At 43.1% G+C, this 72089-nt stretch overlaps 3 protein-coding genes across 3 annotated transcripts; all 3 read left to right on the forward strand.

Moving 5' to 3' along the window:
- Nucleotides 1-12034: 12034 nt before the first annotated feature.
- LOC139541311 (GS homeobox 2-like) lies at nucleotides 12035-13639 on the forward strand. Its single transcript, XM_071345822.1, has 2 exons — nucleotides 12035-12466; nucleotides 12781-13639. The coding sequence occupies exons 1-2, from the start codon at nucleotides 12094-12096 to the stop codon at nucleotides 13116-13118; spliced, it is 711 nt and encodes a 236-aa protein (XP_071201923.1). The 5' UTR covers nucleotides 12035-12093; the 3' UTR covers nucleotides 13119-13639.
- A 3813-nt stretch (nucleotides 13640-17452) lies between these two features.
- On the forward strand, nucleotides 17453-18698 carry LOC139541783 (pancreas/duodenum homeobox protein 1-like). Its single transcript, XM_071346726.1, has 2 exons — nucleotides 17453-17857; nucleotides 18085-18698. Exons 1-2 carry the CDS (start codon nucleotides 17491-17493, stop codon nucleotides 18345-18347), a joined length of 630 nt encoding a protein of 209 aa, XP_071202827.1. The 5' UTR covers nucleotides 17453-17490; the 3' UTR covers nucleotides 18348-18698.
- A 7250-nt stretch (nucleotides 18699-25948) lies between these two features.
- Nucleotides 25949-52331, forward strand: LOC139541312 (platelet-derived growth factor receptor alpha-like). The gene is made up of 28 exons (XM_071345823.1): nucleotides 25949-26181; nucleotides 28858-28936; nucleotides 29114-29401; nucleotides 29512-29775; nucleotides 30198-30328; nucleotides 30657-30819; nucleotides 31322-31514; nucleotides 31622-31737; nucleotides 31901-32200; nucleotides 32295-32695; nucleotides 32827-32995; nucleotides 33140-33329; nucleotides 33578-33693; nucleotides 33897-34023; nucleotides 34240-34436; nucleotides 36461-36555; nucleotides 36908-37040; nucleotides 37868-37972; nucleotides 38840-38950; nucleotides 39794-39947; nucleotides 40528-40685; nucleotides 40969-41084; nucleotides 42366-42488; nucleotides 42647-42758; nucleotides 42910-43009; nucleotides 43288-43393; nucleotides 44475-44710; nucleotides 44951-52331. Exons 2-28 carry the CDS (start codon nucleotides 28879-28881, stop codon nucleotides 45090-45092), a joined length of 4404 nt encoding a protein of 1467 aa, XP_071201924.1. The 5' UTR covers nucleotides 25949-26181; nucleotides 28858-28878; the 3' UTR covers nucleotides 45093-52331.
- Nucleotides 52332-72089: the final 19758 nt, after the last annotated feature.

Genomic DNA, 72089 nt, shown 5'->3' on the forward strand with positions numbered 1-72089 from the left:
CACTCTGGGCACATAACAGACACCACCTTATGACACATAAGGAGACAGAGGAGAGATAGAGGGGGGGCTATAGAGAGGGGGTGGAGTTGCGGATGTATGGAATAGTGAAAGATAGAGAGAGGAGATGAAGGGAATAAGACTATGTGTAAATAGAGAGAGAAGGAGAAGAGCGGTCTCACACATACTGTATGTACACAAACAAACAAGGTTCCGCTATAATAAGTTGAGCACATAAAGTAAATTACTAGATGTTAATTACTGAGTTGTCTTAACTCTTATCTGTGCCAAAGCCAGATCTCACTGAGGCTTAAATAGTATTCTAGCCTGCTTGTCCCCAGACTCAACCATTAGATTTATTGTAAGCCACAGACGAACAAACAACCTAATAATAATCGACTGAACATTTTCAAAGGAAAAACTCAAAGAGAAAAACTAGGAGTAGGAGATGGATCAAAGTGGTTATGAAATCTCTGAAATCTCAGTTGGTTATAGTTGTAGTTATGGGTATGAATATGACTTCACTGGGATTAACGCGCTGTTCTGGAGAAACAGCAGCCCAACACAGTGCTGTCCTAATCAACCAATTTGATTGGCTGCAAATAGTTCCTTAAATGTTTTATCTTATGTTTTCAAGCAGTTTAACTGTTAAGATATACTATGAATTAAAAACCTGGTATTTGCCTGGTATTTACAAAGAAAATATGTGAAAACAATAAGTACTTAAGAATTAATGTCAATTGGTAACTAATTAGCACCAAATGGAATGTACTGGTACTTATATAATAGTCTCACAGAAAGTAAAAATGTATTAGGCAATTATCATATTTATTTATAGGCTGAGGCTGCGGATCCGTAGGTGACCTACCCTGTCCCGTCCCCATCCCGCCCCCCGGATCCCTTTTCCCCAGAGCTGAAGATCCGAATCACGTTCTGTGCATGTGTTTCTTTACCTCTACTTTACACACACATTTATGTGGTCACCCCCCCCCTTCACATTTCTCACAATTGTGAATGACAATTCTTCAATCTTTACAGGTGAAACGTCCATGCAGCAGCATCTGCATTCCAACCATTTGATCTCAATCAGTTTCATGGGGATATGCATTTAGATCTTCTTAGATGTACAGTGTTATTTCAAAGTAGCCTACAGTATTGTTTTGAATTATGTGCAGTAAGAGAATTTTAGAGCAGATGCTGTTAGCCTACCTGTGTTTAGTTTAAATCAAAGCACATATTTTGCCTAGTGGCGCGAGCTGTGGAATTTTGGCCACATGAGCAGAATCATCCTAAAATCTCAAGAAATTAGGTGGTGTTTTTGTCTTACACTAATCTTATACTATGCTATTATATACAGTTCTGTTATGTAGAATACTATCATAATGTGATCTTGCAGACATTGATTCAGCTTTGATCTAACTTTATTAAGCTGCACATGCGCAGAAGATTCAGGACCTTCAGCTGTCGGGAGGAGGGGGCCAAAAAAGTCTGATCCGAAGCCACTCCATTACTTATATTCCAGGAAAATATATATCAACCAAAATATCTAAGTAGAAATGCTAATAACTATGTTTACAACAAAAAAAATTCTGCAAAAGAGAGCGTGATGACAGTCCGATCAAAGGCTGAGGGAGGTGATGGTAGGATCCATGCACTGCAGGTGCAGAGATGTTGTCACCAAGTTTAGCCCCCTCAACCCCCTCTTATACTCTCCTCCCAGACCCCCCCCCCCCCCCCCCCCCCCCGTTAATACCCCCTCTAGAGTGGGCTAGCAGTGTGTCACCCACCCCAAGTGCATGATAACCCACATTCACCACAATAATACTAAGCGCTCCATACCATCATCCCCATACCACTTCATCTAAACTCCACAGACTACACTAATTTAACAGTGTACCTCTATGAAACTCCAGCATAGACAGCCAAAGCCACTTGTATACCCAAATGTCCTACTGAACAAAAGGCGTCAGCCATTACACAAAATACTTTCTAATTGACCTTTCTTCACTAGATACTAGTCTTTGATAAAGTACTCTTTAACATACCCTCACTGACTCTGAAGAAGTCCTTAAATCCCTCCCTTTGTAAATGTAAGAGTTAAAGCCCTTTTAAAGGCGCTCCACCACTGGGGTTTATTGTTTTTCTGATTACTATGCAGATAAGGTCTAAGCCAAAGATCCCTATATCATAATTGTAGATGTATCTATTCTAGATGTACAGTAGGCCTAGATACATTTATCATATTCTGAAAACATTTCCTCTCCTGTGTATTGTTGGGCTTAAAAGAGAAGACTTTAAGAGTCTGTTTAACATTCCGGTTCGGTCACTCCTTCCCTCGTCTCGCCCCAAAAGTCTTTGTTTGGCCCGCTCCTCTAAAAGACCTGGAGTGTCAGGAGGGGCGGGGGGATCGATTTGATTATAATCGGACCATGAAAAGAACATGATCTAACTGCTTTCAGGCCGGAGTAAATTTAGGCCCACTCCTATCCCCCCCTCCCCCCTCTTATTTCAAACACAATGAAGCTGGCCAATTTAAAAAGCTTTGAATGTCTCGTCAATGACTTTGTGAATACATAGGAGAGAGATTTGGAGAGGGAGAGAGAGAGAGAAATAACGAGGGAGGGAGGGGAAAAAAGGGGAAAAGGGCCAGGGAGCAGAGATAAAAATTCCAAGAGTTGTTTAAGCGTGGGTGGGTTCATTTGCATGACAGCGATGTCTGAATGGGCCTGACCTCTCGGACCGCCCCAGCGCTAGGCCGAGCTGCAGCCTGACGCGCAGGCTTTGACCCAGCTCATCGACTCTGAATGGATACTCTGTCAAAGGGAAGAACCTCGCAGCTCTCAACCGGACCGACGGGACGGCATCTGCCTGACACCCAGCTACCTCACACACAGGTCTAACTCTGTACACTTCACAAATACACACAAGTCTACCTGTATACGAATATACAGGTCTACCTGAAACATACACATGCAACATATCTCCATCTCACTCAAACTTACAGCCTCAATCTCTCTCACACATTCGCAAGCATTCACTCACACACACAAACGCACACACACACACAAGACAAGAATAAAAGAAACATAAATATCCATTGCAACAGCTCAAAAAAATACATACATTTATCTCTCACACACATATACATACACACTGACAGGTGCAGAAAAGCCCTTGCACGTGCAGACACATTAACACGCTTCACTTGACAGCTCTATGATTCACAGCAACAGGCAGGTGAGAGGACATAGAGCGGGTGTAGGGGTGTGGGGGGTGTAGGCACTGTATGCAGTCTGCATACAAATGTCATCCCCCCCAAACCCCCTTCATGGACACAAACACTTGGAGTTTTGACACTCTGTGCAAACACAAAGCTCAGACGGCTTAGAAACCCCTCTCCATTTATCAGCCTGGCACAGAGCAGGGAGATGATGCAGCCTCCTGTCCCTGACCTCAGCTCTGTGCCCCTGTCTACTGAAACTAACCCCACAATAGGGGCACTCAGTACTGTCACCGACTGGATACAGCTAGTGGTGTACACTATATAAGTGGATTGTTACTGGTAAACTGGGGAAAACCTTATTAAATAAATAATTAAAAGCAATTCAATTCAGGCAACGTATGCTACAATATTTCCACATGCCTTTATTGTATTAGGCTACTAAAATTGTATCATAGTGTGTGAGATGATTTCAGGGTGTCTGCCCTACATTCACCCGATTACTACGATAGATGATGGGTTAAAACACGAAAGAATAACTGTCCTTGCCCTCAGATGAGTGTAAACCTACTGTCCTCACTCACAGCCAGGAAAGTGGCTGAGACGGGCCCTCCAGTCGGAACCAGCTAGCCCACTCAAGGAGAGCAGCTCTTCCCGCCGGAGAATTACACCTCCCAAGTGGAACGCTCCAGAGCACACAGAGCTGCAAGTGTGATGCAGCTGTGCAAAAAAAAACAGCCAGTTCATGTGATGTACCAATCTACCTACCGCACAATTAAGCGCCTGTTGTATAATAGGCTCTGCTGGGTTTAAAACACTTTATGACTTTGTATGCCATCAACCTTGATGTACTCAATCCAACTAGCTACTACAATACCCTCCCCTACTGTAATATTATTCTCAGGGAATGGAGGTGGGGGGAAACATCAGGGCCTTACGACTTGTTAGTTTAAATTATAATCTGGACCGCAGTATGCTTCTTATCATTGGACATAATCTTTATGTATTAAGCATATCTTGTTGAAACACTCTAATCCACTAACTTTCAAATGTGTTCACACATTATCCTATACAACTCTGTTTACTCAAAGACTACTTAACAGAACTCAAATATGATTCAAAGGGGAGCATGGGAACACACGAAGAGCATGTATTAGCTGAAATTCATGTAAACATATAAAACCTCAGATGACTTGAGGAACAATAAGACCTGATGACGTACATACTAAGCACCTTTAAGCCTGGGACCCCCCCACACACACACACAAGCTTCTTTAATCCACCAACTAAGGAATTAGCTTTACTGCAAGTAAATTAACTATATTATTCACATTAACTGATGATAGACAAAATAAATGTACAGTATTTTTAGGTCTGAAAACAAAATACAGTCCAATACTCTAATAAAAAGTTGATACAGATGTAGGATCTGAATTTGATCCTACACGGCAGGAAATGCAAACTTGTAGTGTATTCAAGGTTTAAAAAGGCTTCTAAAGTTTGCAATTCCCACTTTAAAACGTCAGACTTGATTTGTCCTAACGAAAAATGTATCAACCCCTACACAAAAATGCCTATTAATTATAATCCACACAATAATTTACATTTCTTGTTGCTGTAGCAAACTGGTTCAAATTAAGATCCTACATATGTAGCAATTTGATTCTAATAACTGTTTGCTTAATTCGTATAAGCAAAGTATTATGACATAGGAAGGATTCTATCAAGCTGTTTTTTTGGCAACTATCAGCTGTTAAATCTCACTTTATCTTAAAAGCAGAGAGTACTGTATCTTTAAGACCTCACATTGGGCCATAACATGACTATTTTAAAATATGAAAACAGATGTAAATGAATCATTGGAGCTGAGCTTGGCTGATAGTCATCTCTTACAGATAGAGAGAGAATAATTTCCCTCTAAGTTCTACATGGCGAAAAAGCACTTTCTAGATGTAACAGAAGAACTGAGCTTTGTTTTATAAAACAAAGACAATTTCAATTATGTCTGATTGTGCTAGCAGCTCTGTGAAATGAATACAAACGAGCAGTGAAGTGGCAACAGCTTTAAGAAAGATACAGACAAAAAACAAATTGATGCACTCAATTGTTTAAATGAGTACAGTATGGCATAGGCCCAGTGTGGGGCTGGATCTTGACCGCTAACCCCCCTCTCTTCCTCCTATTCTGCTCAGCACATTTCGCTAAGTGTCGCATTAGAATAACACAGTGGATAATAGGTGGAAAAATGCAGACACAATCTCAATTAAGAGATGTGTGACTTTGCCCATCCAGATGGGTGAAGGGTCGTTAGGAGACTAGGGATGTATGGCCTCTCCTCTCATTTGCCTCAGATATAGTTGTGTTGCCTGCCTGTGTGAAGGCATGGGATGTGGTTGAAGGGACATGGTAGCGGACACTAACTGGCAATGATGAACATCAGCATAACGACAAACACTTCTCTGGATGAGGCTGACATGTTATCCAATCAATAGTTTGTCTGAGGATGGGAAACTGCAGTGAAAGAAAAATAAATCAGAAAGATAAATTATTTATTTAGAAATAAATAAAACTTCCTCCTCATCAAAGCCTATTGTGTCAATTTGCTAAACATCACAAGAGCCTGAATCACCAGAGCATTCGCATGCCCTTGAAAACATCCTCTAAATCCCAGTAATGGGCATTCTATTCACTACGATATGGGATGAAAATCTGTATTTAGCTGACAGTGCACGAGTCACACATTGAAATATCTAGAAGATTTGACATATTATCATCAATAATTTTGTGCTAATCCTTTGTCTTTTTATTTGTACAATCCCCCAGCATAACAACTGACTGATAATTAAGGAAATCTTTGTATATGACAGGACTAAATGATTGACAGGTGTAGGATGCTATAAAAGGTGTAAGAGTGAAGGCTTCCATCAGCTGGCTATAGGCTTTTCCTGAGCCCACAGGAGCAGATTGTACCCCATGCCTATTCAGCCAAGGCCTGGTGACAAAAGACATGGCCTGGCCACACATTCCAGACTGCTTCCGCTCCAGCACACAAGCTCAATCCTAGGGATTTCCCCTTTCAGAAGCAGAAAACGGTTACAATATCACCTCTTTTATGTTCTGGGAGAGATGGCTGGGGTAACTAGATGGATAGGAGAGCCATCACTCACTCTGGGATACATTTCCTGGTTCACAGCCAAACAGGAAGTCAGAATCATCCTCTTGTTGTGGGGCAGGTGCTTGACAAGAGGGGGAATGGCTGAGAACCTGTAAGGATGAAATTCAGACATGCATCTATGTTGAACTTGTGAACAACCCACTGTAGAATACTCAGAGCATGGCGGTTCAATAATACCGTTCCCACTGTCTAGGCCAAGAAGTTGTCATGACTATAAATAATAGAGAAAATGAAAACTGACCATCACTGCTATAAATTAATACATTGATTGTTCCACTATTATTTTTGCTCTCCATGGATGCAAAGACAAAGGTTGTCTCTATTACACAAATTGTGCATATTCTGTGATTGTGTGTTTTGGTGGCAGGAAATAGGGGAGACCATAATTTAAAAGGAAATATTTGGTGTATAGTGTACAGAGGCAGGCTTCAACAATGTAGCTGTTATGGTAAAAGACCACCAATTAAAAACAGGGTGTTGATGTCCAGAGTGACCAGTAAGAGAGTGCATGTCCCCAATAACAGGGTGTTGATGTCCAGAGTGACCAGTAAGAGAGTGCATGTCCCCAATAACAGGGTGTTGATGTCCAGAGTGACCAGTAAGAGAGTGCATGTCCCCAATAACAGGGTGTTGATGTCCAGAGTGACCAGTAAGAGAGTGCATGTCCCCAATAACAGGGTGTTGATGTCCAGAGTGACCAGTAAGAGAGTGCATGTCCCCAATAACAGGGTGTTGATGTCCAGAGTGACCAGTAAGAGAGTGCATGTCCCCAATAACAGGGTGTTGATGTCCAGAGTGACCAGTAAGAGAGTGCATGTCCCCAATAACAGGGTGTTGATGTCCAGAGTGACCAGTAAGAGAGTGCATGTCCCCAATAATAAGTTCCAAAAGGCAGACAACAATAACCATTAGCAGCAACAGTGATGACAGAACAGAGAAGCATCACAGGGCAACGTCTGAAATATCTTCTGATCAAAATGAGGATGAATATTCAGGACTTTTCTTTGGCAACTCAAGCAAGAGGAGATTGCTATAAGGGCTATTTTATTTTCTGTAGTTCATTTTGGCTCAGTAATGACTATTTGCTTAGTCTTTTAGAAGGAAGAGAGGGGGACCGAGCCCTATTAAGGGGAAGAGAAGAGGCAGAGAGGGGAACCAGGGCCCTAATAAGGGGAAGAGAGGAGGCAGAGAGGGGGACCAGGGCCCTAATACGGGGAAGAGAGGAGGCAACCATCGGGTTGGTATTTATCTCGTTTTCTAGACTCTCCTTAATTGCGCATGGTATTGAAACGCAGACATATTTCTGTGTTTGTTTGTGTGGACATCCAGACACTTCTTGCCTGACGGACACACTTCAGTCTCGAGTGTCTCGGCTAAGCAGCTCGGTGAGAGCTAGAAACGTTGCTCTAATTAGTGGGAGCCAAGCGCATCTCTTCGGCCGACAATGAGGGCCTGTAAGTGGCTTGGTTCACAAGGCTCACCCAGTGTTGTGGGTGTCACTGTCCTGAGGAGGATTGCCTGGAATGGTGTTTTCGATTTAAATGTAGGGTAAAACAGTGAATAAAGCCTTATATGGCCTATTAGAAATGGTTTGCCAGAGTAGGCCTACTAAGTTCCAGGTTTGACAATTCTGAATGAGGAGCAAAACCCTTATTTTGTTATTCAATCAAATGTATTTATAAAGCACTTTTTACATCAGCCTATGTCACTAAGTGCTGTACAGAAACCCAGCCTAAAACGCCAAACAGCAAGCAATGCAGGTGTAAAATTGTTATTCAGGGTTTAGCTCCACATTTAACGTTTATCTGATGTTCTGTGCACAGAAATATCCCAAATTATCTTTCATAGCATGAACTGATGGATGGTTAGATGCACTTAAAGAAAAAGGTTTTATTTCTAACTCATTTTTGTATAGAGATCAAATTATTAATTGAGATATAAATTAGATTCCACACTGAGTGGGACCATGACTCCTGCAGAATCCTATTCAACTTCTCCTACTGGCTCTTTCTCTCACTCTCTCTTTTCACTGAAACCCATGAGATGGAGAGTAGCCACTGCAGCTGCTATTCACATGAACGAGATAATTGTAAATGAAAAGTCACTGCGTGTCATTATGTTGTCTGCAGGATCATTGTTCATTTTTCCATCGCCATTGAAAACTATATTGAGAACCCGAGTGTTTCTATTCAGTTTTGGTATTCAGGATCTGTTGCCTGGTTACTAATAAAGGAGGAAATCACCCACTGTATTGGCCAAGATGGGCCGCAAGCCGGCCCTGTGCAACAATGCAACTTTTGTAAAAAGGCGTTGATACAACAAGTTAATGACGCTTGTTCAACAAAACATTAATGGACTTCTTCACGGTATAATATGTACTGAGAATGAGAGGGGGCTGCCTCAGCAAAGCACATTAACACGTTTGTGTGTTTTTGTTTCTGAGAAACTCAAAGCACTGTGTCCACGCCCCCCCCCCCTCCCACCCCACCATAAGATAAGAAAATTATTGTCAGAAATAGAAACATGTGGCATATGGTTCTTATGGTATCCCTAATAACTAACAGCCTAACAGTTTGTTGGTCACAAACAAGCAAAGGCCTGGTGTATCTTCCCACTAACAAGGAAAATATCAACAGCTAATATGTGGAGGACTAAGCAGTGTGCATTAATTTCTAAAGTGTGATTTATTACTAATTTGATCTTCATTATAATTAATGGGCACATGATTAATTGCCACATCAACATGACTTGAATAGGGCTGAATGGACTAACTGCTGAATGGTTATATCGTTTGCACACAACATGGGAGAGGAACTCATTGCAGTGGGGCCCTCTGAGCTTTATGGATTTCTGACATTCTTTTCAAACTCAGACGTTTCGTTTTTAAGGGGGTAATTTGGTAACGGTCCCATTGGCGGCAGCCGCTTTTTAACTGAAGCATACAAAGCTGTAGTCCTGTCACCCCAAGCAGAATAAAAAGAATCAAAGGATTTTTACCTTAAATGGACTAATTTTCTTCTTGAATTATGAAAGTAATGGCTAGGTAACAGCCTGTGCTCTGTACCCGACGGCTTAATGCCTGCTAAACCCTTCCACGTGGCTCGACTGGTCGTGGCAATTAGAGCTCATTATAGCCTCATAAAGGATCTCATTTGTGGGATTACTTAATAGACAATGAAATTTTATCGTGCAGAATTATGGAAAAATAATATTGGAGCTAGGATGGTGTGATGAGGGCGCGCGCCACACATCATTCCGCCTGGTTTGTCCTCTCTCTCTCTCTCTCTCTCTCTCTGGAAACTGTTCTCCGTACCATAACAACCCATTGCGCTTCTCATGTCATACACGGTGTTCACTTTATTATAGCAATTACAGTCTGCGTGACAGACGTGTTTGTTTCTGTCATTTATACCTGTATTAAGTCATATTCTAATTCGTTTAGAGATGCCAATTAAAATCGTATGAGCACTGGTTACCCACTGGTTGCTTCCCCAAATTAAGCAGAGAAAAAACATACAACGAATTGACCATGTTCCCTTCCCTTATAAGGCTAATTTACACGTAGAGCAAACAGTTGTAAACCCCACAAAATATAATTGTATGATCTTGGATATATAGGCCTAGTTTCATTGGAAAATGTATAGCCAACGTAGTGCGGTTTATAGTCCAGTTTTACCTCAATATTGCAATCCTTAAACTGAACTCTTGTATGCATACTTGTCCTTTGCTCAAGAGACTGAATGGATGTTTACGCTTGTAATGTTTGCACAATTAAACTTCGGAAACCGCGCACGCCGCTCGCTTCCATGCGCTCTGTCTGGAGGTTCGAGGCGTTAGTCCGCAGATGAAAGTAGAAGGTAAACCCACTGGTGACCCGCCTGGAGATCAAACTCGCTAATTATTGTCACAAGATAAGGGATTAACGCATTTCTGAAATAGCTGCCTGTTTACCCGGCAGAAACCCAGCGTAATAAACACTTTCTAATTTAATTCTAATCGCTATCAAATAGTCACAACCCAGACAGAGGCATTCATAATTCTTTAATTGCTGGACCTGAAATCTTTACCAAAGGGACGCATCCAGGGAATGATTATACTGCAATTATATTTAGTCCAGGTAGTCACGAGATTTACAACTTCAAATCACATTTCCACAAATAAACTCTCACACAGAAAAGTAGATTGACTCTCATTGTCACAATATACAAGGCTTGGGCCATACAATTCTGTCAATTATAAAGTCATTATCTAAGCATAGTTTGCTAATTAATTGGTATTTAAAACAAAACGAATAACCAACTGGAGGCATTACGCTGGTTTGAATCCCTGCTAATAGAGAGCTCATTGTTTAGACCAACAGTATTATGGACGATCAAGTCTGGTAACAAACAGTACAAGAACCATCACACATAGGCTACCCAAGGCAGCTGCTCACATTGTAGATAATGCATGTGGTTTGTATGTGAGTTTGCTGAGAGCTACAGTATATTCAGAGGCTGGAGATTAATTGATATGATACTAGAGGTAGGCTATTAGAGGTAGCTCCAATAGGCTATTGCAGATGTCTGTGATCAATTTTAGCTATAGAGGCCTACTGTTATATGAATATATGTAGCCTATCCGTCAAAGTTCACATTTGAATCGATCATGAACAGGTGTACAGACAATTTCTGGGACACATCAGTGTTACGTCTGGATTGACCATATACACTGACTGCACAAAACATTAAGGACACCTGCTCTTTCCATGACACAGACTGATCAGGTGAATCCAGGTGAAAGCTGTATGATCCCTTATTGATTGCACTTGTTAAATCCACTTCAATCAGTGTAGATGAAGGAGAATAGACAGGTTAAAGAAGGATTTTTAAGCCCCGAGACAATTGAGACATGGATTGTGTATGTGTGCCATTCAGAAGATGAATGGGCAAGACAAAAGATTTAAGTGTCTTTGAAGGAAGTATGGCAGTAGGTGCCAGGCGCACTGGTTTGTGTCAAGAACTGCAATGCTGCTGAGTTTTTCACGCTTAACAGTTTTCCATGTGTATCAACAATGGTACACCACCCAAAGGACATCCAGCCAACTTGACACAACTTTGGGAAGCATTGGAGTCAACATGAGCCAGCATCCCTATCGAACCCTTCGATACATTGGAGACTCCATCGCCCAACGAATTTAGGCTGTTTGTTCTGTTGCTATTCCTTAATCAATGCAACTGTTTAAATTAATTTAAAATCGGATTGTTGTTTAGATAAAATATGGATTTTATATTTTAAATATAATTTTCTTCATCAAATTACATTACCGCACAGAAACAATATATTGCATGAGATGTGGGCACTATTGTCTCAGGCAGCTGATGATGCTATAGATAAACTTTGTTTATCTACTCATATTATGTTTTTTGAGTGACTTGTTTATTAACATGACTTTTCACTATATTGGGGGTAAAATGAGCGAATGTGGAGATTTTGATTGGAAGTTCTCTGACAAATCACGTGGTTTGAGCAACTTGCAGTATACTGAAGCCCTTGGAGCCGGCTGCGCACGTGGGTGACGCTAGGGCCAGCCCTCTCCGGGGTCCCTTTTGTTTAACCATCAAACATAAGGACCTTCCGAGATCCTGAGGGCTTCAGATGAGAAACGGTCAACATCTTGTGCAAGAACCAATACTGACTGACCGCTTATCGTTCTGCAGCCATGTCTAGATCCTTTTATGTCGACTCTTTGATTATCAAGGACACCGTGCGACCCGCGCCTCTAAATGAGCATCTCGGACAAGACTTCTTCATCCCCATCAGCATGCATTCGCCCACCATGATGACGGTCAACGCGCCGGTGTGCCCATCCAGGAAGACCGGCACATTCTGCGTCTGCCCGGTTTGCGTCACGTCCCATCTCCACTCATCCCGCGGCGGCATTTCGATGCTGAAGAGTCAGTTCCCGGGAGCGGAGCCCCAATATTGTCAGAGGATATCACACCACCAACAGTCTCCGGCGCTGGGACACGCACCTGTCTGCACGCCTACGTACAGCGTCACTGACCCCAGGAGGTACCACTGTCTCTCCATAGGTAAGAATATGTTGTGCTCTCTGACCACCTGTATCTGCAATTCAACGCAATGTAACAACCTGTCAATTCAACCTTTGAAATTAGAGCAACATATCTTAATTGCACCACATATATTATGCGTAATTGAATAGACTAGTACGAAATAACAAATACGAAATAACGAACATTATAATGTTGTTTTGTATTAGTCTATCCAATTACGCGCAATTACACACAGTACAACCAATGCCATTTCTTGCATAAAGTATGTAGTGCACTGTTAGAAATGTGAATAGAACAATGATGTGGCTAAATCGTTGTGCTGTCTCCATCAGGCGCCTCTGAGAGCAATCACATCCAGAATGGCAAAAGGATGCGCACGGCTTTCACCAGCACGCAACTATTGGAACTGGAGAGAGAGTTCTCCTCCAACATGTATCTTTCCCGGCTCAGAAGAATCGAAATTGCGACGTATCTGAACCTCTCGGAGAAGCAGGTGAAAATCTGGTTCCAGAACCGGAGGGTGAAACACAAGAAGGAGGGCAAGGGCACACAGAGGAGCGCGCACAGCGGTTGCAAGTGCGCAAGTGGTCATACGGACTACCCGAGGTCTGAGGACGAGGAATCTTTATCCCCTGCATCAGCGTCAGAGAAAGAGATCTCCCCAATCTGAGGCCATCTCACACTATACATACTTCCATTACACTACTGGCATAGTCTACCCTTGTTCAACACGGATTCAGCAATACCAGACGACCTCATGGCCATGATATGCTACTTCCAGTCTGAGAAGAACTATTGGGAATATCTTTGGTTCCCTCTGGTTAAATCGTGCAGGCCTATTTGTCCTTCGTTTTATGTTAACTGTCCAATATGAACAAATTGTGAATACATGTTTTATTTGTTAAAACATTTAGAAACATAAATGTAATGTTAAATCATTCAGGGTTCAACCAACGTCAAAGTTGTACATCCTCAGTAGTTGTCATACAATGCTTGGTATCTTTCCTCTTCCATGTGATTAGATAAATATCATATTTATCCGATGTGGCAATGACGCTGTTGATCTACTCTGTTTCACATCTGATTTATCCACCTGAATTTGTATGTGCTTAGTAGACTATTATGTAAATAATATGTATATTTGTATTTATTTTAATAAAACTTTGGTGAGTTGTATCTCAGACAAAAATGGATATGCTATGTTTTCTGACCGGTTGGCAGGTGTATCTTTGATTCGGCCCTTAAAGGCTATTGTTTGAGCTTTTGTGTTTGAATGATATAATTGTCAAGAAATCAACGTTGAGTCTGTATTTTGAGTAAATAGTCAATTTAATATAATAATTACACGAATTTTCTCATGAGACCATTTCAAGGGACACATTAATGTCATCATATGCAGGTGATCAGAGACACTAATATAAACAGTATTAGATTTACATCCAGGTTTACCGTCATTTACAGCCAAATGCATATACTGTACTCTTTTTAAGATGATCAAGAATAGATTAATAGTTTAATAAATCTTGACATTTTCTGTCTGTTCCTAGAGCTGGCTTTGGCAGTGCCCTGCTCGGGTTAACCATGTTACATGTTATATTGAGTCCCTCTCTGATTAGGTAACAGGTTGATAAAAGATGTCAACAAGGAGTGCATTACCTGTGAACTATACTGGCACTTAATTAAAGAGTTAAGTTGATGTTGTCTATACTTAACAACTCTCTGACCCCCTCTCTCTCACACACACAAACACACTCCCATCCAACCAAACATAAGCAGAAAAGAAAAATAGTCCGAATATAAAAGCTGTGTTGATGGTTCCTATGGTATCCCTAATGGCTAAAAGCATAACTTTAGGGGGTCAGTTTTAGATTTTTACATTAGATCTGAGTTTCAGTTGAATTATTGCCAATTTATTCTCTGGTGCATTTAAAAAAACAGTATTTACATGTTAGTATATTCGTATAGCCTGACAATAGCCAAAATGGGTAATTATAAAAAGGTATAACACATAATAGCATTAGAGAAAAACGAACATGTAGCCTAACCTATACTGACCATATTTAAACTCACACTCTAATAAAACACTCTAATAAAAAAAAATGGTATTCTGAAATGAAATAGAACCTAATAAAAAATAAAAAAATACATTTGTTTTAAGTAGCCTACATTAGTTCTTATAAGGATGATGCTATTATTATTATTAGTAGTAGTATTGTTATTATTATTAACATCATCATTATTATGAAGTTATTATTGATACCTGGACTTTATTTAGAGGCTATATGAAGTACTAGGCCCATAATGTATCCTGCCCACAAAGCCCTACCCGATTAAGCCCAGGGCTAAACCGGGGTAATAGCCTCGATCATCCATGTTATGTTCGCTTTTGAAGAGATTTTTCTTGTCCAAAATGAGTTTAATTGCAGTTTCAGTCCCACGTTGGCTGATTATGCTGCAATTCCTTCGAAACCACAGAACAAGGATATATAGAACTGGGCAAAGGCTTTGACAGGTTAGATTGTCCTGTCTTGGGACTCGCATTTAGCAGTGGACCCCCGACGGCTGCAGACTCTGCGGCCTTTGAAGAGACAGCTACAGGGTTCCTCTGAGAGCGAGAGAACGATTTAGTCACTGTTTCATTAAGCACTAGTTGAACCTTTCAACTTATGGTAAATTGAGGGGGCATGCTGAAATAGAAGGACTGCGTAAGAAGGGCGATAGGAAATTAGCTAACGGTTAATTTAACTCGTTTCAGTCGGAGTTTGGGATACATTCCTAATTGAGAGGGGAAGCAGGTGAAGTTTTGGTCCCACGCAGGTCCATTCAGACTGGGAATAAATGGTCTCTTTTCACATCCCGCTGGTGATCATATATTATTGAGCGAAAGCCACCTAATGAATATATATTGAAGTTCCTATTAATCGAATTAGATTTTACCCCTCGCAGGTGTGAAAGTGAAAGACCACCGGCCCATTAAAACCGATTGACAATGGAGCTAACTGCAGATTTGGGAAAGTCTCCCCCTTTTCAGACCGATGGGCCCTGACCTCGAACTGTCAGTCCGCTATAATAGCCTGAAGCTCATGTGTATTATACCTTCACGCCATGGCAAGACTAGCTGGGGAGACAAAGTAAACTCTCAAAAACACTATCATAGTAGGCGTGTAGGACAGTCGGGTTTTTGGCTATAATCAAAAGAAAAGCAATAGCATGAAGCAGTTGCCCCAATTCGTGTGGCATGACTTTCATACTTTTCATTTGCATGGTCGATTTACAAAATGTCTTAATAGAAAAGTCATGCAATTATAGGTCTAAAGCCTAAACCGTCACTCAGCCCAAAATATTGTGGAATGTAAAATTGAGACATTGTTACTTTGGATGAGGTATGAGGCCTGTTCAAATACAATAGCCACCAAAACCAGCACTCCAAAGACGACATAATTACTATTGAAAATGTGGCAATTACGCATTACAAAAGACAATTAATACGACTGCTTTTCACCAGTGTGCAGCTGCTGTCTCGTGTGGAGATATAAGAGCAAACTCAAGTGTCAATGAGAAAAGGAGAGAAAAAGTTTTGTCTTTGCATGCGGAGAACTCTGCTTTGGTCATGAATCTGCAAGTACAATTTTGGCCCTCGATAAATGTGACAACCCTCTCTTCTGAGTCCAAGTGCTTCGAGTGGCGATGAATCATCCCGCCCTGGTAAAGGCAGGGGTCCAGGAGTGTCCAGTGAGTTGCTTGTTTCAAATGATGATGAAACTGTGAATTCTGGACACGTGCCCCATCAATGCCGTCTTTGGTGACTTAATCTAGTGGGAGCCCGGTCACCACACAATATGTGCCATGAGCTTTTGTCATGCTCTTCAGAATAGGCCTTTTCTAAAATGTCAACCACTTTAAAATCCATTATTTTGTTGGGTTAGAGCGTGCCTCTTAAATCATCAACTGCATTTAGTCGCTGAATTAATGAATATGGCTCTCCGAAACAGAGGACAACGAACTGAATATGACGATATATATCCTTGAAATATACATACATTTCACAAAGCCCAAATTGGAGACCCATGCAAAATAATAATTATATCTTAAACACATTTTTTTAATGGAGAGTAATATAGGCTTAGCCCAAGTGACTTATGAATAACTATACCACCTCATTATAGAGATGTTATAGATCAATTATTCGATTCAGTTGTATCACTATCATAATGGCACGTGTGTGTGTGTGTGTGTGTGTGTGTGTGTGTGTGTGTGTGTGTGTGTGTGTGTGTGTGTGTGTGTGTGTGTGTGTGTGTGTGTGTGTGTGTGTGTTTGAGTGTCTGTGTGTGTGTGTTTGAGTGTCTGTGTGTGTGTGTGTGTTTGTGTGTGTAACAGCATTACTAATCACTGCGCTACTTACATATGTTTCAAGTAGTTCCATAAAAGCAGCCAGTGTTATTTTATCAGCTAAGCCAGAATGACAGCTTTACATATTTACAAAGGAAATAAATTATACACCCATTTGATTACGAAAGGTGGCCGAAGTACATGCCATGCCACAAGTCATATTGAACTCAAGCATTTGAATATGCTTCTGTGTAATTCCACCCGACACAATAGAAACGTTGTGTGCCTCCAAGAATATGTCCTTGTCGAAATAATATTTATGTAAATATAAATATTATTTCATTCAGTAAATATGGAACATGGTGGGTTTATGTAACCATAAGCGATTGTATGGTTCCAAAGTTTGCACCCGTTACCTAAGAAATAGGTTAAAAGATCGAAAGGTTTCAGGTTATAGATGAGGATAAAGTAAGTTTCATGTTCTCTTTTGTTTGTGATTCATTCCCCTCTGGAAATAACAGGTTCAACTTTGCACCAGTGCAAACTTTGGTCAATCTGGCCCATAGCCAGTTATGAGTTGTGTCAGTCACGTGACTAGGGATAGGTATTCACTCATAGGTGCACTCCAAGTTGTGGCCTCACTTGAAGGATATATTGCAGGGACGTACATGGACATCCTGTAAAAAATTATCGCTGGGAAAATCTGCTCAATAATGGATACCTCGGATATTTACTATGACGGTGGGCGCTTCCAACTGCAGTCACCGGAAGAATATGACTACAACCCGCCCTCCTGCCGCTACAGCGGTGACACGGAGCAGGTACGGATCCCCATGCCCCCTTGTGCCTCTGTCGAGCACCGGAGCAAGGGAACTTTACTGCCCTACGATCTACCTCCCTGTCAGTACTCGAGGCCTGTTCAGACACAGACCCAGGAACAGGAATACCTGACAGGTCAGGGTCGTGTACCGAACGACTACCATCCAGGAGACAGCCCAGTGGTGGAGGGAGAGTCCCCGGCACAAGTGCCATTCCCCTGGATGAGGAGCTCCAGAGTTCACTCATACCAATCACTCCCAGGTGAGCAGGATACTTTATAGGTGCAACTTTATAACATACATAGTTGTGACGCGATTTTGTCTGACAGGTAAAATGAGGAGATGGGAGAAAAGGTTTCACAAGGCCTCAAAACTTGGCCTAACCTGAAATAAACAAGGTTATAGCATTAGCGTGAAAATGCAAACAAAGTCTAGATAGATTAACTGAACAACTAACGACACACCTTTTATATGTATGTATCTTTTAAGGTGGTTATTCCCAGAACGGGGACGAATACAAGCGGAGCCGAACCGCGTATAGCCGGGCTCAGTTATTGGAGCTGGAGAAGGAGTTCCTCTTTAACAAGTATATATCCAGGCCCCGCAGATATGAACTAGCCACCACACTTAAACTGACAGAGAGACACATCAAAATCTGGTTCCAGAACCGGCGGATGAAGTGGAAAAAAGAAGAAACGAAAAAACGAAGACCCTCTGACCACCATGAACCGGAGTCTTCCAATAAGGATTGATAAAACGTTAGGATAGCATCATATGACCCTGGGTTTGAAATCCAGATAATTTGTTGCACGTGTCTATAAAATGATAGGCCTATATGTGCTTAAACTTTATAGCCTACGTTAGGCCTATGCTGTGGCTGGAGGGACAGTTTACAATTTGAATTTGCGAGCTATTCAATTCTTTGTCTTGTGCGTATATAGAATGTTGATAAATTTGCCACTAATTCAATTATTTGTCATGTGCATATCTAACATTTTGTTAAAAATGGCTCAATTTTAAATGACTGAAAATATCTGGAATTTTAATTAAAATGGATAAGAGCATCCATTTACTTCAGAATGTATTGTCTAATTTATTTTAGATACACAATAGTTGCCATTGGAAATTTCCAGGCCACTGGAAATGATTGACCTGTTCTCTGCGTTTTATGATAACAGAGCATACATTAATTAATTAGAGGCCTACATGCAGACTATGTATCAATGAATGACAGTGTCGAATAACTGAAAAGATACCAATAAGCTAGAAGTAGCCAATAATATGATTAAGAAATGTCTTACCTTTAGCCTACTTAATATGCAGATTAATTAACAATGCTTATAATTTTCCTCCTTGTTCCACATATAGCCTGTGTGATAGGCTATAACTAACACACGAGGCATTTTGCCAGCAGAATGGTTGGTCTCATAAGTCTAAAAGGCACCTGCAAAGGGTTTATCTTATGGGCGTCACGACCCGTAATTTGTGGACAAATGATTTATGAGTGGTTAAGATATGATTTCGCTTTACAATTGCAGGCCAACGTTTACAAAACTTAAAGATAACAAAATACCTTTTGAAAATGAGGAACAATGCATATGGCAACATGTTCTCTTTCAGGGCACTGTTGGTTACCTAACTCAGAGAAAGTCAAAATAAGAAAAAGGGATGATGGCAAATACAAATAGAATGACTTTTGCCCCCCAGGTTTGAGCAAACAATTAAGTCACTGTGTCATTTCCGCTGGTCGTGCAAATGCAGGTCGCCCGCCCAGCAACACTCATCAACAGACATCAACACACCTGAGCGAGGTGAAGTTAGACCTATAGGCGTCGGATAAATAGCCTACAGGGTACTTTTTGCAAAGTCTGTGCTGTTTGTGAAACATCAATGTTGGCTGATATGAACAAGTTATTTGTTGATGTATTGAGGTGCATTAAAGTATATTTTTTAGAATAGACTGGGGGTTGTAACTATAAGCCCAAGTTTCCTTGTAAATTAATATCAGTTATTCAGATCTCTACAGGTTGTGTTCTCTGTCATCTGGACGAACCTTTTAAGCCAAAGAAAGATGTATACACGATATATTTTCATGTTGTTAGAATACTAAGATAAGGACATTTGTGTTTGCATGAGCTGCAGCTTATGCACACTGCGAAACAAATATATACTTAATTTCAACGTCTAGTTTTGATTTACATTTGGTTGAGTTGCCAACTAACGTCAATTCAACATGAAATCAATGAAAAAATGTCCCCACGTCATTAGAGGTATTTTAAAAGTTAAAAAATTCAAAATTCCCTTATGTTGATGATGTTTTGCAAATCCAATTAGTTTTCCATGTTGAATCAACGTTGTAACATTGATTTCTGTTGTTGAAATGACGTGGCAACAACAAATTTGATTCAATCAGTTTTTGCCAAGTTGGGAGACCACGTTTCAGCACGCTGGACAGGCTAGAGGGGACAGATAGCCCTATACCATGCATTGACCACTGGGTATGCTCTAGTCTAGAGCAGGGATAGGCAAATGGCAGCCTGCAGCTGCATGCGGACCCTGGCCCTCCCTTTGAAGGCCCTCAGATATCCTTTGTAAAACTGTAAACATTTCTCTCCACCCTATGGCAAAAAATACAATTATAGAGTTGCAGGAAATTTGCTTTAAAACTGCAAATTTTCCTCTCAGTCCCATGGAAAAAATTGTAGAATTGTATGAAATTTGTTATAAAATTGCAAATGCACATGTGGGTAGACAGATTCGCAAGCAACTGCGGCACCTCATGATGAGTTCAGATTTTTTGTGGCCCCCACCTCGATCAGAGCTGCCCATCCCTGTAAAACCTTACGTAAAAGCCAAAAGTATGTGGACACCTACTCATCGAACATCTCATTACAAAATCATGGGCATTAATATGGAGTTGGTCATTTGCTGCTATAACATCCTTCACTCTTCTGGGAAGGCTTTCCACTAGATGTTGGAACACTGCTACGGGGACTTACAGCCACAGGAGCATTAGTGAGGTCAGGCACTGATGTTGGGCGATTAGGCCTGGCTCGCAGTCGGCATTCCAATTCATCCCAAATGTGTTCGAGGGGTTGAGGTCAGGGCATTGTGCATGGCAGTCAAGTTCTTCCACACAGATCTCAACAAATCATTTCTGTATGGACCTCGCTTTGTGCACTGGGGCATTGTCATGCTGAAACAATAAAGAGCCTTCCCCAAACTGGTGCCACAAAGTTGGAAGCACAGTATTGTCTAGAATTTCATTGTATGCTGTAGCGTTAATAATGTGTGGCCTACCACTTGTTGCTCCTAGATGTTTCCACTTCACAATAACAGCACTTACAGTTGACAGGGGCAGCACTAGCAGGGCAGAAATTTGACGAACTGACTTGTTGGAAAGGTGGCATCCTATGATGGTTCCACATTGAAAGTCACTGAGCTCTTCAGTACAGGCCATTCTGCTGCCAATGTTTGTCTAGATTGCATGGTTGTGTGCTCGATTTTATACACCTGTCAGCAAAGGGGGTGGATGAAATAGCTGAATCCACTAATTTGAAGGGGTGTCCACATACTTTTGTGTATAAAACAATGTTTTTTTCTTCGTATAGCCTATCATGCTGACCAAACCGTGCCCCTGCGTGCTCCATCACGCGCATGTTGATTTTGAACCCCCACACCAGACACAATCAGGACACGCAGGTTGAAATATCAAAACACACTCTGAACCAATTATATTAATTTGGTGACAGGTCGAAAAGCATTTAACATTTATGGCAATTTAGCTAGCTAGAACGCTGCTATTGAATGTATGCATCAAATTGTATGCATAGAAGGCTTGACAGAAATGGTAGCAGAAGGTGAATATTGAACTTTTGTTGCACACATATCCAGATGATGCTGCTTACCATTTTGTGCAATGACGCTGTAGGTGTGATCGAGGATTTACGCTACCATTTATGTTACCATTTCTGTCAGGCATTCTCCGCATACAATTTGATACCCTCCAATTGGCAAATCTGACCATAATTCTATCCTCCTGACTCCTGCTGACAAGCAAATACTAAAGCAGGAAGTACCAGTGACCAGCTCAATACAGAAGCTACCAGACTTTTTTGCTAGCACAGACTGTTCCAGGATTCATCTGATCAGTCACTGGCTTCATCAATAAGTGCATTGATGACGTCGTCCCCACAGTGACTGTACGTACAAACCTCAAACAGAAGCCATGGATTACAGGCAACATCAGCACTGAACTTAAGGGTAGAGCTGCCGCTTTCAATGAGCGTTTATAAGAAATCCCGCTATGCTCTTCGACGAACCATCAAAGAGGCAAAGCATCAATACAGGACTAAGATTTAATCTTACTACACCGGCTATGACACTCGTCGGATGTGACAGTGCTTGCAAACTATTCCAGACTACAAAGGAATCCCCAGCCGCGAGCTGCCCATTGACAAGCCTTTCAGACGAGCGCAATTACTTCTATGCGCGCTTCGAGGCAAGCAACACTGAAGCATGAATGAGAGCACCAGCTGTTCCGGACGAATATGTGATCACTCTCTAGATAGTCGATGTGAGTAAGACCTTTAAGCAGGTAAACATTGACAAGGCCGCAGAGCCAGATGGATTACCAGGATGTGTACTCAGAGCATGCGCTGACCAACTGGCAAGTGTCTTCCCTGACATTTTTAACCTGTCCCTGACCGAGTCTGTAATACCAACATGTTTCAAGCAGACCACCATAGTCCCTGTGCCCAAGAATACCAAGGTAACCTGCCTAAATGACTACTGACCCGTAGCCCTCACGTCTGTAGCCAGGAAGGTCTTTGAATGGCTGGTCATGGCTCACATCAACACCATTATCCCAGAAACCCTAGACCCACTCAAGCTTGCATACCGCCCGCCCCAACATATCACACAATCTATATTGCACTCCACACTGCCCTTTCCCACCTGAACAAAAGGAAAACCTACGTGAGAATGCTGTTCATTAATTACAGCTCAGTGTTCAACACCATAGTGCCCTCGAAGCTCAACACTAAGCTAAGGACCCTGGGACTAAACACCTCCCTCTGCAACTGGATCTTGGACTTCCTGACGGGCCACCCCCAGGTAGTAAGGGCAGGCAACAACACATCTGCCACGCTGATCCTTAACACCGGGGCCCCTCAATGATGCGTGCTTGGTCCCCTCCTGTTCTCCCTGTTCACCCACGACTGCGTGGCCAAGCACGACTCCAACACCATCATTAAGTTTGCCGATGACACAACGGTGGTAGGCCTGATCACCGACAACGATGAGACAGCCTATAGGGAGGAGGTCAGAGACCTGGCAGTGTGGTGCCAGGACAACAACCTCTCTCTCAATGTAATCAAGACAAAGAAGACGATCATGGACTACAGTTATTTGGCTGCACCATCGAGAGCATCCTGACTGGTTGCATCACCGCTTGGTATGGCAACTGCATCCTGACTGTTTGCATCACCACTTGGTATGGCAACTGCTCGGCATCCAACCGCAAGGCACTACAGAGGGTAGTGCGTATGGCACAGTACATCACTAAATAAAAAAAGTTTATTTAGTAAACATTTTCTTAACTCTTATTTTTCTTACAAGCCCTTACAAGCCCTTACCCAACAATGCAGTTGTAAGTAAGGATTTCACTGTAAGGTCTACACCTGTAGTATTCGGCGCATGTGACAAATACAGTTTGATTTGATTTATTCAATGTATGCACATTCTGCAAGGCAAATGCATAGTTCCATTGGAAATGAATGTACTTCTGGTGTACCATTACGCAATGACTTTGTAGGTGTGATCGAGGTGTTGTCGGGCCATGGCTCCGGTGGATCTGCTCTCACTGGGCCAAAGCCAGGTCACTGGTACTTTTCAGCAATCATTTACATAACAATGGCTGTCTGTGAACTTTAACACCTTCTCACAAAGCAACTTTGTTGATTATGCAGAGTTTGTTGATTTTTCTCTTCACAAGTCCTCATTGTCAGCCTTATAGCTACGGAAACACAATTTCCCTAGTATAACACATGGGTGCACTAGTGTAACAATGTTACAGTAGAAAAGCAGGAACAGTGGCGTAACCATAGATAGTCTATTCTTATTCATTTCTATGGGCTTATTATAGGCTACTGAAACTACTTCATTTTGACTGATGCTGGGTTCAAACAATAAACCGTTCTGGGAAAAAACACTGTTTAGGCTCATATATCAAAAATCCTCCAGTTGAAACCATAAACATTTGAATGCCCCCTTGTGGATGTTTGCTTCTAAGTAGAAGTATGTAATTTCCACAGGTCATCTTTTCTTATTGGCAGTCAATAAATGTGGTCCATCCTGATCAACAGTTCGCTACACAATTCATGAATTATATTACTGGATTGTTACTGTAGACTGTAATAGGCCCAATTATGTATTAAGTAATGCTAGGAATGTGTGTGTGTGTTTGTGCACGCGTACATGTGTGCTATATGCATAGTCTATAGTCACTTTCTATGCATAGTCACTTTACCCCTACCTACATGTACAAATTACGTCGACTAACCTGTAGCCCCGCAAATTGACCCTGTATATAACCTCGTTATTGTTATGTAATTTTCTTGTGTTACTTTTTTTTTTTTTTTTTTACTATAGTTTATTTAGTAAATATTTTTTTAACTCTATTTGTTGAACTGCATTGTTGGTTAAGGGCTTGTACGTAAGCAAATCACGGTAAGGAATTTGCTTTGATTTGATTTATACTCAACAGTCACTCTTGGTTGCGCAGTTGTGCCATAGATTACATTCCACTCTGTTTAAAGATGTGGAATGCTGAATTAACTTCCAAATTTAATCATATCACATCCACAAAACGCCATTGTACCTGTTTACAAGCGCGCAATGCGATAGAAATGAGTTATCACGAGAAACTTGGAAAGTGCTTTAGATAAGCCAGTTATCACAAACAACGTCCTCAAAAGCCAGCTTGCATGACCTTTTACAGAGTTGGAAAATGTCTGAAAGAAATTGGCTACACACTAACCCTAATAGGTATACAACTGATTTTGCACCAATGCATTGGAACAGTTTTTTATAGCCCACTGTATGTCGAGGCTTACTACAAATCACAATTCCCCCAAAATCTATTAACTTAAAGTAAATAAGCGTACTATTTTAATGGACTGGCGTTATGAATGTATTGTTGTAGAGGGTAAAATAAGAGGAGAGCCTTCAGTAAGGAACTCTACCAGTTTGAGGCACAAACATTCGATTTTTTTTGTTTGGAGAACAAGGTATACTGTTCTTTTGCGCGCTTCGGCTGAGGTAACATGTGGAAGTAATCGCGCTGAGCGGCTGGAGAGATGTGTTTCTCTGCAAGGGGAGCGCTGCGGGACGGGCCGTGCTCCGCTGGAAGTGCTGCTGAGAGAGGGGTTGGGGGTGGTCAGCCCCGGGGCTCCACTCCATGAAAACCGGCCTGGTCGGCTGACTTGGCTCCACATCCCTGAGTGCAGTGAGATAGGTAATTCATAATGACCCTTTATCCCAGCTATTAGGCCAGCCTCAGGGCCGGGGGCAAGGGGGCTGGGGTCACAAAACACCTTAACAGAGTCCGCAAACAACAGAGTGCCAAACGGGCAACAAACAAAAAACATAACGAACATTTCTCAGTTTTTCTTCATAAGAAATTGCCCCAAAAATAAGATTTACTGGAAATTCCTCCCTCTTGGAGAATATAATGAAGTCAATATGTGGTTGACTTAAGAGAGGAAGAGAGCGTTGAGTTGTGTGTGTAGTGCCTGGTGTTGGAGCGCCCCCTGTGGGCAATGGAGGCTTGGACGCTCATGTTAGCAAGTTTCAGGTTTTGAAAAGTGCTAATGAACTGAGCACCAATGTTCGAACAAAACTCCATTCAAGTATTCTTACCATATAATTATATGTGTATACGAACAATAGCCTGTTTATAAGAAGGTAAATACATCATATCTTAATAACTCATGAAACAACATGTTTGTTTGTACATTTTAACGTTACCTTTGCGTATTTGCGGAATGGTGAAATGTATTTATCTATTTGAAAACATCTGTCAATGTCGCTTGATAAGTTATATCGTTTGCTTTTCTTCAAAAATACGCTCGACACCGGATTTTTGAGCATATATATTTCTCGTCCCTCTTTCCTACATCATTGCCCAGCAGAGTCCAGCTCCAGTCTCACTGAGAAAACAGGACTCTTATTTTGAAAGAAACCCCAGAGCTGGAGCCTCCTGTAGGAGAGGAGAGGGGGGTCATTTCCTGAGAGTTATTTACTTTGAGCCAGATGATTAGTTTTTTTTGGGAAGGATGGGCTGTAACATTGAATCAATTACTGGTCGCTGTAGCTCAAGCGCATTGTGAGCACGGCAGTGGACGCAGACGGAGGGGCGCACATATGCTAGCTCTCACAGTGAAGGATCGTGGCCATAGGATTACTACCACTGCAACACAGTTGAGTAGAGGAGCCTTCACGGAGGCGACCGGAGCGCTTTTATGCTCCTGATTTCATTCTATTGGGATTTAAAACCAAGACACATAATCCAAGGGAATTTAAGAGGTTTGTATTTAAAACAAATTAGCAAATATTTTTTTTTTTTGCTAACGGTTATTTTCTCAACAAGGCTATCAATTGAGAGAATTTAAAATCTTCAAAAATAAAAAGGTTATCCAGCTGGACACTTTTAGGCTAGTTCAATTTGTCCTCCTTAGTGAATATTCACGAAATAGCCTGGCTTCTTATTAGGATAGCACCATATTGTGAAAACTTTTACCGAGAAAAAATGATTAATCTGACCTGATCCATCCATCACACTTTGGGGGCTTTCATTTGCCTAATTTCGCTACGAGGAAACGTTCCAGTAAACTTTTTGAAACTTTGGAGATGCATTAGTTTGCAGGCTATGCGTTATGCATAATGAATTATGCTTTGAACGGGATTCAGTTTTCCATGAAACATATGGTCTCACCTCCGGATGCCAAGCGGAGAGATGTCGCTGACTCGGCTGGATAAAAGCGCTCAATTTCGGCCTCACAGCTGGAGGTGTCACCTCTAGGACTGAGGGTCCATTGTGGGATGCTGCTGCCTGCCTTGACATCTAATGGAAAACACCTTGGAAATTGGATTTCAAGTTGTTTTCGTTATTGCGCTTGGAATGTGTGGAATTAAATGGAATATTGTGCCTTGCCATTTGCTTTCTGAGATTGGACTCAAGCTGTAGCCGAACGGAATTCAAAAGTAGATAGAAGGGTATTTTTTTTTGACCCACTAAAAAAAGTATAGTAGCCTATAGAGTGGAACCTATTCCTGGTTGGATGTAATTTCAGTGCACCAGACAACAAAATGCAAATATCCTACATTTGCCCCCAAGATAATTCTTCATAATTAGCCTACAATTTAATGATGGCCAATATAACATGCACAAAATATGTATGCATATTTGTTAAGATTGCAATAGAATAGAGTTGCGCGCTGCACGAATGTAACAGTCAAGGTAGATACACATTTTTAAGTTTTCCATCAGTGAAACTCACTGCCTTAGACATTTTTGAGTGTAGGCTATTGCTTGCCCCAATGCCCCTACCATCCTCTTCATTTCAAAATGCTATATTTAGACATCTCTCTGCTATATTCCCATGGAAATCAATTCTGCACATGGGGGATTGAATTTAACAGTTTAAGTGTCTGTGGAGGACAGAGAGCTGATCAACCACCTCTCAGCTGTTGCTCCAAAGTGTCAAGCCCAGCAGAAGGGGGCTTTTGGCAGGCTGCACATTTGCTGGGACTGTAGTGTTTTGTTGGGGCGAGAAAAGGAGAAGACTGACAAGCCCTACATTTGCCCACTCGGCTGGAATAGAAAATATGCGCAAACGTGTCAAAGTGTATAAATCAGGATTCCCACGCGAATATTTGTCATACAGACTTCTCTTAATTATAGTCCCTCTCTAACCCAGGGTTTGGTTTGCCAGGGATAATTAGCCAGTCCCGGGTGAGATAGAGCTGACTACCTCAAATGAATCACTTAAAAAAAATCTTAAAAGTAGCAGCAAACGTTTTGAGACAAAAGGGATTTTGATTATGGATTAAAATAATGTATTTTAATCGAGCCAATGGGAGATAACAATTAGAAGAAAATGAACAATTATTATCCTATAGTCACAAATTAGGTTTAAACTAAGTTTTTCTATTGAATAATTAGAGTAAAACTGGTAGGTATATAAACGTTTCAGAGTTGAGCGCGCCAGTGTTTGGAGTTGCGTCTCTCTCAGCTCGTGTGTTGATGGAATCCAGGGTCCCGCGCACCAGACAGAGAGATAACGCTCGTACCAGGGGAATGTCTGTTGACCACAGACCCATGACAGCAAGCACGATTAAACCTGGATGGATGAGTTCTTTAACAGCCTAAAAAGTTAGTTGGGTCGAGTTGCTTGGTTTACAAGCCTATGGTAGCCATGTCTAGATTTTATGTTGCAGTGAATAAGTCAAGATGCAAACATATTTATTAACTGAAACATCAGAATCAATCCAGAAATTCTGTTTCGATTCTACTTAACTTTTGTAGTACTTACAATTTGTGTTGATTGATGCTGCTAGACCGCACAATTCCTATAGCTCTATAGGCTTATACAATAGCCTAATAAAGTTGGCATGTTTGTAGTCTAGGCCTATACCTGGCCATTGCCACAGAAATAGGCTATTCCATTTCCGACGAAATGACAAACAATAATGTAACTTTCCTGCTGGAAAGAAGTTACAGCCCACAGATGACTACTTGATGCAGGCGAAACGTGAACTATGTCGCCCCCTAGCGACTTCAGAGCTCGAATTGAATTCCAGCTCTTCTTGGCAAAAAAATAGACGTTGGCGCCACTTTGCTGATTCAACCCTGTCCAACGTTTTTATAAACATCTCCTGAGACCAAACCAGTGCAATCATCACCCCGGCTCAACAAGATTACTCAATGTGCGCTTTACAAGACCTAGTGTGCCACAGTAGGCTATAGTTGGAGACAGGATAGAGCCAGTCAGTTTTACTGCTGTGCTGGAGCAGTAAAAGTCCCTCTATTGATTTTAATTGATTAAATTGCAATGTTTTCCAAAAGGCTTAGGTAGTGGAGACAGCGGTATCTTCTCCCATAAATCAACGCATTTTCTCTAAGCTTAGACAGATACTAGTGTTGTTTTTGCAACATCTGGTGGAACCATGTCTGACGTGCAAGTATTTAAACTCTTCCAGGAGAATTAACCATCCGTGACCATGGATGAAACGAAGACATGTCTCATCATTGGGGTTTTCTTGTTTGGGTTGTTATCAGGTAAGAAACTAATTTAAGTAAGTAAAAATGTTTCTTTGTTCTTATAACCTGAAAATATTCTGCCAGCGCACCTAACTTGCCTTTTCCTTTCGACATGTGTTTTTATCACTGTTAAATATACAAACCTGTTTTTTTGAAAACACTATCGACATTCAGTGAACTTGTGTTTTCCATTAGTTACCCGCGGGCTGGCCACACCGACCATTGTATCAACTGAAGATGAGTTTGTTCTCGAGCCGCTCTCGGTGTTCAACATCAGCTGCACCGGTAAAAGGAACGTTGCTTGGGTCGAGCCCCTACCGGACGACACATTCGTTTTGCCTGGATATTACACCTCCACGCTCTTCATCTACAACGCTTCTGTGACACACACCGGATATTACTCCTGCAAATACCAATACAAAGAGGGCGATGAAGAGGTGGATGGCGTAGCCAATGATGCGTTCATATACGTTTTCGTCCCAGGTAAACATGGTGGAATTGTTTGTCATATCCATGCTCTGTGATTCTATTCTATTCATTCCCATATTGATAGCTTTTTGACCAAACAACCATGTTCTTGCCTTGTTCCTCAGATCCTGAGATTCCATTTGTGCCTGAGGAGCCAGATCGCATGCTAGTCCCAATCTATCCCAATAGAACCATCATCCCATGCAGGGTGTCAGACCCTCAATCCCAGGTGGTCCTAAAGAGCGCTCCCAGTGGAGTAGAGGTGGACACAGTTTATAAGAACAAGATCGGCTTCATTGGCAACCTGGACGCTGGCTTGTACATCTGTGAGACCACCGTGAACGGCATGACAATGACGAGTGACACTTACACCGTGGAGGCCAACAAACGTAAGGAGTCCAGATGTGCATGATTTGTTTGATAACAAATGGTTGTGCTGCTTAGTTTTATTATCACATTGGGTAAAAATGTGTGTGTGTGTGTGTGTGTGTGTGTGTGTGTGTGTGTGTGTGTGTGTGTGTGTGTGTGTGTGTGTGTGTGTGTGTGTGTGTGTGTGTGTGTGTGTGTGTGTGTGTGTGTGTGTGTGTGTGTGATAGAGAGATGAGGTGGTCTCACTGCATGAGAGAGATGAGATGACATCATGTCATTAGTACCGGGGACGTGACTTCACAGAGTTGTAGTCAGACAGAGAGAATGTGATGGCATCAGCCTGCAGTGAACTCAGAGAGGGGGATACCATGCAGAGGCCTGTAGATTACCATATTGTCCCTGTTGACCGTATTGCTCCTCCCTCCCCTGGTGGTCTGTACAGAGATGGAGAACGTCCATATGGAGGTGAAGGCCAGCGAGGAGGCAGTGACACTGGGGGAACCCTTCAACATCACCTGTGTGGCACCTCCAGGACTGCCCTACCAGCAGCAGTGGCTCCACCCCAGGAAACAGGCAAGGCCTCACCCCCATATCCGCGCCCTCTGTAAAATCAGAAGAGCACCGGACTCCTGATTCCTGGCTTTGGTCTCAGCTGCAATTACAGGCATTTAAAGGCCCTGGGGTCCTGATTTATCTCCTGTGGACCAGCACATGTTTTCAAAATCAGCTCACAGACCGATAGTGAGACATACTGCTCTGACATACAGAATTAATCTCTAAACCTGTAAAAAGGTGGAGAAGAGCATAGAGACAATATATTTTATTTCTGAGAGATGGGTATAGACGGTGTGTGTGTGTATATAGTGTATTTCATCTTCCTTCCTTTTGTTCCTCTATCTAGGCTGCGGATGCAGTCCAGATGAAACAGACTCTGCCTGATAGAGTGGTCTACACCCTCAGTATCCCAGCAGCCACCTCTCAGGACAGTGGGGTGTATGAGTGCTCCATCACCAACAACGTCAGTGGAGAGATCAGAGCCAACAGGGTGGCTGTCACTGTCTTTGGTACACTCTCACCTCCTTATGGCCAATCAAAAACTCATTTTGAAAACATATGCACAATGTCTATCACTAGTCAATTTCACTCAAGACATTGCTTATCCTTCAACAGCATTACTCTTTACTACCAATACCACTTAGCTGTAGATGTATTATACAGAAACGACTTGGGGTCCATCTGATACTTCTTGGAATAAGTCTTTAAAAGTAGTCCCCTTGAATTCACATAAAAGCGTAGAGTTAATTCATCCTGCCTATCAGTGTCAGTTTGACGTGCTAGAGGGAAGGGATGCTTTATGGGATGGCTTCAACAGCCCCAATGCTTTATGGGATGGCTTCAACAGATGTGTGCCAGAATTTCATTTAACTTTTTCTGTTTCTCATCCTTCCTTCTGTGTCCCCTCTCTATCACTCTCTCTTTCTTTTTTCTCTCACTCTCACTTTACCCCACTCTCCATCACTCCCTCTCCCTCTGCTCACCTCTATTTTCCACCCCTTCTCTCTGTAGAAGAGAACACCTTTGTGATGTTGGACCACAGTGGGATTGGAGTGGTGGAGTTTGTCAGTATGATGGAGGAGACAGAGTTCACCATCAGTATTGAAGCCTTCCCTGCTCCTAAAGTCACCTGGCTGAAAGACGGTATCGCCATCACTGAGAACAGCTACTTCCTCACCAAGACCAGCCATCTGGAGGGGAACCAGTAAGATCATAACAGCTGTTTATAGCAAAGATGTTTTTTTGTATGTCTGTGGACCTCTGTGTGGTGTGTGCTGGACTGAGCTAAGTGGTTCTCTGCCCATCTCTCAGGCATCAGAGCACTCTGACTCTTCGGCAGCCACTAGAGGAGGACAGTGGTAACTACACCATCATGGTCCTCAGCATCCCTCACACTGCCCAGTTCTCCTTCACCCTCAAAGTGAAAGGTGAGAATAACTTTAAGCCAAGTGAAAATGCATTTTTACATGTGTGTGAACATGCATTTATGTGTTCAAATGTGTTAGGAATTGTGAATGTGTCAGTGTGCGTGTATTGTCTCAGAATAATCCTAAATCTGACCATATGTCTGCCTGTGTGTGTGCCTTCCAGCCTCAGCCTCAGTGCTGTTCCAGCCAGCCTCAGCTCCGGTGCTGATCCCACAGAGAGAGGAGATGGTTGTTCCCCTCCACACCCCCTTCACTCTGACTTGCAGGGGCGAGGCCGAGCTGGCCTGGGAAACGCCTGTCTACCTATCAGAGCAGACAGAGGAGGACAACAGCGGCCTGTTCGTCACCACGATTACCGTAGAGAACGCCACTGCGGCAAACACTGGTTTCTACACCTGCTTCTACAACGGAGGGAACTCCACTGAGGAGGGAGAGGACAGCAGCATCTACATATATGTGCCAGGTATAGGGAAGACATCACTGTGGTGTTGGAGTTAAATCTATGTAAGAAGTTTGAATGATTAGAGACTTACCATGCCCTCTTCTCACCCCATCAGATCCAGAGGTGCCCTTTGTCCCCTCTCTGGTGCCCTTTGGCAACCACGTCCTGAATGGTCACGATGAGATGGAAATCCAGTGTCGCGTGTCGGACCCCAGTGCCAATGTGACCCTGGTCAACACTGATACCCAGCAGGCCGTGCCCATGACTGTCTACGACAGCAAGAGGGGTGCCGTGGGCTTCTTCAGTGCAGGAACCTATGTCTGCAAGGCCCTCATCAATGGAGAGGAGCACCTCAGTGAGGAGTACATCGTCCATGGCTGGGCAGGGGGGTTAGAGCTGCGTGTGGAGCTGAAGGCCCAGAAGACTGCTCTCTTGGTGGGAGACACCATCACTGTCACCTGTGTGGCCCGGGGGTCTGAGATACTGGAAGACCACTGGAAGTACCCTGGAAAACTGGTAAACAACATCAGATACTGTACATAGTTATTACTCTCTTCTTGGAGAGCATATTAATTGATTTGTTTGAAAATGCATTTGTTTGTTTGATTATAAATGGGCCTAACTTGTGTGTGTGTCCTGTGTGTCAGGTGAACCGTGGCTTGAAGTCGGTGCGTGAGAATAAGAGGGACCAGGAGATCCAGTACATCATGACTGTCCCCCAGGCCTCAGCCAAAGACAGCGGCATCTACGCCTGCTCCATTACTGACATCATCAGCAATGAGAGCCAGACCAAGGAGCTGGTCATCACTGTCTATGGTACGTTTTTGTCACTGTTTATTAACCTAGTAACAAGGCAATAATCTTGGTTTATCATCTTGCTTGAACTGGTAGATTGTTTTAACTAGCTGTGACCTGTACATATTTAATTAATGGTTCTCTCTCCATTTTCTGTCCTGACAGAGAGCCCATTTGTGTCGCTGCGCCCTGTGTTCAGTTCTCAGGAGTCAGCAGACCTGGATGAGAGCAGAGAGTTCCGGGCCGACATCGACTCCTTCCCCAGCGCCCAGGTCACATGGCTCAAAGATGGCCTCCCCCTCAACTATGTGGCGGCTGAGATAACCACCAGCCTCCAGCAGCTCAGCGAGACTAGGTGAAACTTCCTCTAACATGACTCAACACTGACTGAAGAGATATGATAAACCACTGTTCTGCACACTAAACTCTGTGGCTAATAACAGGTTCCCCAGTTCACCTAGGATGTTCAGATGTCTATTATTAAGGTGTGGTGTAGTGAGATGTTAGATTGGAACTAGTCTCTCATGACAGACTTAACAGAGTGATCGCAGAGTGATCGCATGAGATTAGAGTGTAACCATACATGGTGTTTTGTCTCTGTAGGTACCAGAGTGTTCTGACCCTGATCCGGGCCAAGGAGGAGGACAGTGGGAACTACACCATCAGAGTGCAGAACGGGAACCAGACCCACAGCCACAGCTTCATCCTGCAGGTCAAAGGTGAGGCAGAGGAATGCTCCAACTCCTCAATTTTCATTTACCTTTATCTCACTGACATCTGTGGTCCCATACTCACATAACTTTCTAACCATCTCTCTTTGACCCCCTTTCTCTATTTCTCTTTTTTTCTCTCTCTTCCTCGCTTCTTCTGTCCCTGTCTGTATTGTGGTCTGACCCCCTGTTCTTTCTCTGTCTGTGTCCAGTACCTGCAGTCATTGTGGGCCTGATGGACCTCCACCATGGCTCAGCCTCAGGCCAGTCTGTAGTGTGTATCGCTGGAGGCATGCCCACTCCTAAAGTGGAGTGGTTCATCTGCAAGAACATAAAACAGTAAGGATACCCTCTCACAACCCCACGTTCTCCCTTTTCATCTCTCCGTTCTCTCACTTTCACTCCAACAATAGCCAGTTTTCTTCCTTAAAATTAAAATACACCTACTGTACATTGTTCACCTCTACCTGGCCACTTCATATGCTACTATGCCCAATGTGATAATGTCATGCTATCAGGTCTCGTGTCTTTACTCTTCCTTCCTCCCCTGTCCAGCTGTGCCAACGACTCGTCTCAGTGGGTGCCCCTGCCAACCAACGACACAGATATCGCTGTGGAAGCGCATTTTAATCAGGACAACCAGCTGGAGAGCCAGGTGATCTTCGTGCGTCTTGAGAACACTCTGGCCGTCCGCTGCCTGGCCAGGAACGAGATGGCCGTCGTCAGCAGGGAGGTGAAGCTGGTGTCACAAGGTGAGACATACACTCAAAGTCACACTTACACACCTCCTCTCTCAGTTACAGGGCCTATAGAAAGTCTACACATCATTCACTTTTTAAAACATTGTTGTGCGTTACAAACTGGGATTGAAATGGATTTCATTGTAAAAAATATATATATATGTTATCTACACAAAATACTCCATAATGTCAAAATGAAAAGAAAATTCTACACATTCTTACAAATGAATAAAAATTAAACAACTAAATAGTTGTTGCTTAAGTAGTCATCACCCCCTTTGTTTAGGCAAGCCTAAATTAGTTCAGAAGTAAAATCTGGCATGACAAATCACATAATAAGTTATATGGACTCACTCTGTGTGAAATAATAGGGGTTGACTTGATTTTGTAATGACTACACCGTCCTCTGTCTCCCATACATATAACACCTGTAAGGTCCCTCAGTCAAGTATTTGAATTTTAAGCACAGATTCAACTATAAAGACCAGGGAGATTTTCGAAAGTCTCATTAAGAAGGACAGTGATCGGTAGATGGGTAAAAATAACACATCAGACATTGAATATATCTTTAAGCATGGTCTGGTTAATAATTCTGTTGTGGATGATGTATTAAACCACCAGACACGTCAAAGTTGCAGTCGTCCTTCTGAACTGAGCTGCAGGACAGGAAGAAAACTGTTTAGGGATTTCACCATGAGGACATTGGTAATTTTAAAACAGCTACAGATTTCAATGGCTGTAATGGATGGAGGATGGATGAACAACATTGTGGTGACAATAATGACCTAAATGACAGTGAAAAGAAGAATACAAATATACAGAATAAAAAGATTCCAAAACATGCATATGCATGCAACAGGGAACTGAAGTAATACTGCAAAAAAAACACTGCAAAGAAATACACTTTTTGGCCTAAATGCAAAGCTTTATGTTTGGGGCAAATCCAACACAACACATCACATACATGGGTATGCTTGACATCGGCAAAGACTGGGGAGTTTTCAGGATAAAAAGAGACCGGATGGAGCTAAGCACAGGTGAAATCCTAGAGGAAACCTGGTTCAGTCTGCTTTCCACCAGACACAGAGAGGAATTCACTTTTCAGCAGAACAATAACCTACAACACAAAGCCAAATCTACACTGGAGTTGCTTACCAAGAAGACAGTGAACCTTCCTGAGTGGCCAAGTTACCAGTTTTGACTTAAATCTGCTTGAAAATCTATGGCAAGACTTGAAAATTGCTGTCTAGTCATGATCCCCAACACCTTGACAGAGCTTGAAGAAGTTTGAAAAGAATAATGGACAATCCAGGTGTGCAAAGCGCTCATGAGACTTACCCAAGAAGACTCACAGCTGTAATCGCTGCCAACGGTGTTTCTAACATGTATTTACTCAGGGGGGTGAATACTTATATAATCAAGGTATATTATTGTTTTATGTTTCATTCATCTTTAAAAAATGTTAGACTTTTTTTCCAATTTGACATTACAGAGTATTTTCTGTAGATCGTTGACAAAAAATGACAATTAAATCAATTTTAATCCCGCTTTGTAACATAATAAAATGTGGAGAAATTCAAGGAGGTGTAGACTTTCTATAGGCTCTGTACAACAGACATGGTTGGTATAGTGTGGTGACTAGATTCACAGTATCTTAGTTTGCCTGCTACCGTATATTTTCTTCCTGCTATAGTCTCCTCTTTTAATAGCTAGGTTCTTCCTGTAGTTGCGCCCCTTTGTGACACTTGATGTGTGATAGGCATTGAAGAGACTGGGCTGGGCTGTCAGTGTTGAGGTAGCTGTGGTAAATTGTCTGTGGTAGGGCAGTTGATCACAGACTTTCATTGTGTAGATGTGTGTTAGCCTGGGATACTGGGTTCTTTATATTTTACCTCATGTTGGGTTCTTCAAATAATTCATCAAACTAACATTCCCAAATTGACTTACATTGACTTATCCATGTTGTTTTCTCTCTGTGGCATTCTCCATGTTGTGATTCCATCTCATGTGTGTGTGGTGGTTCTCCTCCTGAACAGGCCCCCACTCTGAGCTGCCTGTAACTGCTGCTGTTTTGGTGCTGCTGGTCATTGTCATCATCTCACTCATTGTCCTGGTCATTATCTGGAAACAGGTACAACAGATCACCACTGCCCCTCACACACGCACAAACTCGCTCACTCACTCACCGACTCATTCTCTCATTGACTCATTAAATCACTCACCTACACTTTGTCTTAGAGCATTGTTTCCCAACTCTGCTCCTCCAGTACCCCCAACAGTACACATTTTAATTGTAGCCCCGGACAAGCACACCTGATTCAACTTGTCAACTAATCATCAAGCCCTCGATGAGTTCAGTCAGGTATGTTTGCCCTGGGATACAACCAAAATGTGTACTGTTGGGGGACTAGTGGACCGGAGTTGGGAAACGCTGCTCTAGAGCCTATGTATGGATCTGTTTATCTATGTCCTCTATCTTACAGAAGCCTCGCTATGAGATCCGCTGGAGGGTGATAGAGTCAGTGAGCCCTGATGGCCATGAGTACATCTACGTTGACCCCATGCAACTGCCCTATGACTCCAGATGGGAGTTTTCTCACGATGGGCTCGTACTGGGTGAGAGCCGACTGCACTGTTTCCTTTGTCTGTGGTCTTAATGTGGTCATGTTCTGGTCAGAGTGTCACATCATCATGGTTGGGTGGTCGTGTTCTAGTCAGGCTTTGGTCTGGATGTCTCCCTCTGGTCTTTGAAGTGAGGATGTGATAAGGCCATCTGGCCTGGCAGAAAGGGGAGGTTGGGGCGTGCTGCCTGGGTTTGGGTTGTGACTCACTGACCAAAGGGAATCTCACTCACTGCGGAAGTCACAGATGAGAGGGCAGAGGCAGACGTGTGTGTCAAGTAACATTTTATTTTTCACATGCTTCGTAAACAACAGATGTAGACTAACAGTGAAATGCTTACTTATGGGTCCTTTTCCAACAATACAGAGTAAAAAATATAAAATATAAATAGTGACGCAAGGAATAAATACACAGTGAATAACAATAACAAGTAAACATGGCTATATACAGGGAGTACCAGTACTGAGATAATGTGCAGGGTTACGAGGCTATTGAGGTAACTGTGTACTGTAGATATAGATAGGAGTAAGGTGATTAGGCAACAGGATAGATAGACAGTAGCAGCAGAGTATGTGGTGAGTGTGAAAGTGTGTGTGTGTGGCGCCAGTATGCATGTGTGCGCATGTTATGCGTCTGTGTGGGCATATGTACTGTGTGTAGGTATCTGTGTGTTGGAGTGTGAGTGTGTGGGTAGAGTCCAGTGTGTGTGTATAGAGTCAGTGCTTGAGAGTGTGTGTGTGTGTTTGCCTGTCTGTCTATGTTTGTGTATTTGTTTACCCTCCATGTTAACTGATCGTGTGCCATGTCTGGTGTCTCTGCAGGTCGTGTCCTGGGCTCTGGGGCGTTTGGGAAGGTGGTGGAGGGAACTGCATATGGACTCAGCCGCTCCCAGCCTGTCATGAAGGTGGCTGTGAAGATGCTGAAACGTGAGTTGACCACAGACAACTATAGTTGACCACATACAGCTATAGTTGACCACAGACAGCTATAAAGTTGACCACAGACAGCTATAGTTGACCACAGACAGCTATAGTTGACCACAGACAGCTATAGTTGACCACAGACATCTATAGAGTTGACCATAGACAGCTATACAGACAGCTATAGAGTTGACCACAGACAGCTATAGAGTTGACCACAGACAGCTATACAGACAGCTATAGAGTTGACCACAGACAACTATAGAGTTGACCACAGACAGCTATAGAGTTGACCACAGACAGATATAGAGTTGACCACAGACAGCTATAGAGTTGACCACAGACAGCTATACAGACAGCTATAGAGTTGACCACAGACATCTATAGAGTTGACCACAGACAGCTATACAGACAGCTATAGAGTTGACCACAGACAGCTATGGAGTTGACCACAGACAGCTATACAGACAGCTATAGAGTTGACCACAGACAGCTATAGAGTTGACCACAGACAGCTATACAGACAGCTATAGAGTTGACCACAGACAGCTATGGAGTTGACCACAGACAGCTATACAGACAGCTATAGAGTTGACCACAGACAGCAATACAGACAGCTATAGAGTTGACCACAGACAGCTATACAGACAGCTATAGAGTTGACCACAGACAGCTATAGTTGACCACAGACAGCTATACAGACAGCTATAGAGTTGACTACAGACAGCTTACTTTGTGATTGATGAAACAATGGCAGTCATTGATGGATCTTGTGTGATTGTGTGTGATTGTGTGTGATTGTGTGTGATTGACCGATAGGTGCGGTGTGATTGATTGAAGGTTGATTTATTGTTTGTCTGTTTGGCGTTGCAGCCACGGCCCGCTCCAGTGAGAAACAGGCCCTCATGTCAGAGCTGAAGATCATGACTCACCTGGGCCCTCACCTCAACATCGTCAACCTGCTGGGGGCCTGCACCAAGTCAGGTGACTACACACACATGCACACACACACACACACACACACACACACACTTACAGATATGTAGTGGTGTAAAGTACCTAAGTAAAAATACTTTAAAGTACTGCTTAAGTCATTTTTTGGGGTACTTTACTTTACTATTTTGGGTACTTTACTATTTCTATTTTTGACTACTATTACTATTACTTTTACTTCACTACATTCCTAAATAAAATATTGTACTTTTTACTCCATACATTTTCCCTGACAACCAAAGTACTCATTACATTTTGAATGCTTAGCTGGACTGGAAAATGGTCCAATGCCTACACTTGTCAAGAGAACATTCCTGGTCATCCCTACTGCCTCTGGCAGACTCACTAAACACAAATGCTTAGTTTGTAAATTATGTCTGAGTGTTGGAGTGTGCTATCTGTAATTGCATTTATTTAAATGGTGCCATCTGGTTTGCTTAATATAAGGGATTTGAGATTATTTATACTTTTACTTTTACTTTTGATACTTAAGTATATTTTAGAAATTACTTTTATTTTACTGGGTGACTTTCACTTTTACTTTAGTCATTTTCTATTAAATTAAGGTATCTTTACTTTTACTCAAGTGTAACCATTGGGTACTTTTTCCGCCGCTGCAGATATGCTCACACACACACACATATGGTTTTGACAGTCAAGAAAGGCGGTGGCCATTACTCTCTGGGCCGTTGGTGGGTGTGGTATTTTAATAGTGTTTTTATGAGGGTAAAGGCTTGCCCTCTTGGCGTAGCTTTTAGCTTTCATGAGCCTCTGATAAGTTAAGCCAGCAGACTGACACGTGTGTCTCTTTCTCTCTCCTCTCTTCCCATGCAGGCCCCACCTACATCATCACTGAGTACTGCTTCTATGGAGACCTGGTCAACTACCTGCACAAGAACAGAGAGAACTTCCTCAGCTTGCACTCAGAGAAGACCAAGAAAGACCTGGACATCTTTGGCATAAACCCTGCAGACGAGAGCAGCAGGAGGTAAAGAGACATCAGCTGCAGAAACACACACGGACGCACACAGGCACGGGCGCAAACAGGCACGGATGCACACAGGCACAGACGCACACAGGCACAGGCGCACACACTCACATGCACTAGCACGCACACACACCCCCTATGTCATGTGTCCCCCTCCTCAGTTCCTGCTCCAACTCTCCCCACTCAGTCATTCTGTCTCATTGACAGCACTACTGCAGGCTCTCAGTGACATAACGTGGCTGAGGAGGTCATGGCTGAGGAGGTCATCTGGCGTCTTCCACTAATCAAATCTGTGTCTGAAGTGGTGCTCGGCTTTCAGCCTAATCATGACTATTGTTTGGTACCTGTTAATGGTCTCTGTCCAGACGAGCATGGGGGAAACACTGGGAGAGGCCTGCCTGCTCCTGTCTGCTCTGCTAATCTGTGTTGACACAATGACCACATCTCAAAGTGACCACACCATCAACTGCACCCTTTGTAGGGGGAACCTCAGTATATACATTGGGTGTCCTTTGAGAATGGTGATTATACCATGGTTGTTGTCTTTCTACCAACCTCCTCCCTCCCTCCTTCCCTGCAGCTATGTGATCCTGTCCTTTGAAAGTGGTAAAGGGGACTACATGGAGATGAAGCAGGCAGACACCATGCAGTACGTGCCCATGCTGGAGATGAGTGATGCCTCCAAGTACTCCGACATCCAGAGGTCTGAATATGACCACCCACCATCACAGAAGGGTGGTGAGTACACAGTCGAACAGTCTCTCTCTCTCTCTCTCTCTCTCGGCGCAGGGTTTTAGTCAGCGCTGGTTGGGTTGGTTGCGGGGTCCAGCCTGTAGTTATATAGAGAGGGTAATTGTAGCAGACACATAATAATGCCTATTTCTCCCTCCCATTAGGAAAAGCCAGGTTACAGCAGCCAGTTCTATATTTACATGCACATAAACATACAAACACACTTTATTCACTCACTCATAGACAGACTGAAGCTAAATGTCTGTATTTGTGTGTTTTTCTGATCCAGATAATGAGATGGACAGCCTGCTGTCAGAAGACGGCAACGAGGGCCTCAGCACCACAGACCTGCTCAGCTTTACCTACCAGGTGGCCAGAGGCATGGAGTTCCTGTCCTCTAAGAACGTGAGTGGGACCAAGGGCTGGGAATGACTGGAGATCAGTGGGACATGATGTTAGGTCAGTGCAGTGGGCTGGGGATAACAGGCCAATGTCATACAATACAATAGCTATATTGAGATCAAGGTCTCTTTTACAGATGAGCCCTGAATTACAGAAATTACACACATCAAAATATAAATACAAAATGTAAGCAGAAAGAAAAACACAGTCAAAAAAAAGAAATGCATTCATCAGCAATACGGTCCTTAATCAGCGTTGTGAATTGCCCTAGAGGCACCAAAACAGGCCGTACATTTCATCTTGATGTTCTGGTGCAGATCGGGCAATTTAAAGTATTGATTGGGGACTTATTATTGGAGGAGTGTAACTTTTTTTCTGTCATTTGTGATGTTTTATTTGTGCTTCCCATGACTGTGTTTTTGTATTTTAATGTATATATGTAGGTTGGGTATAATGTGAATATTTATGTTGTGTATATAAAGGGCGCATTTGTAAAAGAGAGCTAGGTCTCAATATGTCTTCCCTATTAAAATATACGTAGGTAAAAAGAAACAAAAGAAACATCCACTTTAACAACATTTATTAGATTTTTACACAAATAAGGTGCAAGAAAACTAAAATCTGATTTACCTAACTCAGGAGAGACCTAGGGAATTTCCAGAATATATCAACAAGAGATACAGAAGTGAGCCTAGGATGCCATAGCCATCTTTTATTGGCCTGACTTTGCAACGAAGGAAGGAAGTGATGGTCACATGATTCCATTGGCTTAGCAGAAGCTAGTGTCTCTGGCAAGCTTGTTCTGACCTCTCTGTTGGTACACAACAGGGAGTGGGTTGGTTGCCACGTCAACCCTGCCGTCTGTATGTTCCAGTGGTAACCACGGTAATGATGGCAGGCAGGTTGTGGGCTGCTGTTGTGCTTGATGACAGCTGTGAAAGCCAAGAGGTTGGCTAAATCAGGGGTTGTGTGATAAGCGGCCCTGTGAAGGCTGAGCTCACTGCTCAGGAGACAGGCCAGATCTTTATATAGAACACCCAGTAGGCTGGAATTACACTGGGTACAAAGAAGCTATAAGCTCCTCATACAGCCTCCCAGTTATTATCCCTGAATATCCCCTGGCCAGGAGTGTTCAGTCAAGGCTGTCTCTTAGGCTGGCCTGTTGATATAAAGCCACCCTGTAAAACATGAGGAAAGAATGAATAAATGGAAAGGGAGAACATACAAATGGTTTCTTTGAATTGAGATTAAATTAATTCTCTGTGTGTCTGTTTTGCGGTACAGTGTGTGCATCGGGACCTGGCTGCTAGGAACGTCCTGCTCTCTCAGGGGAAGATAGTGAAGATCTGTGACTTTGGCCTAGCCAGAGACATCATGCATGACAACAACTATGTCTCCAAAGGCAGTGTGAGTATTTCTCTATGACCATACTGGCTGTTTGTGTCCCCGAAGCATAGACATGTATCCTGCTTGTTCATGTTAGCACTCCATTACGTTCCACTATTGTAGTGCCCGTTATATGAGTGCGGTGTGTTTGATCCATCTGCTGTGTGTGTTGACCATAGACCTTCCTGCCAGTGAAGTGGATGGCTCCTGAGAGTATCTTTGACAACATGTACACCACCCTCAGTGATGTCTGGTCCTACGGCATCCTCCTCTGGGAGATTTTCTCTCTAGGTGAGGCTTAGCTGACCCCAAATCTGTGACAAAGACACATCTTGAGAAGCATGTTAAGGAGACATCTGACTCCAGATCAGTGTGTAGATACAGTGTTGACAGTGATACTACTGTTTGCTGGTGTACTGATGGCAGTGTGTTTGTGTTAAAGGTGGCACCCCATACCCAGGGATGGTAGTGGACTCCAGCTTCTACAACAAGATCAAGAGTGGCTACAGGATGGCCAAACCCGAGCACGCCCCCGCTGATGTGTATGTACATATTTTTTTTATATAATTCTACATTGTGTTGTGTACATTATGTTGAAACACTTTTTATGCCAAAACAATTTTTAAAACACTGGATCAGATAACATTGTCCCATGTGTCATGCAAATACTATGGAACGCTACTACTGCTGTGAATGTCTAACGCACAGTACTAAACTGTGATATACAATACAATTATATGACTGTTATACCATGGCGTTTCACTCCCTGTACTGTCTGTCCCGTTCTCTCTGTTTAACTAGGCTGTTTTCTTTCCTCCAGGTATGAGATGATGATAAAGTGTTGGAACAGTGAGCCTGAGAAGAGGCCTTCCTTCCTCAGCCTGAGTGAGAGTGTGGCTTCACTGCTGCCTTCCGGCTACAAGAGGGTATGACCTCTGACCTTACCATCTCTCCCAGGGTTCCTCACCTCTGCTTTCTAATGTCCCTCTCTTTTTAATTCCTGACCCTGACCTCCAACGTTTGGACCTACTCCTCCCTCTTAATGTTTCTTGTCCTTTCTAATCAGTTTCATCCCCTTTTTACCTTACCTGACCTATCCTATTTTTACACAGGAAGGGAGTAAGTGCTTCAACCATCCTCTTTCTCCATCCCTTTCTCACACTTTTCCTAGCCAGTGCGCTCCCCCTAGCCTTGGGGCTTGTTATAGTTCTACAGTACTAACAAAGTGAAGTTCATCTAAAACCAGGCTCACAAACTCCAACCACTTCCCCCAACGCTGCCAGTGTCGTGTGTTTCTGTGGGCTCTGCCAGTTGAGGCTGTTTATGTGGGCGCTGAGTACTGTGCATTTCCGTTGTATTAAAGCCCAGCTCTGGCGATGATTAGAGTGCTAATGCTGCAGCTGGCGGTCAGTGACCAGCCCCAACCGCAGTAATGACGCAGTCAGCAGCAGCAGCCCCAGGTCTCTCCTCCACCTCCCCTCCACCAGCTAGGCTAACTATAATGAGCCTATTAAACAGCACGCCACACATGGCACATCAAACCTCCTCCTCCCCCCACTATTCTGCTTTGCTGGTCCAGGAGAGTGGAGGAGTTAGCTCCTGTTTTAGCACCTCAGGCTGGGGTTGGGTTGGCTGGGCTAGGGTGGGGTGGGACGGGAGATCACCACCAGGCTGACTGAGTGAGAACACACACCACTGACAGCTGGTTCAACTGGTTCAACTGATAAATCTGTTTTATGATTGATTTATGAGTTGAAGTGATTTATGTTTTGTGATTATGAAGGGGATGCTACTGTTTTGGAGGTACTGTATGGGAGGTACCAGAGCAGTAAATAACTATTGAATACTCCAGGCCAAATTTTTTTTATTTACATGCACATCACTCTTGTTTTTAAAAAAACGGTTAGACATATAGCTAAGTTTTCTGCATGGTACTGTAGACATTATGATCCAATGCTCCTCGATACTGTAGGTTGATGTTCATTGGGCATTCTCTCTGTTGTGCAGTGCTTCGAGAGGGCAAGCCATGAGTTTCTGAAGAGCGACCATCCAGCAGTGACCAGGGTCCAGGTGGAGAGTGAAGACACCTACATTGGGATCACCTATAAGAGTCAGGACAAGTTGAAGGACAGGGAGAGTGGCTTCGACGAGCAGCGCCTCAGCTCTGACAGCGGTTACATTATCCCCCTCCCTGACCTGGACCCTCTGTCTGATGATGAGTACATCAAGAGGATCCGCCACAGGTAGGCTACCACCTTAATCTCAGACATGTGTATCTTAAATCTCAGATTCTTATATGCGGTATAGGTTGATAACACCATTTTACAACCTAACATGTGCTAGTTCTGTTTACCAAATGCAAACATCCAGCAAACAAGATAGATATCCTTTATATTTAATTAATGGTCTCCTCCTGTTTACTATACCCTATCACTCACTTAACTGTTTAGTAACACTGACCTGCTCCTCTCTGTCCTGTGAAGCTCTCAGACATCTGAAGAGAGTGCCATAGAGACAGGCTCCAGCTTCACACTGGCCAAGAGGGAAGGAGAGACCCTGGAGGACATCAGCCTGTTGGATGAGATGTGTCTGGACTCAGAGCTGGTGGAAGACAGTTTCCTGTGAAAGGCCTGGAGAAGCTAAAAGCCTGCTAAAGAGAGGGAGAGGGGGGGGGAAACACACCTGAACACAGACTCTCAGACCACCCAAAGACCCCTCCTCGCAACCCCCTATCTCGAACCCTCCTCATCCTCTGCCCATACACCTCCATTCCTCTCAGGAGGACAGAGCAAAACCACTTCACTGCTTGGACGAGTCTGTGGCCAGATCATGGTACGCCTGCCGTTTTCCTCGTCAGACTGACAGCACCCCTTGTGTGGCTGGAGGGACGAGCAGCATGGATGGATGCTACACTAACGACTCACCACTACCATGTGGTTACAGAGTCTCTATGGAACGTTAGTGTTGGATGGGAATAAGAGCACATGAGGAGAACATGGAGGAAGATTTTTATATAAACGTATAAAACCTTATTGTAATGGGCATTCCGAACAGCATCATAAGCAAGGATGGATGGAGGGATCAGAATGCATCAGGCGTGAAAGTCAAAGACCCAGAATGACGGGCAGTTTATCTCAGCCATGCAGAACCACTACAGACAGACCCACTATTTAAACCACATCACACCAGTGCCAGCAAACAGACCAGTATGAGGCCAGCTACACAACAGACGGCTTTACTTCACAACCCACCTACCTGCAGGATATGTACTACAGTATATCTGATGCTGGCACAATCAGTAGCAATACATTGATTAAAAAACATGTTTTTGTATTTGCCCATATGGCATATGTTGTCAATAGCAGTACAAATATTTGTGTTTTTTAAAACATTTTATCATATATATATTATATATATATATTATATAGCAAACTTGCCTGGTGACTTGCCTGGTTATTTAACCAGGCAAGTCAGTTAAAAGAACAAATTCTTATTTACAATGACGGCCTACCCCGGCCAAACCCGGACGATGCTGGGCCAATTGTGTGCCGCCCTATGGGAATGTGATTCAGCCTGGATTCAAACCAGGGAGTGTAGGGACGCCTCTTGCACTGAGATGCAGTGCCTTAGACCGCTGCGCCACTCGGGAGCCTAAGTGTGACACACACACATACATACACTGGGGGGAAAAAACATTTCAAGGATTTTACTGAATTACAGTTCATATAAGAACATCTGTCAATTTAAATTAGTTTATTAGGCCCTAATCTATGGATTCCACCTGACTGGGCAGGGGTGCAGCCATGGGTGGGCCTTGGAGGGCATAGGCCCACCTACTTGGCAGCCAGGCCCACCCACTGGGGAGCCAGGCCCAATCAATCAGAACATTTTCCCCACAAAAGGGCTTTATTACAGACATAAATACTCCTCAGCCCCCCCCCCTTCTCAGACTATCCTGCAGGTGGAGAAGCCAGATGTGGAGGTCCTGAGCTGGCGTGGCTACACATGTTCTGCGGTTGTGAGGCTGGTTGAACGTACTGCCAAATTCTCTGAAAAACATTGGAGGCAGTTTATGGTAGAGAAATTAACATTCAATTCTCTGGCAACAGCTCTGGTGGACATTCCTGCAGTCAGCATGCCAATTGCACGCTCCCTTAAAACTTGAGACATCTGTGGCATTGTGTTGTGACAAAACTGCACATTTTAAAGTGGCCTTTGATTGGCCCCAGTACAAGGTGCACCTGTGTAATGTTCATGCTGTTTAATCAGCTTCTTGATATGCCACACCTTTCAGATGGATGGATTATCTTGGCAAAGGAGAAATGCTCACTAACAGTGACGTAAACAAATTTGTACACATTTTTTTTTTTTGTTGTGCGTATGGAACATTTCTGGGATTTTTTATTTCCGCTCATGAAACATTGGACCAACATTTTACATGTTGCATTTATATTTTTGTTCACACTATATATACAAAAGTATGTGGACAGCCCTTCAAATTAGTGGATTCGGCTATTTCGGCCACACCAGTTGCTGACAGGTATCAAATCTAGCACACAGCCATGTAATCTCCATAGACAAACATTAGCAGTAGAGTGGCCTTACTGAAGAGCTCAGTGACTTTCAACGTGGCACCGTTATAGCTGTCCCAGTAACTGTAAGTGCTGCTATTGTGAAGTGGAAACGTGTAGGAGCAACAACGGCTCAGCCGCGAAGTGGTAAGCCACACAAGCTTTCCGAAATGGGACCGCAGAGTTCTGAAGCGCACAGCGCGTAAAAATTGTCTGTCCTCGGTTGCCACATTCACTACTGAGTTACAAAATGCCTCTGGAAGCAACGTCAGCACAAGAACTGTTCGTCGGGAGATTCATGAAATGGGTTTCCATGGCCGAACAGCCGCACAAAAGCCTTAGATCATCATGCGCAATGCCAAGTATCGGCTGGAGTGGTGTAAAGCTCGCTGCCATTGGACTCTGGAGCAGTGGAAACGCGTTCTCTGGAATGATGAATCACGCTTCACCATCTGGCAGTCCAACGGGCGAATCTGGGTTTGGTGGATGCCTGGAGAATGCGACCTGCCACAATGTGGAGTGCCAACTGTAAAGTTGGATGAGAAATAATGGTCTGGGGCTGTTTTTCATGGTTCGGGCTAGGCTCTTAGTTCCAGTGAAGGGAACTCTTAACGCTACAGTATACAATGACATTGTAGACGATTCTGTGCTTCCAACTTTGTGGCAAAGGTTTGGGGAAGGCCCTTTCCTGTTTCAGCATGACAATACCCCGTGCACAAAGCGAGGTCCATACAGAAATGGTTTGTTGAGATCGGTGTGGAAAAACTTGAGTGGCCTGCACAGAGCCCTGACCTCAATCTAATCGAACAACTTTCGGATGAATTGGAACACAGACTGCGAGCCAAGCCTAATCGCCCAAAATCAGTGCCCGACCTCACTAATAGTCTTGTGGTTGGATGGAAGCAAGTCCCTGTAGCAATGTTCCAACATCTAGTGGAAAGCCTTCCCAGAAGAGTGGAGGCTGTTATAGCAGGAAAGGGGGGACCAACTCCATATTAATGCCCATTATTTTGGAATGAGATTTTCACATACTTTTGATCCTGTAGTGTGTGTATTTATATATCAAATCAAATTGTATTTGTCACATGTGCCGAATACAACAGGTAGACCTTACAGTGAAATGCTTACTTACAAGCCCTTAACCAACAATGCAGTTCAACAAATAAAAATAATAAGAAAAATAAGAAAAATAAATAAAAGTAACAAATAATTAAAGAGCAGCAGTAAAATAGCAATAGCGAGGCTATATATAGGGGGTACCGGTACAGAGTCAATGTGCGGGGGCACCGGTTAGTCGATGTAATTGAGGTAATATGTAAACTCAAAAAAAGAAAGGTCCTCTCACTGTCAACTGCGTATATTTTCAGCAAACTTAACATGTATAAAATATTTGTATGAACATAAGATTCAACAACTGAGACATAAACTGAACAAGTTCCACAGACATGTGCCTAACAGAAATTGAATAATGTGTCCCTGAACAAAGGGGGGGATCAAAATCAAAAGTAACAGTCAGTATCTGGTGTGGCCACCTGTTGCATTAAGTACTGCAGTGCATCTCCTCATGGACTGCACCAGATTTGCCAGTTCTTGCTGTGAGATGTTACCCAACTTTTCCACCAAGGCACCTGCAAGTTCCCAGACATTTCTGTGGGGAATGGCCCTAGCCCTCAACCTCCGATCCAACATGTCCCAGACGTGCGCAATTGGATTGAGATCCGGGCTATTTGCTGGCCATGGCAGAACACTGACATTCCTGTCTTGCAGGAAATTACGCACAGAACGAGCAGTGTGGCTGGTGGCATTGTCATGCCGGAGGGTCATGTCAGGATGAGCCTGCAGGAAGGGTACCACATGAGGGAGGAGGATTTCTTCCCTGTAATGCACAGCGTTGAGATTGCCTGCAATGACAACAAGCTCAGTCCGATGATGCTGTGACACACCGCCCCAGACCATGACGGACCCTCCACCTCCAAATCGATCCCGCTCCATAGTACATGCCTTGGTGTAACGCTCATTCCTTTGACAATAAACGCGAATCCGACCATCACCCCCGGTGAGACAAAACCGCGACTCGTCAGTGAAGAGCACTTTTTGCCAGTCCTGTCTGGTCCAGCGACGGTGGGTTTGTGCCCATAGGCAACGTTGTTGCCAGTGATGTCTGGTGAGGACCTGCCTTACAACAGGCCTACCTCTATCAGTCCAGCCTCTATCACCCTATTGCGGACAGACTGAGCACTGATGGAGGGATTGTGCGTTCCTGGTGTAACTCGGGCAGTTGTTGTTGCCATCATGGAGCTGTCCCGCAGGTGTGATGTTCGGATGTACTGATCCTGTGCAGGTGTTGTTACACGTGGTCTACAACTGCGAGGACGATCAGCGGTCCGTCCTGTCTCCCTGTAGCGCTGTCTTAGGCGACTCACAGTACGGACATTGCAATTTATTGCACTGGCCACATCTACAGTCCTCATGCCTCCTTGCAGCATGCCTAAGGCATGTTCACGCAGATGAGCAGGAACCCTGGGCATCTTTTTTTTGTGTTTTTCAGAGTCAGTAGAAAGGCCTCTTTAGTGTCCTAAGTTTTCATAACTGTGACCTTAATTGCCTACCGTCTGTAAGCTGTTAGTGTCTTAACGACCGTTCCACAGGTGCATGTTCATTAATTGTTTATGGTTCATTGAACAAGCATGGGAAACAGTGTTTAAACCCTTTATAATGAAGATCTGTGAAGTTATTTGGATTTTACGAATTATCTTTGAAAGACAGGGTCCTGAAAAAGGGATGTTTCTTTTTTTGCTGAGTTTACATGTAGGTAGAATTATTAAAGTGACTATGCATAGATAATAACAGAGTAGCAGCAGCGTAAAAGAGGAGTGGCAATGCAATTAGTCTGGGTAGCCATTTGAGTAGATGTTCAGGAGTCTTATGGCTTCGGGGTAGAAGCTGTTTAGAAGCGTCTTGGACCTAGACTTGGCGCTCCGGTACCTCTTGCCGTGTGGTAGCAGAGGACAGTCTATGACTAGGGAACGCGGAAGACTTTGACAATTTTTAGGGCCTTCCTCTGACACCGCCTGGTGTAGAGGTCCTGGATGGCAGGAAGCTTAGCCCCAGTGATGTACTGGGCCGTACGCACTACCCTCTGTAGTGCCTTGTGGTCGGAGGCCGAGCAGTTGCCATACCAGGCAGTGATGCAACCAGTCAGGATGCTCTTAATGGTGCAGCTGTAGAAACTTTTGAGGATCTGAGGACTCATGCCAAATTGTTTTAGTCTCCTGAGGGCGAATAGGTTTTGTCGTGCCCTCTTCACAACTGTCTTGGTGTGCTTGGACCATGTTAGTTTGTTGGTGATGTGGACACCAAGGAACTTGAAGCTCTCAACCTGCTCCACTACAGCCCCGTCGATGAGTATGGGGGAGTGCTCGGTCCTCGTTTTCCTTTAGTCCACAATCATCTCCTTTGTCTTGCTCACATTGAGGAAGAGGTTGTTGTCCTGGCACCACACGGCCAGGTCTCTGACCTCCTCGCTATAGGCTGTCTCATCAATATCGGTGATCAGGCCTACCACTGTTGTGTCATCGGCAAACTTATTGATGGTGTTGGAGTCGTGTCTCTGTGTGTGTGTGTGTGTGTGTGCGCGTGTGCGTGCGTGCGTGCGTGCGTGTGTGTGTGTGTGTGTGTATTTGTGAATAATGGATTGAGGAAGGTGATGATATAGGTTTTAATTGAAGAATACAGCTATCTTAACCTGGCTTGTAACTTTACCACTTTCCAAAAGACAACATTTGTACACCATTATGTAAACCAATGTCTCTCTTTCACATGCAGAGGTATGTTTAGGAAAGGCCCCAGTTGGATTGTAATGTAAATAGTGGTAGAGTGTTTTTATATTTGAGAGAAGAACTGGAGGTAACATGCCAGTATTAGATGCAACTTATGTGCAGCTCCATTTGAACATGTGAAACCCATCTTTCAACACTCTCGACTCTTTTCTGTAACCATTAGGCTTTTACAAAAATAACCATTTAACATTATCTGTTACATAATGGAATCTGTCATTTATGTACATTTTGAAATGGTAATTTGTTTTATTCAAATTGTAAAATGAACTCAAGCTAAGTATGAGTGACATTGAACCTGGGCCAAAATACATGTATGTGCATTAGTACAGCATGCAAGAATTTTATTTTTTCAAGCTTTGAGATTATGCCATTGTAATAATAATAATGAATTTATGTTAATAATAAACACAGAGCATTATTCGCTGCAGATAATGGAAGAGAACCAGAGAGAAAAACAAGATAGCCATCTGATTTGGTTGTTTGACAGCTCCTGTGCTTCTCAAAGCCAAGGAGCTGGAAGAAGTACATCTTCTTCCAAATCAGAGAGGACATTATGTATGTGTTGTTGTGATTTAGCTAATGTTATATCTACAGCCATGATGCCGTCCTGTAAAGAGACAACAGTAGGGTGTTCTATCCATGTAAAATACACTAGTTGAGATATATAACGTGATGTCATACATCATTATGTGTATGTTTAATGTTTAATCTTGCAGTATCTTCTACTAGCTGTCCTCACTGCCTCTCTGTCTGTCTTTATGGTTGACTGTGCAACCTGGACTCAGGGGTAGATGTAACATAGTAAATGCTATTACAAAACACTTGATTAGTATGATATGTTACGTTTCGTATGGTATGTGGTAATTTGTGGATGTCCATTATCCAATTCATATGACATGTTAAGAATTACAATTCGTATTCGTACGATATGTTACGAATATGCAGTTTGTACGTATTACGAATTCCAATTTGTTGTAGCTAATGTTAGCTAGGTGGCTAACATTAACTAGGTGGCTAACATTAGCTAGGCAAGGGGTTAGGAGTTAGGTTAAAGGGTTAAGGTTAGCTAACATGCTAATTATTTGCAACGCCCGACCATCCACCCTGACCAACCGCCCTACTTTCATACGCAACCTTCTGTCATATGTAACCATACCAAACTTATTAACATATCATACTAATTTGGGTATCCCGGATTTACATCTACTATGTTATGTCTACTCTGAGACCAGGCTCAACTTAGACGTTCTCTGCCATCACCTTAAAACTGTTGCACTTTTTTCTATTGTCCTTGTATTTGATGTGAGAGGAAGGGCTTGGTTTGGCTCTTGAAGTATAATCCATGGTACAGTAAATATAGTTAGTTAGCCCTAATACTCGGAAGTTATCCTCATGTTTCAATATGCATTATGTACAGTCAGATGATTTATATTTCAGTAAATGATTTAATAGTGTCTCTTGTCTGGAAATCTGTTTTCCTTTCTTTCTTTCCTTTAGTATCTGTTTGTCACACACACACAGTTCATTCTCCATGGTAAAAACTGTGGTTAAACTAAACATTTTAATAAAGAGATTGGTATTATGGTTTGGTAGGTGAGAGAAGGGGTCAGGGGTTATTTTCCCTGGAAGACATCACTTCTGATTTTCAAAGGCTTTGACCAGGGTTAGTGCTATCCGGGATCCTTGGGACGTCCCTACCCTTTACAGTATGTGTACGCCCACGACCACAAGCAAGTGGCTCGCTTGTTGGTGTGCTCGCAGCATATAGCAGCAAGTTCAGTTGTGCATCAAGAATTCAGCATAGCAAGTGTGTATGTAGGTCTGGTTATTAAATGGGTAAATAGTTTAACCCATTCTCCATTTCATGAATTTATTCACAGGCAAATAGGTAAATGCTCTAAACCACTCTGGTGACAAACAAATATTGTTGCCCTGTCTACAATCATCCAGATGCCTGGGAAAACCTGTTCAACTAAGTAAAAACATTTTGAAAATGTAAAAAAAACTATGTATTATTAGCTAGCTAGCTAGTGCAGGCTAACTCAAATGAGCTGCTAAGGTAGCTACAGTTGAAGTCGGAAGTTTACATACACCTTAGCCAAATACATTTAAACTCAGTTTTTCACAATTCCTGACATTTAATCCAATTAAAATTCCCTGTTTTAGGTCAGTTAGGATCACCACTTTATTTTAAGAATGTGAAATGTCAGAAAAATAGCAAAGAAAATGATTTATTTCAGCTTTTATTTCTTGCATCACATTCCCAGTGGGTCAGAAGTTTACGTACACTCAATTAGTATTTGGTAGCATTGCCTTTAAATTGTTTAACTTGGGTCAAACGTTACAGTTAGCCTTCCACAAGCTTCCCACAATAAATTGGGTGAATTATGGCTAATTCCTCATGACAGAGCAGGTGTAACTGAGTCAGGTTTGTAGGCCTCCTTGCTCGCACATGCTTTTTCAGTTCTGCCCACAAATGTTCTATGGGACTGAGGTCAGGGCTTTGCGATGGCTACTCCAATACCTTGACTTTGTTGTCCGTAAGCCATTTTGCCACAACTTTGGAAGTATGCTTGGGGTCATTGTCAGTTTGGAATACCCGTTTGCGACCAAGCTTTAACTTCCTGACTGATGCCTTGAGATGTTGCTTCAATATATCCACATAATTTTCCTACCATCTATTTTGTGAAGTGCACCAGACCCTCCTGCAGCAAAGCACCCCCAGAACATGATGCTGCCACCCCCATGCTTCACGGTTGGGATGGTGTTCTTCGGCTTGCAAGCCTCACCCTTTTTCCTCCAAACATAACAATGGTCATTATGGCAAAACAGTTCTATTTTTGTTTCATCAGACCAGAGGACATTTCTCCAAAAAGGTTGATCTTTGTTCCCATGTGCAGTTGCAAACCGTAGTCGGGCTTTTTTTATGACGGTTTTGGAGCAGTGTCTTCTTCCTTGCTGAACGGCCTTTCAGGTTATGTCGATATGGGACTCGTTTTATTGTGGATATAGATACCTCTGTACCTGTTTCCTCCAGTATCTTCACAAGGTCCTTTGCTGTTGTTCTGGGATTGATTTACACTTTTCGCACCAAAGTATGTTCATCTCTAGGAGACAGAACGCGTCTCCTTTCTGAGCAGTATGACGGCTGCGTGGTCCCACGGTGTTTATACTTGCGTACTATTGTTTGTACATATGAACGTGGTACCTTCAGGCGTTTGGAAATTGCTCCCAAGAATGAACCAGACTTGTGAAGGTCTACAATTGTTTCTCTGAGGTCTTGACTGATTTCTTTTGATTTTCCCATGATGTCAAGCAAAGAGGCACTGAGTTTGAAGGTAGGCCTTGAAACACATCCACAGGTACACCTCCAATTGACTCAAATGATGTCAATTAGCCTATTAGAAGCTTCTAAAGCCATCACATCATTTTCTGGAATTTTCCAAGCTGTTTAAAGGCACTGTCAACTGTGTATATAAAGTGTATGTAAACTTCTGACCGACTGGAATTGTGATGGAGTGAGTTATAAGTTAAATAATCTGTCTGTAAACAGTTGTTGGAAAAATGAGTTGTGTCATTCACAAAGTAGCTGTCCTAACCGACTTGCCAAAACTATAGTTTGTTAACAAGAAATTTGTGGAGTGGTTGAAAAACGAGTTTTAATGACTCCATCCTAAGTGTATGTAAACTTCCGACTTCAACTGTAGCTTGCTATCTAGCCAAGTTTACATACTGTATAGCTAGCTAGCTAAGTGAATTAAATATGACCAGCTACCTAACTAAATATTAACTAGCTAAACACAAACTCCAAATGCATGTGTAGGTAGTTAGCTAACAATCATGGAAAAGGGTGAAAGGATAGCAGCTCCAGCTGTTAAAGAAGGGAGAGAGAAGGCTATTCTGATATGGCAGGTACTTTTGTGTAGTTCAAAATCTAATTAAATCAAAATAAATAATATATGTCGCATGACCGGATACTACAGGTGTAGACCTTTACAGTGAAATGCTTACTTACAAGCCCTTAATTAACAATGCAGTTTAAGAAAAAAAGTGTTAAAGTATTTACTAAATAACTGAAGTAAAAAATAAATAAAATAAAAAATAAGAAAAATAGAAAAATAAAAAATAATTCAGGAGCAACAATAAAATAACAATAGCTAGGCTATATACAGGGGGTAACGGTACAGAGTTAATGTGCGGGGGCACCGGTTAGTCGAGGTAATTGAGGTAATATGTACATGTAGGTCGAGGTAAAGTGACTATGCATAGATAATAATGAGAGAGTAGCAGGAGAGTAAAAATGGGGGGTGGGGTGGGGATAATGCAAATAGTCTGGGAAACCATTTGATTAGCTGTTCAGGAGTCTTATGGCTTGGGGGTAGAAGCTGTTAAGAAGCATTTTGGATCTAGACTTGGCGCTCCGGTACCACTTGCCGTGCTGTAGCAGGGAGAAAACTCAATGACAATTTTTGGGGCCTTCCTCTGACACCGCCTGGTGTAGAGGTCCTAGATGGCAGTAAAATTGGCCCCAGTGATGTACTGGGCCTTATGCACTACGCTCTGTAGTGCCTTGCGGTCGGAGGCCGAGCAGTTGCCATACCAGGCAGTGATGCAACCAGTCAGGATGCTCTCGATGGTGCAGCTGTATAATTTTTTGAGGATCTGAGGACCCATGCCAAATCTTTTCAGTCTGGTGAGGGTGACTAGGCATTGTCATGCCCTCTTCATGACTGTCTTGGTGTGTTTGGACATGATAGTTTGGTGGTGATGTGGACACCAAGGAACTTGAAGCTCTCAACCTGCTCCACAATAGCCTCGTTGATGAGAACGGAGGCATGCACAGTCCTCCTTTTTCTGTAGTCCACAATCATCTCCTTTGTTTTGATCACGTTGAGGGAGAGGTTGATGTCTCTGACCTCCTCCTTGTAGGATGTCTCATCGTTGTCTGTGATCAGGCCTACCACTGGTGTGTCGTCGGCAAAATTAATGATGGTGTTGGAATCGTGCTTGGCCATGTAGTAATGGGTCAACAGGGAGTACAGGAGGGGACTGAGCATGCACCCCTGAGGGGCCCCTGTGTTAAGGATCAGCGTGGCAGATGTGTTGTTACCAATCCTTACCACCTGGCGGCAGCCCGTCAGGAAGTCCAGGATCCAGTTACAGAGGGAGGTGTCTAGTCCCAGGGTCCTTAGCTTAGGGATGAGCTTTGAGGGCGCTATGGTGTTGAACGCTGAGATGGAGTCAATGAATAGCATTCTCACAAAGGTGTTCCTTTTGTCCAGGTGGGAAAGGGCAGTGTGGAGTGCAATAGAGATTGCATCATCTGTGGATCTGTTGAGGCGGTATGCAAGTTGGAGTGGGTCTAGGGTTTCTGGGATATTGGTGTTAATGTGAGCCATGACCAGCCTTTCAAGCACTTCAAGGCTACAGATGTGAGTGCTAGGGGTCGGTAGTCATTTAGGCAGGTTAACTTAGTGTTCTTGGGCACATGGACTATGGTGGTCTGCTTGAAATGTCATTGTAGACATTTGCCAGTTGGTCAGCGCATGCTCGGAGTACACGTCCTGGTAATCCGTCTGGCCCTGTGGCCTTGTGAATGTTGACCTGTTTAAAGGTCTTACTCTCATCGGGCTACGTAGAGCGTGATCACACAGTCGTCCGGTACAGCTGATGCTCTCAAGCATGCTATAGTGTTGCTTGCCTCTAAGCAAGCATAGAAGTTATTTAGCTCGTCTGATAGGCTTTTGTCACTGGGCAGCTCGCGGTTTGTTTGCAAGCCCTGCCACATCCGACCAGCGTCGGAGCCGGTGTATTATGACTCAATCTTAGTCCTGTATTGATGCTTTGCCTGTTTGAGGGTTCGTTGGAGGACATAGTGGGTTTTCTTATAAACGTCCGGGTTAGAGTCCCGCTCTTTGAAAGCTTTAGCTCAGTGCGGATGTTGCCTGTAATCCATGGCTTCTGGTTGGTGCATATATGTACGGTCACTGTGGGGACGACGTCATTGATGCACTTATTGATGAAGCCAGTGACTGATGTGGTGTACACCTCAATGCCATCGGAAGAATCCCGGAACATATTTCAGTCTGTGCTAGCAAAACAGTCCTGTAGCTTAACATCTGCATCATCAGACCACTTTCTTATTGAGCGAATCACTGGTACTTTCTGCTTTAGTTTTTGCTTGTAAGCAGAAATCAGGAGAATAGAGTTATGGTCAGATTTGCCAAAGGGAGGGTCGAGCGAGAGCTTTGTACGCGTCTCTGTGTGTGGAGTAAAGGTGGTCTAGAGTTGTTTTCTTCTGGTTGCACATTTAACATGCTGGTAGAAATGAGGTAAAACAGATTTAAGTTTACCTGCAATAAAGTCTGCGGCCACCAGGAGCGCCGCCTCTGGATGGGCATTTTCTTGTTTGCTTATGGCCTTATATAGCTCGTTGAGTGCTGTCTTAGTGCCAGCATCGATTTGTTGTGGTGAATAGAAAGCTACGAAAAATATAGATGAAAACTCTCTTGGTAAATAGTGTGGTCTTCAGCTTATCATGAGATACTCTACCTCAGGCGAGCAAAACCTTGAGACTTCCTTAATATATGATTTCATTCACCAGCTGTTATTTACAAATAGACACAGACTGCCACTACTTGTCTTACCGGAGGCAGCTGTTCTATCTTGCCAATGGACTAAAAACCCTGCCAGCTGTATGTTAGCCATGTCGTCATTCAGCCACGACTCGGTGAAACATAAGACATTACAGTTTTTAATGTCCCGCTGGTAGGATAGTCTTGATTAGAGCTCATCCATTTTGTTATCCATTGATTGCAAGTTGGCTACAAGGACTGATGCTAGAGGGGGATTACTCGCCGTCGGATCCTTACAAAGCACCACGACCTACATCCCCGATATCTCCGTCTTTTTTTCATGCGATTTGGGCATTGTCGGGTGTCTGAAGTAAATATTTTGCGTCTCACTCGTTAAAGAAAAAAAATCTTTGTCCAGTGTGAGGTGAGTAATCGCTGTCCTGATATCTAGAAGCTCTTTTCGGTCATAATAGACGGTGGCAGAAACATTATGTACAAAATAAGTTACAAATAACGAGAAAAAACCCACATAATAGCACAATTGGTTAGGAGCCCGTAAAACGGCAGCCATTTCCTCTGGCGCCATGTATAGTGTATATAGTGTTCCAGTCCCTAGAAAGAAAAACTGAGGACAGAGATAATAGCAACATAATATTCAGTGCTGTTTAATTATAATTAAGCCTGTATCTTGTGATATTTTCTGTCCTCAAATACAGAGAGATGTGACAGATGAAGAGGTCCCAAGGAAGAGCAGTGGCTTTAAGTCCTGGTCATGGGGACTCAAAAGGGTGTACATTTTATTTTTTGCCTTAGCACTACACAGCTGATTCAAGTGATCAGATACACATCATCAAGCTTCAGGTGGTATTCATGTATTCGTTTGTGATGCTATCCTTGCTAATGTCACAACCTACACATTCACATATGCATCTATCTATACAATGTTATCATTATTTGTTAAAAGAGATATTATGCTTTAATAATCCACAATGGTCTGGTAATGTAAACGTCTAATAATAACATTGTCTTCCATATTCCTACAGATACCTTGCAACTCGAGATTCCTTCAAAATGATTGCCTATAGTTACGTGTAGGGCACTGCACGGTTGCATGACCAGGGCCATCTGGGGAAATTCAGGCATCCACCTTCAAAGAATAGACAAGAGGACCAACCATGGAGAATAGTAAGACACTCCATTATTTCTACTTATTTAACTACGCTATATTGTTTGTTCCTGTGTGTCTGTGCATGTTTTTCAGTATAATGTTTTTCAGCCTCTCAGTGTGGACACCAGGTGAGGACACAAACACACAGATTCCTGTCAAACACTGTCCCTTTGACTACCTTATTTTCTCTCTCCTTCACTCTCTCCTTCACCTCCCTCTACCCCCTTCTCCCTAAATCCTCTAGGTTATATCAGCTGTTGGTGAACACCTCCCACTTCCTGTATACTGCCTGACACAGGGCACAGCATTATCAGCAGTGAGGTCACTTGGGTTGGGTCAACAGGAATTATTATTAAAGATATGCTTTACATTGAAATAAAGATAGTTGTCCCAGAGTTAATGATCCAATGTCAGTTATGCATTTCACCTCCTGACGATTGATGACTGACAGCGTTAGAATTAAAAAAACACAAGGCTTAATCATGCTATCTCTCTCTCCATCTGTCTCTTGTCTGCAGGTACGCTCTAAGATAACTATTGGACCAACTGGAGGCCCAAGGCTGTTGAAGCACTTTTGGTAGCGATTACAGCCTCAAGTCTTCTTGGGTATGATGCTACAAACTTGGCACACCTATATTTGGGGAGTTTCTCCCAATATTCTCTGTAGATCCTCTCAAGCTTTGTCAGGTTGGAAAGGGAGCGTCTCTGCACAGCTATTTTCAGGTCTCTCCAGAGATGTTCGATCTGGTTCAAGTCCGGGTTCTGGCTGGGCCACTCAAGGACATTTAGAGACTTGTCCCGAAGCCACTTTGGAGCAGGTTTTCATCAAGGAACTCTCTGTACTTTGCTCCATTTGTCTTTCCCTAGATCCTGACTAGTCTCTCTGCCGCTGAAAAACATTCCCACAGCATGATGCTGCAACCACCATGCTTCACCGTATAGACGGTGCCAGGTGTCCACCAGATGTGACACTTGGCATTCAGGCCAAATTGTTCAATCTTGGTTTCATCAGACCAGAGAATATTGTTTCTCATGGTCCGAGAGTCCTTTAGGTGCCTTTTGGCAAACTCCAAGTGGGAATTGTCATGTGCCTTTTACTGAGGAGCGGCTTCCGTTTGACCACTCTACCATAAAGGCCTGATTGGTGGAGTGCTGCATAGATGGTTGTCCTTCTGGAAGGTTCTCCCATCTCCACAGATAAACTCGGGAGCTCTGTCAGAGTGACCATCAGGCTCTTGGTCACCTCCCTGACCAAGGCTCTTCTCCCCTGATTGCTCAGTTTGGCTGGGCGCCCAGCTCTAGGAAGAGTCTTGGTGGTTCCATAATCAGACATTTGCATAGTGCCAACTGTAAACTTTGGTGGAAGAGGATTAATGGTCTGGGGCTGTTTATCATGTTTCGCGCTAGGCCCTTTAGTTCCACTGAAGGGAAATCTTAATGCTAAAGCATACAATGACGTTCTAGACGATTCTGTACTTCCAACTATATGGCATTAGTTTGGGGAAGGCCCTTTCTTGTTTCAGCATGACAATGCCCCCGTGCACAAAGTGAGGTTCATAAAGAAATGGTTTGTCAAGATCGGTGTGGAAGAACTTAACTGGCCTGCACAGAGCCCTGACCTCAACCCCATCGAACACCTTCAGGATGAATTGGAACGCCGACTGCGAGCCAGGCCTACTCGCCCAACATCAAAGCCCAACCTCACTAATTCTAGTCCCTGCAGCAAAGCCTTCCCAGAAGAGTGGAGGCTGTTGTAACAGCAAAGGGGGGACCAACACCATATTAATGCCCATGATTTCGTAATGAGATGTTCGATGAGCAGGTGTCCACATACTCTTACATGTAGTGTAAGATCTTACCACTCGAGGAGATTGGATCATTAGATCATGGACATTGGATGGAACCATTTTCCTGCAGCGGTAATTAGGCCTACAGCTCCCTGTATGGAATTCTTGCTATGTTTTAATCTTTGCTGCTAATAAGCGTTTACACGCATTTATGAACATTTGCAATCCCACCTGTGCTAGGATGGCTATCAGAAACTTTTGACTAGGTTAGCCACGTTGAGGTATATGGTTAGCGACTACAAAAGTAAGAACTGTATGCTTTCCAATAGAGAATGATAGAGGTCTCTAGTGGCCTAAAGTCTGTTTTAGCATGGGCAACACCATTTTAAAGTAGTAAAAGTAGTCGCCTGGGTGGGGATTCCTATGGGTTGAAGCCTCAATGGCGCTGCCCATGCTGTCACAGATGCTATAATGGCACAGATATAAAGATGAGTCCTCTATCTATCTCTATGATGCTCTCCATACCTGTGCATCCTACTTCCTGGTCACCTCACCTGTCTGGAGGCGAAAGAAACGCACACCTGTTTAGGCGAGGGGCTGGCTAGCAGAGTAGAACACTTGAAAAAGAAGAAGGAGAGCCGCACATTCTAGGAGATCAGATGTAATAATTGAATAACCTAATAACCAACGTTTCGACAGACAAGCTGTCGACAGACAAGCTGTCATCAGGGTATAATGACAAACACTGCAGGTCACTAATTTATATAGTTTCAAAGGACACACTGTGATCATGGCCAGCTGTGGTTTGATACCATTGGTTAATTTACAGATATAAATAGAACATATAAAAAAAACTGAATGGATAGCATTCATAGGCCTACAAACATTTACAATGAATAGCAAAATCACAATAATCACCAGAATGGCTTCAGATCAAAGTCTATGTTTAGACCGAAGGCAGCAAGGGTCTTTAAATTAAAGATCCAGGCAGCCTCTCATTTTAACAATACATTGTCAAGGTCACCCCCTCGATGCCGATATAACAAAGGGACGAAATAGAGTGGTTCGCTTCCACCTCACCTGTCTGCCTTGTACAAGTGACCAGTGACTCATGACCCAACAGTGCCCTATAGTTTACAAATTCAGTGGACTATACAAAAACAAACTACAGACCAGCTTACACAACATGATGACCAACACCTACCAAACCATGCTACATGAACCTTGCCGCAAAACATCAAAATAAAAAATACCCCTATTCACTTTGTACAACCAAGTCTCAAATATTAGAACATAATGCTGGTGTATCTGACATTGGTTATTGATGTAGTGTTGTCACTCCACTCCATATAACCGCCATGACACAATTTCATAAACAGAATACACTGAATACAGTCTCAGATAAGGCCTCTAGGGAGCATGATAGTTTCCCCATACAAGGATAGCATCCAGTAGGTATGTTCATTCAGATGATGTATTTGTCATTATAAATGCACATTTTTCATTTTCATTATTGTTTAGCTGTCAAAATGATATTTTCAACAACGGGCATGAATTGTTTTTTTTAGAATGTGTGAGTAACAAGTAACCTCCACCAGAGGGAGGTATTACATAAGTCATTCTTAGATACAAAAAGCACTTCCAGTTTTATGCTTGAGAAACGGGGATCATTTATATATTTGCTTAGATTTTAAACTAACAATTCAGAAAATGACTTTAAGTCACACATATGTTTGTTGTGTGTTTAATGTGTGTGTGGTATACATTGTTTACCCCAAAAAAGTCATGTTGAAAAAGTATTTTTGGTTAACTTTTGAACATCTGAAATATACTTTGCCCAAATGTACTTTACTCCATAATGTTTACATGTTGTGAAGTCTCAGGTGCTAAAGCTTTGGATCAATAGTTGTGAGCATGGCCAGCATTATCTGCGAGGAAAACAGTGCCCCTCTGTCTCCGTATGTGTAGACAGACGATGTATCTGATCTGTCTGGACAAAAATAGTATGGCATGTCATACTATTTCTGTCCAGACAGCATCAGATACATGGGTTACATATAGTGCTACAGAGGGGCACTATTTTGCTCTGATGCTTTCTCAAATCAAATCAAAGTTTATTTGTCACGTGCGCTGAATACAACAGATTCAGTTATTATATGACCAACAGATTTTTTATTTTGATGTTTTGCGGCAAGGTTCATGTAGCATGGTTTGGTAGGTGTTGGTCATCATGTTGTGTAAGCTGGTCTGTAGTTTGTTTTTGTATAGTCCACTGAATTTGTAAACTATAGGGCACTGTTGGGTCATGAATACAACAGATTACAGTGAAATGCTTACTTACAGGCTCGAACCAATAGTGACCAAAAATGAGGTGGAAACTGAGCTGCACTTCCTAACCTCCTGCCAAATGTATGACCATATTAGAGACACATATTTCCATCAGATTACACAGATCCACAAAGAATTCGAAAACAAACCCAATTTTGTTAAACTCCCATATCTACTGGGTGAAATACCCCAGTGTGCCATAACAGCAGCACGATTTGTGATCTGTTGCCACAAGAAAAGGGCAACCAGGGAAGAACAAACACCATTGTAAATTCAACCCATATTTATGTTTATTTATTTTCTCTTTTGTATTTTAACTACTTTCACATCGTTACAACCCTGTATATAGACATAATATGACATTTTAAATGTCTTTATTCTTTTGGAACTTCTGTGAGTGTAATGTTTACTGTTCATTTTTATTGTTTATTTCACTTTTGTTTATTATCTACTTTATTTGCTTTGGCAATCTTAACATATGTTTCCCATGCCAATAAAGCCCTTTCATTGAATTGAATAGTTTCAGAAGAGAGGAAGAGGCGAATTGAGAGGGATCACTCTCACCAAAATATGCAGACCTAAACTTGTCACTTGCCTTCCCGCATTTGGGACAACAACTCCCATTGTTAGGGCGGATACATGAACATCTCGTCATATAAACAGATCTCTGGTTTCAGTGCACATGCGATTTGTAAAGAAATCTTGGCTTGTGCACAGTGCGCTGTTCTGATGCTGGCTTCCCCTAAAGTAAATTGATGTTTTGCCAAAATTAAAGAATTACCCCTGTCTAAATCAAATAAATCTAAATACTTCACCACAGAACATAACTTAGCCACAGAGGAAAATAGTTGTGGATTGTTTAAAATTACAAGTGTGTAGGCCTATGCCTATTTCATTGGGAAGCCCACAATTTGGGCAGCGCGCGTGGCAATAGGCCTAGCTGATTATTGAGTTGTGGCTGTCACTGAAAAGCATCAAAAATATGCATAAAGATAATGTGTCTTGAGTATAACTCCAGAATGCGCTCAGAATTCTTACCAATTTGTTATTTCATTGTGTGAATTGTTTGCCCTTTGATTGTTTATTTTGATTAGTTCCCCATTACATAGTATGTCACCAGTAGGCCTAGTAAATGTACCATTATTCCCCTTTTTTAGTTACATTAATTTATTTTAATGCATGTATTAATTACAGTAATTTACCATTCTCATTCGCGGAGTGGAAACATTGTTTGCAGAGTTAACAACCTGCTACACTTGTTAGAAATAAGTTTTGATTTATTTCATAACTATCATTTATAAGTTTTGTACATGTTTTAAATGTCTTTTGTTTGGAGTGCTCAATGCGAGCAATGAGCATGTCTGGTTTCTCTGTCCTGAAAATACAATTGTTAATTTAACCTTTATTTAACTAGGCAAGTCAGTTAAGAACAAATTCTTACTTACATTGACGGTCTAACAGAAGGCAAAAGGCTTCCTGCGGGGACATGGGCTGGGATTAAAAATATAGAACAAAACACACATCACAACAAGAGAGACACCACAACACTACATAAAGAGAGACCTAAGACAACAACATAGCATGGCAGCAACACATGAAAACACAGCATGGTAGCAACACAACATGACAACAACATGGTAGCAACACAACATGGCAGCAGCACAACATGGCAGGAGCACAAAACATGGTACATACATTATTGGGCACAGACAACAGCACAAAGAGCAAGAAGGTAGAGACAACAATACATTCCGCGAAGCAGCCACAACTGTCAGTAAGAGTGTCCCTGATTGAGTCTTTGAATGAAGTGATGGAGATAAAACGGTCCAGTTTGAGTGTTTGTTGCAGCTCGTTCCAGTCTCTATATGCAGCAAACTGAAAAGAGGAGCGAACCAGGGATGTGTGTGCTTTGGGAACCTTTAACAGAATGTGACTGGCAGAACGGGTGTTGTTTGTGGAGGATGAGGGCTGCAGTCGGTATCTCAGATAGGGGGGAGTGAGGCCTAAGAGGGTTTTATAAATAAGCAACAACCAGTGGCTCTTGAGACGGGTATAGAGAGATTACCACTTTACAGAGGAGTATAGAGTGCAGTGATGTGTCCTATAAGGAGCATCAGTGCCAAATCTGATGGCCGAATGGTAAAGACCATCTAGCCGCTCGAGAGCACCCTTACCTGCCGATCTATAGATTACTTCTCCGTAATTTAGCATGGTCATCTGAATCAGGGTTAGTTTGGCAGCTGTGGTGACAGAGGAGCGATTACGATAGAGGAAACCATGTCTAGATTTAACCTTAGCCTGCAGCTTTGATACAGTGGGGAGAACAAGTATTTGATACACTGCCGATTTTGCAGGTTTTCCTACTTACAAAGCATGTAGAGGTCTGTAATTGTTATCATAGGTACACTTCAACTGTGAGAGACGGAATCTAAAACAAAAATCCAGAAAATCACATTGTATGATTTTTTAATAATTAATTTGCATTTTATTGCATGACATAAGTATTTGATCACCTACCAACCAGTAAGAATTCCGGCTCTCACAGACCTGTTAGTTTTTCTTTAAGAAGCCCTCCTGTTCTCCACTCATTACCTGTATTAACTGCACCTGTTTGAACTCGTTACCTGTATAAAAGACACCTGTCCACACACTCAATCAAACAGATTCCAACCTCTCCACAATGGCCAAAACCAGAGAGCTGTGTAAGGACATCAGGGATAAAATTGTAGACCTGCACAAGGCTGGGATGGGCTACAGGACAATAGGCAAGCAGCTTGGTGAGAAGGAAACAACTGTTGGCGCAATTATTAGAAAATGGAAGAAGTTCAAGATGACGGTCAATCACCCTCGGTCTGGGGCTCCATGCAAGATTTCACCTCGTGGGGCATCAATGATCATGAGGAAGGTGAGGGATCAGCCCAGAACTACACGGCAGGACCTGGTCAATGACCTGAAGAGAGCTGGGACCACAGTCTCAAAGAAAACCATTAGTAACACACTACGCCGTCATGGATTAAAATCCTGCAGCGCACGCAAGGTCCCCCTGCTTAAGCCAGTGCATGTCCAGGCCTGTCTGAAGTTTGCCAATGACCATCTGGATGATCCAGAGGAGGAATGGGAGAAGGTCATGTGGTCTGATGAGACAAAAATAGAGCTTTTTGGTCTAACTCCACTCACCGTGTTTGGAGGAAGAAGAAGTATGAGTACAACCCCAAGAACACCATCCCAACCGTGAAGCATGGAGGTGGAAACATCATTCTTTGGGGATGCTTTTCTGCAAAGGGGACAGGACGACTGCACCGTATTGAGGGGAGGATGGATTTGGCCATGTATCGCGAGATCTTGGCCAACAACCTCCTTCCCTCAGTAAGAGCATTGAAGATGGGTCGTGGCTGGGTCTTCCAGCATGACAACGACACGAAGCACACAGCCATGGCAACTAAGGAGTGGCTCCGTAAGAAGCATCTCAAGGTCCTGGAGTGGCCTAGCCAGTCTCCAGACCTGAACCCAATAGAAAATCTTTGGAGGGAGCTGAACGTCCGTATTGCCCAGCGACAGCCCCGAAACCTGAAGGATCTGGAGAAGATCTGTAGGGAGGAGTGGGCCAAAATCCCTGCTGCAGTGTGTGCAAACCTAGTCAAGAACTACAGGAAACGTATGATCTCTGTAATTGCAAACAAAGGTTTCTGTACCAAATATTAAGTTCTGCTTTTCTGATGTATCAAATACTTATGTCATGCAATAAAATGCTAATTAATTACTTAAAAATCATACAATGTGATTTTCTGGATTTTTGTTTTAGATTCCGTCTCTCACAGTTGAAGTGTACCTATGATAAAAATTACAGACCTCTACATGCTTTGTAAGTAGGAAAACCTGCAAAATCGGCAGTGTATCAAATACTTGTTCTCCCCACTGTATGTGCTGAGAAGGACAGTGTACCATCTAGCCATACTCCCAAGTACTTATATGAGGTGACTACCTCAAGCTCTAAACCCTCTGAGGTAGTAATCACACCGGTGGGGAGAGGGGCATTCTTCTTACCAAACCACAACCTTTGTTTTGGAGGTGTTCAGAACAAGGTTAAGGGCAGAGAAAGCTTGTTGGACACTAAGAAAGCTTTGTTGTAGAGCTTTAACACAAAATCCAGGGAGGGCCAGCTGAGTATAAGACTGTATCATCTGCATATAAATGGATGAGAGAGCTTCCTGCTGCTTGAGCTATGTTATTGATGTAAATTGAGAAGAGCGTGGGGCCTAGGATCAAGCCTTGGGGTACTCCCTTGGTGAAAGGCAGTGCCTGAGACAGCAGATGTTCTGACTTTATACACTGCGCTCTTTGAGTGAGGTAGCCAATACTCCTCAGCCGGCCTACAAGAATGGAATGGTCTACCGTATCAAAAGCTTTGGCCAAGTCAATAAAAATAGCATCACAACATTGCTTTGAATCAATGGCAATGATGACATCATTTAGGAGCATTAAGGTTGAGGTGACACATCCATTACCTGAGCGGAAACCAGTTGATTATTGACACGTTTTTCCAACACTTTTGATAAACAGGGCAAAATAGCAATTGGCCTACAACAGCTAGGATCAGCTTGATCTCCCCCTTGAAATAAAGGACTCACCGTGGCTGCCTTCCAAGCAATGAAAACCTCCACAGAGAGGAGAGACAGGTTAAAAGGTCAGAGATAAGCTTGGTGATGATAGGGGCAGCAACCTTAAAGAAGAACTATCGGAACCAGATGTTTTTTTGGGGGTCAAGTTTAAGAAGCTCCTTTAGCACCTCGGACTCAGTGACCACGTGCAGGGAGAAACTTTGTGGCGGGCCATGGGAAAAAGAGGGAGGAGCATCAGGGATAGTCACATTAGAAGGGGTGGAAGATGAGGAAATATTGGACGGGCAAGGAGGCATGGCAGAGTCAAATAGGAATCCTGACTCAATGAAGTGGTGATTAAAGTACTCAGTCATGTGCTCCTTGTCGGTGCACTTATTTCTAATTTGCCTGAACGAGAGCCAGTCAGCCTGAGTATGCGTCTGCCGAGCGATTTGCCAAATGGAATTATTGAGGTGGAGTACCTCTGCCAGATCACGGTCGAACCAGGGGCTGAACCTGTTTTTAATATTCGTTTAATTTATGGGCGGGTATTTGTTAACGATACCACTGAAATATCAAAAAAGAAGGTCCAAGAGTCTTCGACAGAGGGGATCAAGCTGATTCTATACCAATTTACAGAGGCCAGATCATGAAGGAAGGCTTGCTCATTAAAGTTTTTTAGCAAGCGTCTATGACAAGTCAGGACATGTCGTTTCACTGAGTAGCCATTACGAACATAGGCTGTAAAACAGGTCATTACAGAAAACACCAGACTGATACCTATCAGGATTATTTGTAAAGATAACACCAAGGAGTGTTTTCTGGGTGTTTGGAGTCATACCTTGTGGGATTGGTAATAATCTGCAAAATATTTAGGGAGTCCCATTGCTTTAGGATTTGGTCAGGTGGTTTAAGCATGTCCCAGTTTAGGTCACCTAGCAGGACAAATTCAGACTTAGTGTTAGGGACCAGGAGAGAGCTTAGGGCATTTAGGGCACAGGCCGGTGCTGATGGTGGCCGATAACACCCAGCAACAGTCAACAAAGTTATTTGAAAATGTTATGCGTAAAACCAGCAAATCAAATTGTTTGGGGACAGACTTGGTGGAGACAACCGAGCACTGAAGGTGTTCCTTGCTAAAGATTGCCACTCCACCACCTTTGGAAGATTTGTCTTGCCGAAAAAGGTTATAACCAGAAAGGTTAACATCAGTGTTCAAAACACTCTCCATGCCTCAGTAATGACCAACACATATGGATTGGAGCTGTGAACACACACTTTCAATTGATACATTTTAGGTAATAAGCTTCTGATGTTAACGTGCAGAAAACCCAGGCTTTTACAAGAGTAGAAATCAGGGATGCAGATATCAGAGCACAAATCAGAATTAGGGCTAGCAACAGTAGATGGGCCAGGGTGTACACACACATTTCCAGATATAATCAGTAGTAATACAATCAGGGCACGTCAGAGGACAGGGAGAGCTCTGCAGAGTTGATTTACAACATTTGAATGTGCATTAGATGGCAACAAGATCATATTGTACAGCAATTTTATCAGGTAACATGAATACAAAGCCGGTAAAGAGATGGTTAGAATAGGATGGGAGGCCAAGAGTCATTGTAACCAGAGTCCCAATTGTGGGAACAAACATAGACTGTCGCACGATTGGGTAAACAAGCAAGTTCATAGTCAACAAAGCACTTAGGAGTCATGAGGCAAATTGCATAAAGCACAAGCGAAAAATATAACAACCTGGGGCTAGCCATTGTAAGTTCAGTCACTCGCCTCAACAGTGCATGTGTACTGGCGGCGAGCGGAAGCTCAGGAGAGAGGGGGAGTGTGGTGGGGGTACCAATACCAGACAGGGGGAGAAAGGGCAGACGGTGAACAGGTCGCAAGGTGGAATCCAAGCAGCAGTGCAGCAGGCAACGGGAGTAGTTGTCACACCCACTTGGGAGAAGCTTTTTTCGGGAGGCATATTCCTGGTAGAAAATCCCTGAGCCGGTAAAGTCCGGAGAGTGAGGTGTCTGTGTTTTTCTCATGGAGTCTGCAAAGTGCTCTGCTCGAGGTGAGACAAGGCCAGGCAACGCAAAACTCACCTCTAGGGCTCAGCGATATGGCCTAAAAATGATATCTTGATTTTCTCAAAATTGTATTTGTCACATGCACCGAATACAACATGTGTAGACTTGACCATGACATTCTTACTTGTGAGTCCTTTCACAACAATGCATATATATAATGTGGCTATATATAAGAAGTACCGGTTCCCGAGTCAATATGCAAGGGTAGTTAAGTTAATATGTGCATGTAGGTAGAGGTAAAAGTGACTAGACAATCAGTGTTACAGGTTTTTCCATTTGTATTTCGAGGTTGGACATTAGCATGTGGGGCATATCGATTGGTGTCACCTCGTTAGTCAGTATGCTACACCTTTGCTGGTTTGTCATCTCGTTAGTCATCTGTGCTGGCCCAGTGCTCCAGTTGACTGGAGAGATGTGGAGGGTTAACACCTTTAGTTGACTCTCTCTAATTGATTTCTAGACAAACAATCCTTTATCTGATCTTCTCTGTTTTCGTTTTGCTCCACCACCTTGGTTTTCTTCCTGTCTTTAAAGGGATAGCCCCCCCCAGCCTAAAACCCCAAACAGCAAGCAATGCAGTTGTAGAAGCACGGTGGCTAGGAAAAACTCCCTAGAAAGGCCTAAACCTAGGAAGAAACCTAGAGAGGAACCAGGCTATGAGGGGTGGCCAGACCTCTTCTGGCTGTGCCGGGTGGAAATTATAACAGAACATGGCCAAGATGTTCAAATGTTCCTAAATGACCAGCATGGTCAAATAATAATAATCACAGTAGTTGTCGAGGGTGCAACAAGTCAGCACCTCAGGAGTAAATGTCAGTTGGCTTTTCATAGCCGATCATTGAGAGTATCTCACCGCCCCTGCTGTCTCTAGAGAGTTGAAAACAGCAGGTCTGGGACAGGTAGCACATCCGGTGAACAGGTCAGGGTTCCGTAGCCGCAGGCAGAACAGTTGAAACTGGAGCAGCAGCACAGCCAGGTGGACTAGGGACAGCAAGGAGTCATCATGCCAGGTAGTCATGAGGCATGGTCCTAGGGCTCAGGTCCTCCGAGAGAGAAAGAGAGAGAAAGAAAGAAAGAAAGAAAGAAAGAAAGAAAGAAAGAAAGAGAGAATAAGAGAGAGCATACTTAAATTCACACAGGATCCAGAGATAAGACAGGATAAATACTCCAGATATAACAGACTGAACCTAGCCCCCCGACACATAAACTACTGCAGCATAAATACTGGAGGCTGAGACAGCAGGGGTCAGGAGACACTGTGGCCCCATCCGATGATACCCCCGGACAGGGCCAAACAGGCAGGATATAACCCCACCCACTTTCCCAAAGCACAGCCCCCACACCACTAGAGGGATATCTTCAACCACCAACTTACCATCCTGAGACAAGGCTGAGTATAGCCTGCCACGGCACAACCCAAGGGGGGGGGGGGGGGGCGCCAACCCAGACAGGAAGACCACATCAGTGACTCAACCCACTCAAGTGACGCACCCCTCCTAGGGACGGCATGGAAGAGCACCAGTAAGCCAGTGACTCAGCCCCTGTAATAGGGTTAGAGGCAGAGAATCCCAGTGGAGAGAGGGGAACCGGCCAGGCAGAGACAGCAAGGGCGGTTTGTTGCTCCATAGTCTTTCCGTTCACCTTCACACTCCTGGGCCAGACTACACTCAATCATATGACCTACTGAAGAGATGAGTCTTCAGTAAAGACTTAAAGGTTGAGACCGAGTCTGCGTCTCTCACATGGGTAGGCAGACCATTCCATAAAAATTGAGCTCTATAGGAGAAAGCCCTGCCTCCAGCTGTTTGCTTATACCTTCTAGGGACAATTAGGAGGCCTGCGTCTTGTGACCGTAGTGTACGTGTAGGTATGTATGGCAGGACCAAATCGGAAAGATAGGTAGGAGCAAGCCCATGTAATGCTTTATAGGTTAGCAGTAAAACCTTGAAATCAGCCCTTGCCTTAACAGGAAGCCAGTGTAGGGAGGCTAGCACTGGAGTAATTATGATCACATTTTTTGGTTCTAGTCAGGATTCTAGCAGCCGTATTTAGCACTAACTGAAGTTTATTTAGTGCTTTATCCGGGTAGCCGGAAAGTAGAGCATTGCAGTAGTCTAACCTAGAAGTAACAAAAGCATGGATACATTTTTCTGCATCATTTTTGGACAGAAAGTTTCTGATTTTTGCAATGTTACGGAGATGGAAAAAGCTGTCCTTGAAACAGTCTTGATATGTTCGTCAAAAGAGAGATCAGGGTCCAGAGTAACGCTGAGGTTCTTCACAGTTTTATTTGAGACGACAGTACAACCATCAAGATTAATTGTCAGATTCAACAGAAGATCTCTTTGTTTCTTGGGACCTAGAACAAGCATCTCTGTTTTGTCCGAGTTTAAAAGTAGAAAGTTTGCAGCCATCCACTTCCTTATGTCTGAAACACAGGCTTCTAGCGAGGGCAATTTTGGGGCTTCACCATGTTTCATTGAAATGTACAGCTGTGTGTCATCCGCATAGCAGTGAAAGTTTACATTATGTTTTCGAATGACATCCCCAAGAGGTAAAATATATAGTGAAAACAATAGTGGTCCTAAAACGGAACCTTGAGGAACACCGAAATTTACAGTTGATTTGTCAGAGGACAAACCATTCACGGAGACAAACTGATATCTTTC

This window comes from Salvelinus alpinus, chromosome 16, assembly GCF_045679555.1.
Source record: "Salvelinus alpinus chromosome 16, SLU_Salpinus.1, whole genome shotgun sequence".
Lineage (NCBI taxonomy): Eukaryota > Metazoa > Chordata > Actinopteri > Salmoniformes > Salmonidae > Salvelinus > Salvelinus alpinus.

What these genes read in the sequence shown, in the direction of transcription:
- LOC139541311 (XM_071345822.1), top strand. Translation starts at nt 12,094, where the DNA reads ATGTCTAGATCCTTTTATGTCGACTCTTTGATTATCAAGGACACCGTG. An exon ending in GTACCACTGTCTCTCCATAG is followed by an intron (nt 12,467 to 12,780) that starts GTAAGAATATGT and finishes TGTCTCCATCAG; the next exon opens with GCGCCTCTGAGAGCAATCAC.
- LOC139541783 (XM_071346726.1), top strand. Translation starts at nt 17,491, where the DNA reads ATGGATACCTCGGATATTTACTATGACGGTGGGCGCTTCCAACTGCAG. An exon ending in CTCATACCAATCACTCCCAG is followed by an intron (nt 17,858 to 18,084) that starts GTGAGCAGGATA and finishes GTATCTTTTAAG; the next exon opens with GTGGTTATTCCCAGAACGGG.
- LOC139541312 (XM_071345823.1), top strand. Translation starts at nt 28,879, where the DNA reads ATGGATGAAACGAAGACATGTCTCATCATTGGGGTTTTCTTGTTTGGG. An exon ending in CTTCACCCTCAAAGTGAAAG is followed by an intron (nt 31,738 to 31,900) that starts GTGAGAATAACT and finishes TGTGCCTTCCAG; the next exon opens with CCTCAGCCTCAGTGCTGTTC. An exon ending in ATCAAGAGGATCCGCCACAG is followed by an intron (nt 44,711 to 44,950) that starts GTAGGCTACCAC and finishes TGTCCTGTGAAG; the next exon opens with CTCTCAGACATCTGAAGAGA.